This window comes from Anopheles coustani, chromosome 2 (genome assembly GCF_943734705.1).
Source record: "Anopheles coustani chromosome 2, idAnoCousDA_361_x.2, whole genome shotgun sequence".
NCBI lineage: Eukaryota > Metazoa > Arthropoda > Insecta > Diptera > Culicidae > Anopheles > Anopheles coustani.
The window spans coordinates 25,639,018-25,692,306 of NC_071289.1; the positions used below are offsets into that span (position 1 = coordinate 25,639,018).

A 53,289-nucleotide genomic window follows, 5' to 3' on the forward strand; every position below is an offset into this window, starting at 1 on the left:
ACCGAAAATACGCATACATACGGTGTAGAAAACGATTATGTGATTATTTTAACTTTACACGAGACAAAACGTTTACAAAATACAGAAACGGTTACAGTTGTAGAACAAACAAAATCTAACGATCATTTGAGCAGCCGAGTTGCGTTTGCGAATTCATTCATCCGAAACCGCCAATTCGTTCGTTCGCCATTTTGTTCGTCCCGTCACACCAGGACCACCTTCCTTCAAAGCACCGCATCTTACCAAGGCCGATCGGTGCCACGCAATCGTCTCCGATAAAACACCCGGGCGTTCCATGAAAAATGCATGCTAATTAGCTTTTGATTGTGTTTCACCGGTGGAGCCGGTTCGAGGAACTTCGCCGTCCGCCGCGGGTTGCTCATGACATGGGCGGCAACAGGTTGTCAAAGGAACGACCGAAGTTTGCCAAACCCCTTTTGCCTGGTCCAGTTTTTTTGGGCCGGCCAGCAGACCTTAGCCCGGCGATAGCCAGAGCCAGCCGGGTCCAACCGAGTGTTGGCTGTTGTGCATTAAAAACTTGACTGATTACTTATTCACGACCACTTGGTGCTGAATAATAGAACGCCACCGTTCAGGGCAACGGTTGGCACTTTGCTCCGGAAGCTGTGGAAGTCAACCAAGACAAGGGTGTCGTGTTTTCCGTTAGGAAGGATTAGGGCGAAACTTTCGGTACAATTGTCAAACAGAAGCAGTTACAACTGTACGCAACAACAAAAACACGATACTATTAGGTAGATTGAATTCGTTAAACATGGCTAGAAATGTACCCGAGGTAAGCATAAAAGTGGTTTATCTCTAATTAAGGATTTATAACTATTAGTTTCAGCATAAACAATCAATAATACCTTCTACCTACATTAACATTTAATAGAAACACAACTAACATAACCCTTGGAATTATGTGGGTTCACAATTTTTTTTATAAAAGCTTACCATAAGCTTTTCATTGATACAACCGCGATGTTTTAAGGTGAATGGATCAAAATGTTTTTGCTGATACTAAAAACTTAGTAGATTACACTCCCAGATACATTTCTTTGACGATTATAGAAACCGTGACATTTCAGAAATCATTACATTTCGTATATGATAAGACATTTTTGGATGATAATAATAATAATAATTTGATAACTGATCATTTTTAAACATTTTTTTATGGAAATATAAAATCTTCATAAAATCGATAAAATATATTTGAATTAACAATAAAAAGTTTTACCACACAGTTACGTGTAACGTTGCAATGGTTTACATTGCTTGGTATATTTTGTTATTTAAAGCTTTATATACAAGAAGATTCTGCAAAATAGTCTGGTGCCGTAACGTTACCATTCCTTTGATTATGGTTTATTTAGAAATAAAGTTTACTAATACTTTAATTACTCCAAAAAAAATTTGTAGTTACTTGTGAATGCTATTAAAATGTTGTGTAATATCGTGGATAAATGAGAAATTATCGAATACAGGAAACAGTAGGTGCACAGCCATGACGTCCAGTACTTTTCATTCGACAATCAGTTTAACTCTGATTTAACGCAAGCCAAAGCTAAACATACCCCGTAAAGGAATCCTCACTTGCCTCAAAAACAATATTGAAAGAGTATGACAAGAGTTAACGAATCGTTAAGAATGCCTTCGGCATCCCTGACTCTTCTGAAATGCGATGCATAAAAATGCATCCCAATAGACAGAGTGCTCCGATGCCACTTGGAGTGCGAACAAGTGGGCTTCGTTATAAGGGATGATGATAACAGGAAACCCTGTTCTCTCTGGCGCTTTCTGTACCACTTCCGGGCCGATTGTTCATGCGCTGCAATCACGTGCGGTGGAAGCCACGTTTTATACGAATGATTCTTGGTTCAACATTGATTCTATGATGGCCCACGTTGAAATAGAGGAAGCTTCGTTAAGGAGCCAAACGCGAAAATTTCCAGTTATATAAACCTGACCGGGTGTCGTGCGTTTGGCTCTCAACGAATATTTCGAGAATGTCTTTGGATTTATCGCCACTATACATTTTAAAAAGTTTAATAATTTAAATAACGAAAATGTGTTACATTTTCGTTTTCAATTTCTGAACAAAGTCTGTGGAGCAGCAGCATGCTATCAAACAGCAAACAAGTCAAAAGTAATGCAATTTAATAAATCAACCCAGAACACGAACGGCTTCACTCTGTAATGAAGTAAAGTTGAACCGTACTGATCGCTAGTTTAACAAACTAAAACCCAACAAGCGCACTGAAGCGAAACTTGCAGTTCACTTTCATGAAGAAACATTTACTTTTCCTGAGCTGCATGTTGCAATATTCCATTGCGCTAAAATATTTACCCAAGGACCAAAACAACACCCGTTTGCCACGGGTAGCACACTGAAAACTTACATCATTTTTGCATAAATGAAAAGTTATCCTCACACTAATGCCTCACCAGTGCAGCCTGCAACGGCAATGGGGCAAAAGGGGTGTTGCTAAGCGTCGGGCAGGAAAACTTCAACCTTGGCGCAGAAAAGTAGAACCCATAAAATACCCGAACCGATGGAACTTCACCCTGTTGGCGGTTATCCCCGTCGGTGTGGAGCAATTCGTTAGTGTTATTTTCTGCCCCCGCAAGCGTTTCTACACGACGGCATCGCAAAGGTAGAAAATATCGGATTTCTTCTCGAGTGGAAACGTCATGTTACTTACGGCGGTTGAATCATGTTGCCAAAGTTTCGCGCAAGAAATACAACCCGTTGACGTGGGTTCCTGTTTGCCGGCCACAAATACTGCCTTGCCAGCAGATAACGAAAATGTTATCATTGAATACTTTGTGGTTGAATTTTAGTTTGCGTCTAAATGCAAGAGTGTTCCAAGGAGCAAAAACAAGATTGGTGTTTACCGGTTAGCTTTGATGGTTTCACCAAGCTCGTATTTTATGTTACAGTCATGTTTTCGACTTTCATTTCGTCCTCATATGTCAGTTGTTCATTCTCTTATTTGCAGCTTCATTTACTCATAACCTATTTAGCTATGAATGTAACTAAGCTTTAGCCCGTATGATAATTAAACTTAATATTGTTCCATCGCGGTCCGCGACAGCCGAGCGGTAGCGCCGGTTAGAAAATCGGCCCATGAGCGTCGGGGCTCACCACCTCGACGGCGTGGGTTCGAATCCCAACCGAGACCGGACCCTCCCCTGTACGAGAGGACTGACTATCCACGTACAACAGGGAAACGGGCAGGCATGACCAAGAGGTCGTTACGCCAAGAAGAAGATTGTTCCATCGATGTTATTTAAACAACAATAATAATATACAGGAGGCGTGATTTCGAACAAATTATTTATCATCATGAAGCAAACTTCACAATAACTATAAATTTAAATTTGATAAGACTAAAAAGGTTTTTGGGTAAGCTTATCGTCAAATTTCACTGGAATAATAATGAGGAATAATTTGCATAAATTAACTGCAAAATTTTAGATTCTTTAATACTATCTCCTTTTACCTATATTAATAGTTATTTCTATAAATCGTCTACAATATCTCAAACAAATGACACGTAAAGTCATCACTCAGTAAAGTACTTTAGAAACATGGGAACAAAATATTAGAAAATGATTTATGTTTATGAAACAGTTGAATAAGCACAAAGTACGCTGCAAACAAAATAAAAAAAACAAAGTTCCAAAGCGTCCCGTAAGCAGCTTTAAACTGTTTACCCTTCCATGGTCGTTTTCACACTCATAACAGAAAATGAAATTATCAAATTCGGTTGGATTTTATGTCATTATAATACCCGTTGACACAAAAAAAACCTAATGAGGAAAACAAAGTAAAAATCTGACATACTCTTACTTTCGCTTTGATTAAACCTCTCAACTTTTATCAAAATCCAACACAAATACCCATACTCAACGGCAATAATTCAATTTCCTTCGTCTCATAAACATGGCAACGTTCTCGTTCAGCTACTGCCGTTGCTAAAACGCACGACCGTTTGCCAATTTTTCGACAAGCAAGAAAAAAACACCACATTCAACTGCTCCATGCTTCTCGTCTTCAAGAGTACGGATCGAAAGCGTATCTTCAGCGAACACCGAACGCCACATGTTTTGGAACACACGTTCCGTGCTCTTCACAAATCACAACCGTCTCTGAATATGAAAGCAGCAGAACCAAATAGCACGGTTTCTGCTAACCGAATCCAAGTCAAATCCAAGCAATCTGACGCTCCCTTTGATGTCTACCACGTGTGTCGTGAGCAGCATAGTCCGTGAGGGTTGGCTTATTTAATGTTGGTAACAAAATGAAGTGTTTTTTTTAGAAAAATCACTCAACAAAACCTTCAAGCATCAATGTGTGTGTTTTTTTTATAATTCATCGAAACGATCGGCATTGGAGGAAATTGATCTTCCTTCCGAACCGGGCGACAAGTGCCCTCGGGATGCTTAATGCCATCTGCATCCATCGGACGATAACGGCTGTTCAATCATCTGTCGCTGCCGGTTATGCAATTTTGATTATTCGCATCCTTCGCGCCATCATTTTTCATCCAACCCCAGGACGACGGTGCGCCAACATGCCCACGCTGTAAATTTCGGACGCCCACGTCGGAAGAACTCCCAACCTACGTCAACGTCGACATTTTTTCATCCTGCCATTCATCCTTTCCACGAATCCTAGGAACGGTTGACCTAAAAGAATCGATTTCTTTCCGCTAACGATGTAGACTTTAGCAAAAAAGGAACGCTTCAACACCCCTCCAGAGGAAGAGAACATTTCCTTCTCTCGGGAAACAGTTTCGAGAAAACGTGCCACCAACATCAATCACTGCGCTTTTCCTGTTAAGCCCTCCGGAACAGGCTTCGCGAGCCGTCATTGTGAGTCACAATGCACACAATGCAGACTACGCCATTCTGGACAGTTTTGAATGTTTTATTACGAACCAGCGTTTCGTGTCTTTTTTTAATAACTTTCCATTTTTATCAGTAAACAAAACTACCCAGCAAAGCAAGACAACCATTCGTCGTTGCTTTGGACCTGAAATTTCACCCACATAAGAGATTAGCATAACCGTCGGTCCGCCTGGTCCACTTACGGTATGAAAAATTCATAGCATTGAAATTTTGCCGATGCACCCATTAGCCTGTGCATCGCTGAACACCGAAATGAATTTGAAGTCATGTAGATGTGCGCTCTATTTGGAGGGTTTCATTTCATGAATAATAAATAGCGGCAACATGTTGCTCGACCGTTGGTGAACGCGCAGTGGACCGAAACAGTGATGGAGTTTGTGTAACATCTCGTTATTATTTTTAAATTCTCACTGTTGAACTTTACGTGAGTTTCGCTCGGTTCGGTTGAGATACTTTTAAAATAAATTCCACGAAGCCTAGGGCAACATGTTTGTGAAGAAATTGGACTCACTCGTGTGTCGCCCCGAAGCTCTAACAAACGCAGAACCAAATTTTAAGAATAAACAAGAGAGAATCGATGGTAATGAGGAACTTTGTATTTCAGAAATGTTTCACCCCCTACCACCACCCCCACCATAACTCCCCATGCTGGGCTCTCCTAAATATTATCACGTTAGCCTCGGTAGCGACGAGGTCAAACTTTTTAAGAAGCTGACCCATACCCATGCCTACCCCACGATGCTATCAGTAACCATCTAAACACTCGCAAACCGCGTCATCGTAGTACTCATTCCGAATTCGAAACATTTCCTATGCTTTCCGTACCTTGCTCCGGCGAACGGTACGCCACAGGACCAAGGATGTATGGTATATGCGTTTCGCGGAGTTTGCGCACGAAGTTTGTATTTCGCTCGCTTTCGGAACGCATGGTGAGATACCGCGTGCTCACGAGTTGGAGCAGCTTTGGCAGCGTGTTTATTTGTTTTAACAACTCCCAAGCCCTCTCATTTATTTCAGGGGAATGTAATAGCTGTAGGGAACATCAAAGGTGTCCCTTCTTGAGGTGTGTTGGCTTGTAACAGCTCTAATGTTGGTCCGTAATTCATCCTCTTTCGCTCATGTTAAATTTGTCCATCCCCAAAAATGAAGATAATGATTTTGCTAACACGTTAAAGCAGGAGAAAATTATTCTTGTAGCACAAGTTGTTTTAAGCAAAAAATCAAAACTCTCAAACACTTATTAATACCAACCAAAAATTTACTTCATACCACAATAACTAATGTAATGGTAGATAAGAACAATAGGGAGTAATCAAATAAACATTTGGCAAACCAAGCATTAGTGAATGTTATATTCTTGTGTCTTGTGTTGATCGAAACGATTTAAAGGACTACTAGAAACATAAAGTCAGCGGATCAATCAAGCGGACCACCACCATTATGCTGCGTTGCAGTTTTCAGGACGCTAACCGCCAGTCCGCGAACCGATCGTTAGTTGTTATTCAGTCCTAGAACAAGTTAGGTGGGTAACAACCCGCATAGGTTATGGGAAATAAAGTAAAATTTTTTTTTAACCCAATCCCAGCAGCCGTGCGTTAACTATAATATTCTTTTAAGTAGTGCATATTTCCTTACCTTCCCCTACCTTAATATAATCGTCAGCTAAGTGAACACAGCAGTATGGAAAAAAGCTTCAACAATACCCGTATGGCTTAGTAGTTCCTCGTGGGTATTCGATGAGATCCATCCACACTTTCGCTCGCTTAACATTTTCTCGCAATTGAGTTGCCTTGAAAAGCTATTCTCACCGCCGACGCTCTCGTCCTTCTCGAGCGTGAAAAAAAAGTGCAGCGCTTCGGCATTCGTCCTCGGACAATTTAGTTCAGCTAGCCCGAGCCACCGACGGGCAGTTCAATTCGGACCGTGGCATCGAACGTTTAGCTCGCTAGTTTTCGCAGTCCCCCACGACAGCTTCCGAGCTCGGACGGCTCTGGCTTGCTCTTGTCAGCACCGCACTATAGTGTGTTTGCAGGTGGTGAAGTGGAACGCAAAATAGTAATCATCTTGAGACAGAAGCGCTGCGGTTCAGGCTGAGGCGATTGTTGGCTGAAAATTGTTCGCAAGGACGACGGAAACCAACCCTTGGCAGAAGGCTGACGACGGAAAGGTTCAGTTCATCTCGCCTCTAATTTTACACATCCTTGAGCGAACTGCTTCCTGAATCGCAGCTCCTGCCTAGGGTGGCTTTCCCTTTTTTCCCGTGGAGCTTTTCCTTTCTCTTCGACCCAGCAGAGTGTGAAAGTGACGGAACTCGTGTGTGCTAATGTGTGTGTTTTCCGTGCTCGTGTGTTACTAACGCGTGTTTTATCTTTTGTGCGTCGTTTTTCTCGTCAGATATCACCGAGTGCTCGAGGCACCAGAAGTTCTAGAAGTTGAGCCCTAACGAAAGGCGGCCAAGTCAGTGTCAAAGTGTTTCTCTCGGTGACCTTAAAGGGATTACTAGGAATCTGAATCGGAAGCGAGCTTGGGGCTTTTTCCCAGCGACCGAACAGCGATTTCCGGCAGTCAAACTATTTTTGACGAGTCTAGGAAGCAGCGAATTTACATCACTCGGAAGGTAAGGGCAGTGTTTTAGTCGATACGTACCCGTTTGCGTGTAATAACTTGCTAATATATACTTCTTGAGTATTTTTGCATTTAATAAAATACATTATATTAGTTTCGTAACATAGATTTGATATTGAAAAGAACTTTAAAACGGTCCTGAAAATGTATAAGTGCAACGAAAGATTTCTAAGCAAAACTTAAGTGTTTTTCGTTGTAATTGTTTCGTTGGAAATGTAATTTGACGCAACACACAAGAGAATGCTATTAATTTTTAATCAGTTTGTTTTGAAAAAAGCCTCAAGGACAAGAGTTTAGAACTTAGGCTAATCATAAAATACAGGTCACCTGTAAATGATAATCATAACGATATCTAAATGTTTTCTAGGCGTAAATAATTAATGTTTTCGTACGGTACGGATGTACACCATTAAAGAAAAAACATTAGGAGTGTAATTTTTTAACCCTGATAACGATTCAGCACTGAACGAGTTGACCCGAGCCTTTTCAGCCTACATTAATAGCTCTGGTAAACGTGAGTCCAGTCCAGCGCTTCGTGCTAGGTTGACAAAATATCATTCATCATGACACACCTTTATCACTTGTTGATGTTGGGCACGTTTTGCTTTCGCATGCGTCAAAAAATACATCATGTTCTTTGCCTCCCCCCGGTAGGTTTGATTGATGGTTGTTTGCTGTTACGCTGCACATATTACGCAGCACATCAGACGCTTGGGGTGTGTTTTGCAGCGGCATCTGAGCTACAGTTCAGCCCATCCTAAAAGTTGCCAAGTTTTGACTACACGGGCGCACGAGGATAAATTCAAATTCCCAATGAAGCACTGCACTGTGAAGTATTTTATGTAAATTTTAAAACCTCATTTTGCAGTCCGCTTGGTTGTCTTTACTGTGGAAACAATAAACGAGAATCCTAACAGCCCTCCATACACCAAGGAATCTTCGATCAATAGCCATACCGTCTGGGACCTCCTAAACCAAACGGTCGATTTGCATATTCATTAAATCGATGGTCCACTGAAAGTGCAGCTATCTTGTGCTAGTGCTATCACAAGTGATGGCAATCGGACGTTGGCAAGTATTTAATGGTCGACGTAACAGGTCGAACACTGGGCCGTCACTGAACGAGGTGTTAACTGATATGGGTTCTCGGCCTAAAGCTTCTAGGAAAAAAGGAATTATGTGTGTTGAAGCTATAATTCAAATCCCCCCCCCCCCCCCCCCCCCCCCTTCCAGATAATTATACTCATTTCCCTGTTAACTTTAAAAGAGATAATACTATACAAATATGGGGGTCCGCGACAGCCGAGCGGTAGCGCCGGTTAGAACATCGGGCCATGAGCGCCGGGGCTCACCACCTCGACGGCGTGGGTTCGAATCCCAACCGAGACCGGACCCTCCCCTGTACGAGAGGACTGACTATCCACGTACAACAGGGAAACAAGTCTCGTAAGCCCTTAACGGGCAGGCATGACCAAGAGGTCGTTACGCCAAGAAGAAGAAGAAGACTATACAAATAAAAAAACAGAGTAAAGTAAATTTTAAAAATGTGTAATCATTAAGTAGATATTCCAAGCAGATTATCATTGAAAAAGAAAACAGTTCACTCATAATCAAAAAAGTCACAAACACACAACTTATAATTAAATCCTCTTATAGAGGAAGTTTTAAATAGAATCTAACGAGATGTAATGATTATCTTTGATGAAACTGCGTTGGAAAAAAGGCATTCAAAGAATAGTGCGAAGGTAATAGATGGTACATGACCAGAAATATGCCTTTTATTACACAAAAATCATAATTTACTTGATTATAACTGCAAGATATTACTTCCTGGAAATATGCACTTATGGTCAAATACCGAGGATTTATCACAGGGAAGCAATTGTACACCCAGGCAATAAACATCAAGTAGTAAGTCTGTTAAAGACGATAAACGCTTAATGCGCGCCAACACTTACCAGTGAACCATTAGAAAATGCATTTTAGCGTATGACATTTATTGCATTTTTATCGTTCGTTAACATTCCAGTTCCACGCGTACGAATTTCCACTTCCATAACAACCTGGGCCAGGCAAAGGAAAACTAGTTCTACCACGTCCTGCATGTCAGCAGGAATAAGCAAAAACGAAATGTTCCATCAGCGTAAAACTACACGGCGAAAGAGGCAACCTTCGCGATAGCATATTCATCACCGTCGAATGAAGGTAGTTTTCCATCACACGGGAAAACTTTTCCTGCAGCTCGGCAATGCCGAACGATTGCAACTGCTATGCACTTTTTTTGCGGATGTCATTTTACGTCCTGCGGGAACAACCCTCCGGTCACGTTTTCTTGTTCCTCAGCCTAGTGATTGTGCCAGAACATTTTCTGTTTGCCAGGAGTTCAAAACAAAAAAGGCAAACTCGTCCAAAACCAAACCCCCGATGCCAATTGTGTACGTACATAGGAAACGTCGGAACGGAAAAAAACACACATGAGTAATACGAGTTGACTGAAAATTCAAGTTCACCGAGTTTGCACCGGCCCCTGTGTGCACTTGAACCGATGAATAATTTGCATATATTCCATATAAATGTCCTGTGGTTTCCCCGGGGTTGAACCGGACCCGGGCCAAACGGGAAGGAAGCGGTCATTGTAAGCCGGGATATATATCTACTTTCCTTGCAGGTGACAAAGGCAAAAAGGAAAAAGCTATAGTGTGTCGAAGTAAAAGGAAAAAACACAATGTCCTGTGCGTCCCAGAGTGACTTAGCATGATTGATTACTGTAGGGGGGTGAAAAGAATTGAAAAATTGCATTCGAGCTTGCCGTTTAAAAGAAATTGATCCATGGAAGTTGCTTGTTTGTGACGTATTTGAACAACCATCTGTGCGTGCGTGAATTTCAAAGCTTTGACATAAAAACTCAAAATATGTGTTTGTGATTGTAAACCAATAAGTTAACAACACGAAATATATAGCGTTATTATAAAAGGAATAGGGTGTAAATGAAAACGAAAACATCAAAAAATCTTTTTTAAAAATACTATGTCAATTAAATTGAAAAACAAATAAGAAAGTTTTTCAACAAACTAACCACATTGAGTAGTTTATGCATAGGCTAACCATGTGTAGAAACGTCTGAGTGACGCTTTTTTATGATGCCTGTACATTCTTATTGTATAAACCTCTTGCCACGCCGTGCCGTTTCATACGATTTCAGCATAAAATACCCGTAACTCAATATCGATCATCAGCCGTTATTCAAATCGACTCTGATTTATTTCTCTTCCTTTCTCGCCTCCTTTTGCTCTTGCCTTTTCCAGCCGCACCCCCTCATCATCCCCGTCAGCATGAAATCTCCCGCCCTCTGGATGGCCATCGGTGCGATTCTCCTGCTCGGTGGAAGCGTAAACGCATGGGGTGGACTGTTCAATCGGTTTTCGCCAGAAATGCTCGCCAACATGGGCTACGGCAGCCACGGTGGAGCCTACCGACCGCAATCGTTCCTTCAGGTAGGTGCCGGTGCTGTTCGAACCACCCCCTGCATAATGTTATCGGTATCCGCAAAAATAAGATTACGCACTCGGGCGAAAGCTACGTTTGTCGGTTACTTTTTTTTCTCTCCGTACTTAGTATAACTATTTTATCAACCAGTTTCCAATGTGAGCATTTGCAAAAATGATATTATATTAGGGTGCGTCATTTTTTTCCGCATGTATCGTTTGTATTTCTTGATGAAACTAATTCAAACATTTTTCCTTAAGAATAAATTTTCATTCCAAAAATTGAAAAAAAAAATCGAAACCACCACACAAACCGAAAAACATGAAAGTTTTCCGTCAAGTTAAAATAAACAGTTCGCCTGTGTTTATATATTAATATTAATTGAACCTTTTGGCGGACAAAACCAACGATGTAGAAAGCACGGCCCGGGAAAACAAGTAAAACAAAGCCGGGCTTGTTCATCTTTCATTTCCGTTTGTTGATGTTTGCAAATCGATATTTTATCATTCGCATCGATATAAACACAACATCATCGGACGATTGCCCTTTCCACCACAACAGAAGCCCAGCAATACCCCGGACCAGGACAAACATTTGTACACGGGTCAGAACAAATAGACCCTCCGAAGGCATCGAATCCGGTGGACAACAGCATCGACCGCACTCTTCCTCTGTTTTTTTTTTCTATTATATAAATGACTATTGCTGCCTGCCGGTTATTGTACCCATTATTTCTTTTACCGGGTACTATTTATTATCGTTAATGCTGGGTGCGGAGCTGGGATGGTTAAGCCTGGCGATCGCATGCCAGTGTCTTATGGCGTGCTTAAGCCAGAGTTTCCTTTCCCATTTTTCTTCCGTTGGGGGTGTTTTTTGCTCCTGCCTTTCCAAGGACACACTGCGTGGTTTCGGCTTCGGAAGGTGTTGATGCCAGTCATCAGATAATTCGTTTGCGCTCTATGACAACCGTAAATGTAAGCCGCGCGTAATTGGCTCAATAAAAAAGGGAAACCCGCTTTTCCAACCCACGTCCCGAAGGATGAAAGTTTGGAAACATTGTTTGGATCCAGAATTTTGTTTTTTTTATTTGTTTCTGTGATCAACTTGTGCGTGCTTAGAAATCAACCCAAGCATTTATTTAGCGAATAAAACGTATGTCAACATCATGCCAAAGTGTTGGCATGTTGTCGTGCAAACAAATGGTTAAACCGTGTGCAAAACATGCTCGCATAGCATGAAACTGGTACATGTGTTAATTTGAAAATGCTTCAGTTATCTGCAAAACTCACATAAAAAACATAAATTAGTTGATTGCAGTATCGAAAGTAGTTTACCGGCGATATGAAGCTGGTATGTTTGGTTTTGGCACCTGCCGTGCTGGAAAACAATTAACCTTTGGCTTTTCTCGGGCGTTCGTAGTAAATTTTGTTCTCCGCTGAAAAAAAACTGAATTATGTATTCAATCGTTGCGATAGTCGAAATGAACAACGAAAGTAAAGAATATGATAACTTTGTGGCAATATCAACCTCCTTTTTTCCGGCTCCATTTTTTTAAGAAGAAAAATATATTTTAAAAGATTTTATCGAAAGAATGAAAGTTTGTTTCAGCCTGGATTGTAGTAAAATAACTTTTCCTTCAATACTGACGAGAACCGAAAAATTTGAGGTCCTACTGCACATGGAGGTAATTTATACTATTTTACTTTAAAAAAAACTTGGGGGTTTTCACGGAACATGGTTTATAACAATGAATTGAAGAAAACCGACCGAAACAAAATGAAACAATAAATTAACCGAAAGATTTTTTTTGTGTCGAGATATATTTCGATGGCAGAAATATAAGAATTTCAAAAATTTCTAGGATGAAAATATACCCATTTTTTTGCTGATCGATTAAAGTACGTTGCATTTCGAAAAAAATCATTTCAACAATGTTTCGTACTTAAAAGCAAATTAAAATCAAAAGAAATTTTAGTATCACAGAAAATTGGAATTATTTACATTAAAAATCCTTAAACATAATAACAAATGTTTTTGAACAAACTTTAAATATTGATTGATAATTTCATATTCGACTTCGAACGCATAATAAAATCCCATTTCACACGGCGCGGAGCCAAAAGTTATTAATGGATATTGATCAAATAAATAACATCACTTCACCTTTCGGTGGGGTCCGTTGATCCGCCCGTTTTGCACGCAACTTAGAACTGTTTTCCAGTTGGGGGGTTTTTTTTTTCATTTGACTTTCCCACGTTCAGCGTCCGTTAATTCAAGCTCAAGGACTCACCGTCGGGCTGAATGTTCGATTCGGCATCAAAACGGAATACCGCACGCAACCGAAAAACTAATTATACTATCGCGCGAAAATGTTCGGTTTGGGGCTTCCGAAGCCCCGGGAAAAAGCTTCAGCCCCTACCGAGCTCCGGGAGCTCCGAGAGCGAGTGCTTGCGACGGGTAATAACATTTACATGGTAATTTAATCTGCCACCACGTCACACATCGCCGCAGCACGGAGACAGCCTCGTCCCGGATGAGGCCATCGTTCCGTGGTTTCGGGTCCGGAATTAGGATTCTGCAGCTCAACACGATCCGGCGCACGATATGTTAAAAGTTTTCCCCCGCCGTTCCGCATATCGGTCGGCGTTCGGGCGCAGGGAAGCACACCGAGTTTCATGGTTTGCAGTTTCGAAGCATGAGGTTTCATGCGAAATTTGGTTCGTCGTTGCTTCCATTATCGTTTTTGTTTTTTGTTTGGCCAGAGAGTCACATGCGCGATCCCGGCAGGCGAGACAAACAACAAAAACCACGGCAATGTTAAGGACATAACATGTGCCTTGTTTGCACGGCACGGTCGGTGAAAGTGCCTGGTCCATGTCGCCGGTCCTCGGGGGTGTCCTCTCGCCTTACACAGCATAAATATTGATCATCCAGAACGATCCTCCAGCGGACGTGGTTGTCTAATTTCATTCCACAACAAAAAAGGGTCCACGCGCAAACTTTCCCGTCCGATAATCCGAGCAGCGACAGAAAGGTTGAAAGGAAAACCTCGCTCTGGGGTCTGCCTTGAACGTGAAACGTCGTGGAACGTGCGAAACAAAGATCAAGAGAACGTGACATACGTCGGAAAATTAAAACTAAAGTTTTCCAATAAAAACGTACCGGTCCGCACCATGTTGGAGGGTTTTTGGTGAGACAAACGTGCAAAGCAACAGACGTCTCGAAGGATGTAAGCAAAGAAAACCTTTTCCATATTAGAAAGGGTTCTGTTACGGATGATTGCTTAAGTTACTTCGAGAAAACATTATTATTTTCTAAAGTTTCCTACCATAAAGCGTGTTTACCACCACACATTCTAGTATTAAAAGTTCTACCAAAAGTACGTTTATTAATTGCTTCCCACACGCAAGATATACAAATGAGATTACGCGAACAGATTTCCTACGCTCAACCACTTCTCCATCAACCGTACCCGGCGAACGAACCATATTAACCTTTCACGTAACCTGCTCCATGTCGTTCGCTATTTCGTTACAGAATGAAATCCTCGACGAAGAACAGCAAAGCCCGCGCTACGAGCCGGATCCTTGCTCCCGGGTCTGCTCGGCGAACGAGTTCTGCTGCCCCGGATACATTTGCGTCATCGTCGATAGTGGTAAGAATGGTCGGGCCTCGTCCTGGCGGAACACCAAGAATTTGTGCCCTTTCTCTTCACGCATGTTTAGATGGGTTCCCTCCCTCTCTGTGTGTTTCTCTACCTACCATCTGCTGTGCTGTTCTGTCTCCTTCTATTTTCATCCGGCCAGTTCCTCTTTGTTGTTGATTGAGAAATGCGAAAAAATGTCCTTTATGAAAAAAGGACGCTCTTATCGCGATCCCTCCGAATTTGGAAAAACACCAGCTATCGTAACAAAAAATCTCAATCCTTCATTCACGGAAGGATGTCGGAAGCATAAGAAACATCTAATCACCGAACACGATTTGCGATGGTATGATTGGGTAATTATGATGAAATGACTGACTAAATACTTGATTTTTTGGGGCTTCTCATTTCTTGTAATCACGAAAACTTGTTCTGTCTTAGATGATTAATATTTTTCGCACCACTTCAAGAGCATATTTCCATCTTCAGTTATGATAATTATCTCCAACCGGCAGACGGAAGTAATTTAACTTCTTTTTAATCTCTTCCCATCGGTCGGCACGGAACTCCCACGGCTTTTGTGTCGCTTAAAATCTGCTTATAACTTCGCGGAAAATACGGCCAGCGAAACGATTAAAATGAGTTTTCCATAAGCAACCCGTCCAAAGCGGGCTGTCGCACGGACCGCGAACCGAAAACCGCCGGTGGTCGGTGCTAAATTATCAAAAAGGAAATTAAAATCCGATACCCTAGCCAGAAAACCATCGTTGCCCACGTACCGTTCGAGGTACAGCGTGTCTCCTTGCGGAGGTGTCGGGCGTGGAAAAGGGAAAGTTTTATATTAATTCCAGTTTGCGTCGGTGGTTGCGAGAACTTTGTGATCCCGGCGCTACTCAGTCCCTCTCGTTCCCTGGCCACCCCGGGGGGTCCGCATCGCCGATCGCGGTAATGTGGGTTCATCAGCGATTGGATTATTGGATCAATTTGCTGTGAACGGTTTTATGAGGCCCGGAGCGGGTTCATGTTATTTATTTACGCTTACGGTTGCGCTGGCTTTAGGTCAAGCAGCCACTTTTCCGATCCCGGCGTTCAGCCCTCTGGAAAAAAGGGGGGGTCATTCACGCCAAACGCAGCAGAACACAAATCTCAATCTCCTCCTATATTGTCGACCCTAATCCTCTGTCATTTTGGGGGATTTTATATCGGTTTCGGAGCGGGTTTTTAGCTTGTCTGGTGGATTTGGGATTGGCATTCTAGCAAACCTCGGTCGGTCGTAGTTTTTGTTTTATTTTTTTTAGAAGAGTACAACCGGCTAATGTCCGTAGCCCGTCATGCGGGATTAGATTTCCTTTTTTTCAAGGTAAGGATAGCCTGGCCCACCTTGATTTACCAACCCACTTACCTAGTACGTTAATGTCGTGATAAAGGGAAGAAATATCGCTCTCCGAAAGCATCACAGCTAATGGAAAAGGCGATCCGGACAAGTTGCCATGCAAGGGATGGGTTCAGTTGGATATGTTCGTCGATTCCCAGTACAGCCAAATTTGCGGGAAAATCGTAAAGGTAATAAAATATTCATAATTCCATCGCGAAATCGAATCGAAGCAATAATCTCCGGACGATGGCAGTCCAATGAACCGACTGATAATGCTCTGATTTATAACGCAGTTACTAAGAAAGCCGGTTGAAAAGTCAACGACTTAGCTGGAAGATAACAAATACTACAATGAGTATGTCAACATGGATCCGAAGTGTTCTTATATACATTATGATATGTTAGTTAAATAAAATTATCACAACTGCAAAAGATTGCTTACTAAACAAGAACCAACAGGTTTACATAAAATAATTCAATCACATTTCACTGAAATAAATTGCTTACCATAAGTTTTGAACAAATCCTAAGTCGTTGAAAATAATGATTTCTTCAGTTTCGGTATTTAGCGTTTGTTTCTGACACATTTCTGTATTTTAAAAGCTACCTTTTCAAAGTTTTTAAATTTGTAACAAAATTGTGCTTTGGCGTTATATATTCTACAAAAATGTCAAGCTTAAGGAATAGATAAATAATAGAAATTATTTTTTATGGTTTTAGTCAGTCTTACTGGTTGTATCCAAAAAACTCAATGAACCTAAAACAGGTTTTGTATTCCTTTTTGTCCACAATATTGAAACATTGATTGTGTTGTTATAAACATCATCCATCATATTAAAACCACAAATTTATTGAAGTCAGAAAGCACGTTGTAAAGTACTTTGCAAATAATTGAAAAAACAGGTTCCTTAAACCATTTGATAAACCACAAAACTTTTGAAGTATTTATAAAAAATATTTTTTTAAACAGCTTATATCAAAGATGTAAAGCATTATATCCCCAGAACTAGAACTCAATGAAATGCTTACCACGATAAAATTGAAGTGACAAATCACACAATGGACACTGGTTATCTAACCATTCTGTGATGCTATCCCCTGAGTCTACTGCGGCATAAACTCTTCCACGTAATAACAAGTGGCAAAACGTAGAACGACGTAGATTTGTTTCAACCCAGCGATTCCGCACAAAGGCATGCTGCTGAAAACCAAAAAGGACCCACGGCGAAGGTAGAAGTAGCTGGCGAGCGTATGTGTAACTTCATAAATATCATGCGGCAAAACGTCCTACCAACTGAAGGTAGTAAAGTTCATTCTCAAACACACATACATACAGTTACCGGTGGGTTTCACAAAACGCCTGCTGCAAAGGCCAAAGTAACCTCCACTCCAGTGCGGATGCCCTCGAGGGGAAACGGGGAGGTGAGCCATGCCTGACGTACGCCTAGCTGGACGGCAGTATTTGTGGGTGGTTTGTGCGCAGTTCAAGTACAAACATGGCCCACTGTCCGCCCGCTTACACGTTTAGGCTTCGCGCCGTGTCTGTCGCACGAGAACCGGGGCTTCTTCGCAATGGCACCAAAATGGCACCGCTGGTGACTGCCTTGGTTGAATGTTTTATGGTCCTCACACAGAGAGAAGGAGTGAAAGAGAGGTGAACGACGGTGACGGCTTGGCAAGGGCTCAGTAGAACAAGACCCTTGGGGCTTTTAATTTTTTCCCTGATGTTGAACATGGTTTCTTTGTGCTTTTATTTGCACGCCCTACATCGACCGCAGTTTCAACCGACATGAGTTGTCACAATTGGCATCTTCCTGTTTTTTGCCCCTGTGTTCACTTCATGAAGATGGCACGGCACCAACCCCCTGTTACGTCCGGGAAACCCGCCCAAATGCACACTCGGATATGGATGACTTCAATTCAACCAGCGACGACACTTGACTTCTATTGACTATGGAAACTCATTTGCATAGCGCCTTGCATTGTTCCGGGTTTCCTATCGATCTGCGCTACACTCACACACATACACACACATGGGATGGAGAGATTGTGGTGCAAAAAACAATTGAAAACACCCTCAAGTGTAGTGACGTTTTCTTCAGCATTTTTATTGCGCTTCAAATTCTACCAGGATGACGCAATATCGGGACAAAAAAAACCAAACAAATTCGGTTCTACCAATGTTCTTTTTCACCTCCATTTCCTCTACAGAATGCAATCAACTTTTTGTATTGCACGGAGAGATTGGCCCGAGGCCCCAGAGATAAGGATCTATAATTTATTTTCCAGCCCGATCGAGTTTTATTGGCTTCGTTTCCCGGAATTGTCGTTATGTCGAAAAACAAGTCCCTTTTTGTGATATTTTTTGTTCTGCACGTTTCGATTCGTTTTCGAATAAACAAGAAAACACATATTTCTTGAACCTTTCGTTTGCGATTGGGGAGGGGGCCATGGAGGTCATAATGTGCAAGAAAGAACGATACACACGTATTTCCAACGTTTTTGGTACACTCTCCTGCAACTACACTCGTGACGGACATCACTTCATGTATTAATCAGACGAAGTGGTTTTTGGTCGTTTCGGCATCGGGACAAAACAAAAAACCTGCCTGACAAGAGGAAATTTGTTTGCCCATCGCCCATTAGACACGGAACTTTATCCGCACCCGAGTATCGAATAGGATTTCCGGAGGCGTGACAATTTGTCTGTCTCCCATCGTCGCGCGTTCGGCCAAAAATATCTCCATGGTCAACCATGCGAAACGATCACGCGCCACCAGGCGTCTCCATCGAGGCCAGACCGGTACCACGTTTTCGTTCGTTGCCCGACGGTTTTTAGTGCGCATTTACACAAACGCAAACTTTTGGTGAACTGAATTTACTTTGTTGGTATGACATGGTAATAGAAAGAAAATTGTCCTTAATGTCAAACCTTCTTTTCGATTTGTTCATTTATTTTACAACAAGTAGCGATTATTAAATCATTAAATTTAAATGTGTGAAAAGCAAAAATCAAAAATATGGTCACTTAAAAAAGATGATGATTTTTACACACTAATACGGTCATATTTCATAGTACTTTACACAGTTACATAGTTTTTATTTTCAACAATGCTTTCTGATTCAATGAACTATCATCAAATCCAGACGGAATACATTCTATCGTTTTTCCCAAAATTCTACTGTTGTTCCGTCTACAAAGTAAAAATAGGATGATAAGTGGGTCCACAGATTAACTTAGTGTAAGAAATAAGCAGAATATCTTTTTAAAGTAAAATTAATGGAAACTACGCTGCTAAATGATAATGGACACTGTTTACAACTTTATCATAAAATACTTGGAATCAGCAGTAATTTAGAAGCTTTTGGATTAATTTATTAGCAGTAAATTCGCAACGATTACCTTATTTCATAGCAATCACTATTTTCATGCAAACATATCCAATGGAAGCTGATATAAAATTGCACATGTTTTCAGTATCTGTGTCTTTTCCAAAAGTGAAACAAAGACTGAAGTTAGATCTGCGCAAAGCATGAACAATTTTATCCTTTTTGTTTTCAAAAATTTGAAACAAATCGAAATCACAAACATTTATCTTTTTCTGCGCCTTCCATCCGTGGCTTTAGGAACGGTTCTCTATTTTCTAGCTAATCTTTATCCTGTAGTTGTTTCCCACTTCTTAACCTTCTCTATTTCTCGATGTTGTACCCTGCCCGTCTGTAAGTTGTAAACGACTGCTCGTGGTTTAAATGTGTGCGCCCCAAAAAAAAAAAAAAGGGCAGCGCCACGCGAGTCGGTCGGCGAACTAATTAGAGCCATTATTTTCTCTTTCCCTATCTTTTCATCGATCGGTCTGCTGTGTTTGTCTCTTCTCGTCTCTTCTTCTTTCCGTCTTTTTCGAACTGTTAACTTGTTGACCACAAAACCAAAACCCCCGAACCGAACCCAACACCACCCAAAGTTTCACCTCTTTCAGTAATGGGCCAGTGTATGCCGCTGTACGGGCGAAAGTACGGCGAGCTGTGCAGGCACGATTCCGACTGCGAGTCCGGGCTGGTCTGCGACATTTCCGCCCTCAGCGGGGCCAGCGTCTGCCGACCGCCGACCATCGTCGCCAAGCAGTACGGCGAAGATTGCATCACATCCAGTGACTGTGATATTACACGGTAAGATTAAATCACCGACGTTCATAACATCCCTTTTGTCAGCTCATTCTTTGCATTTCGACCACAAAAAAAGCCGGAATATTACAGCCGGAGCGTTAAGTTGGAATTCCGTTGAAGAACGTTAATGCAAAAAGTCGGAGCGAAAATAATTTCACAAAGCCATCACAACCAATTCGTTTAGATAACTCTCAGACAACAGGGGTTGAGTTCTGGCGAGTATCATCTTTCCCCTAACGATAATCCTTTTAAGCGCCCGAGTTTAGCCAGAAGATCGCTTTCAGCGACAGACATTGACCGGAATGATTCCTTCCCCGGCTCGTTAAGATGACGAAGGCTCCCATAATCCACCCGATTACAATTCGATTCTTTTCTTCTCTTTCCGAACTTTTTGTTCACCGTCGTCGTCGTCGTTGTCGTCCATGCCCCAACTCCACAGGGGACTGTGCTGTCAGGTGCAGAGAAGACATCGGCAAGTACCGCGTAAGGTAAGCGTTATAGAAGATATTTTCCATTGGAAACCCTTTCATCAAATCGACAACGAATACGCCTTCAAGCAATTGGCGTCCTTCGTCAGGAACCACAGTCCCCTTCAATTAACCCCACATCACACGAACTTTTCGCCTTGCCACGTGTACGTTTTTTCTAACATTTATTCCCTATCCTTTCTTTTCATCGCCAAGGTTTGCTCGTACTTCAAAGATCCGCTGCTCTGCGTCGGAACGGTTGCTGCCGATCAGGTAAGGTGTTTCGGAAAACTCGTTAAATTATTCAATACTAATCGGAATCAATTTGCATGCCACGGACTTACGTCAAAAGTGGGCGCTTTGGAAAGCATTATCGATTGGCGAGTTCATATTTGACTAATTGAGCATTCCCTTCCTGCCTCTTTCTAGGTAAAGCACCAAATTGAGCATACAGCCGGTGAAAAGCGCATCATCTACAATAAGCATTAAGAGATATTTAAACTCAACCAGCACAAAATCAAATCAAACTGAAAATCCAATCAACCAAGCTGATGAATATACCGAATAGATTTCCTCCGAATTACTTTCAGTTTTGAAATAGTTTAACGTTCTTAACCGTCAAACATGCATTTAGTATGTATAAAGTTATCCTTTTCTTTTGATGATCTTGCGTATATTCCCCCCTTGTAGTTTAGTTAAGCAATGTTTAGTAAAGTATTTTAAAATTCTCACAAATACTCCGCAAGCAGAGCCTAATACTGCAAGTAAAATCGAATCGAATCAACTGAAAGAAAAAACAAACAAGTATTCTAGTGAGCTGAACGGAACATAAGAATTAACATTTCACACACCAGCACAAAATCAATTAGAAACTTGTTACATAGACAAACATATCAAAAGGAAGGAACGAAAAGAAAAAGCGAGCTGAGAAGCGAAAGAAAAGAACGGTGCTAATTGATGCCATCGTTCACGTGAATGAAAGACAAACCGTTTAACTGGAACTAATACATATCACTGAATGTCCTTAAAATAATCTTAAAGAACCATAAGTCAAAGAACACATGAAAAAAAAACAATTTCTAGCTTATGTTACTAATTTGGAAACATATTTTACGAAAAGGAAAGAAAATCGACTAGGATTTTTTTAAACAAAGACAAGAAGTTAGATGAAAGTGCCGAATGTTCCTTTGATCGCATCAACAGATTGTGTTTATTCCAAGCCTTTTTTATTCAATCAAACTTTTAAAACGCCCAAATAACACGTAAGTGGCATGGGAAACACATTTTCAAAATATGAAATCCACTTTATCCTCACATTTCGTGTCTCTACACTTTGTTCCCTACTGTGATTGATGCCAAGTGTACAGCCCACAGAACGAACAAACGAAAAGGCTATTTAAGGCCACTCTTAACGAAAAACCAAATCCTTTTACTCTACATCTCGAAGAAATTTCTAGCGTTGTTATGAAGTGTATTGCTGTTGTCACTACCGAAACGTGTCCTACTTATTCCATTCGGCTTGTACGTTCAATAATGATGAGGATGAAGATGATAATTTGTGGAGTTAGTGGAAGGAGGATGTGGGTGATAAGAAAAAAGAGAAGCATGGTTCACACTTTTCGTCCATTACAATGAACACCTACTACAAGCATAATATTGATTGAAAACAAAACAATAAATACCCTTGCTGATATAATCGGTTCTTATGCAATGAAAACATATCGTTATACATTAAAGTACATATACATATATACATACTACTACGACGATTACACGACGACGAGAGGCGCAGTGGAAGAGAAATTTTAAACAAATCCAATCCAAATTGCTAACAATCCACTAGTCTTAGGAGCATCCTGCAAAAAAAAGAAAGAACTCGTAACATATAAGCTAAATAAAATTAAAAAAAACTGACAAAACAAAACACAAAACTATACATAAATTCATACTGGCTGAGGCATTTTGAACTTTTAATCCTCTAACATACATTAAATGTAAAGTTTCCAGGAGTAAAGTGGAGTTGCTGTGAAAGTTTAAATCAGAGTGACAAAACTACCAAAGCTCGCATTTATGCGAAGTGAGAACATTTTAATATCATTTAAATTACACACACACATACACGCAAAACATAAAGCTACATGAAAAAAAAAACATAAAAACCACACATACACAAAGAGACGAGTAAAAGAAGAAGTTATAGTTGAATGCGATAATCTAAACAAAACAAAAGAAGAAAGGACATGCAAGCTGTTCATAATATGTATATCCTTATACGAACCTTCATGATGTGGTTTACACGACAAAAAATCCCTACTACTGTATGCTGTCCGAGGAGAGATATTTTTATGAGAATTCCCCATCGCTAACCATAGGACTAGCCAGCTTCAACATGTTTCTTGTCCAAACTCCTGACTCCCCCGAGGAGGGGCCTAGCGTATTCGTGTCCGTTTGCTATCTTTCAGCACAGGCATTCTACTTTTCACTGGAGAGAAGCACAAAGAAGAATAAACTATTTTCGCAGCCAGATTCCTTCTACGCCAGCGAATATACGAGAACAAATATTTCCATTCGATGATGAAGGCATTCGTACTGAATACACCATCCGACCAGTACTAGAAGGCGGTTTTCCTTCGCGAACAAACGGACCAACGCGAACACGTTACGCTCCTAGGGAAAGAGCGCAAGCAGTTTTTCTTACATCGGCTCGGGATCGTTAGCGACGGTGTGTTCTTCCTTGCCGAGCGTGTCCATTATCGAAGTGAAATAACAAAACAAACGAACCAGTATTCGCGTGTGAGTCAAACGAATGCTAAACCCTTCGAAGCGGTCTACATCGATTTCCCATCTCGATACTATCCAGCAGCTTCGCCTCAGTGGCTGCCCGAATTCCCAAATGGACCCGGACGGCACGGAGAGCACACACGCACAAACGACACGGTTGAGGCTGAGCAAACAGTTTATCAAAACCCGAATATATAAATATATCCTTAGAATATGATCATGAGTGAGCCCTTCGAAAGAAACATGAATAAGATCAGTGACATATCAGTGTACAAATAAGAAAACCCCAAACCTACTAACATACACGAACAAACAAACAAACAGGAACACAAATTCCGAAACTTACAAGAAAGATGTAATGGTGTGGAATTAATGACGCGAAACCACGATCGCCTGCGGCAAAAAACTTATTATGCAGACAAGGAGTGTGAAAAAACGTTCTATTCAAAACTAAAAGAAGCAAACGAGAGTAAAACAAAACGACATACCAGCATATCAATAGCTAAGATAAGTCGCAGACAAATTGTTTCCCCAACAGGACACGCCGAATCCAACCGGCGGAGGTTGTTAACAACCGGACGAAAAGTGACCGTCAAGGAATCTTTGGCTGGCGTAGTATGCACGATTCACGAGAGTCAGAGAATTTATTTAACTGAATTTCTGTCAACTTAATACAACCGCTACCAACCTGACAACGTACGGTGGTCATATAGATCATGATGGTTGTTCTTCAGGATGTTTTAAAATATCATATACATATCAAAATGCTGCATTACCCCAGTACTGCTTACAAAAAAAAAAGATTATGTTAACAGCGGCGTGATTTGTGCGTACGACGAAGGTTGAACGACAGACATTTCTTCAAAGAGATATAGAAAAATATGAATGAACAAATAGAAACTATATGTGTACATCTCTTGAAAACAAACATTTTCGTTGTCATTGCATTCATCCGAGGTGGACATTAATCCGAAATTTTTAAATTAACAACTTCCTAAAACCTGTTTAACTGGTCACCAATATTTTGTTTGATGTATTTTCTACGCCCTTTACATACAAATTAACGGTTTCTGTTACATTTTTCTAGTGGATCTTGAATATTTATTCGTTAATGCTCATTTCGTTTAACTATCTTCTACTGATCGCTATAACGATACAAGTAATAAGCAAATTATTGCTTGGGCATGGCATACTTCTCCTCGAAGGATTTTACAAATTGCAACAATTCGGCCGACATCTCATTTAGGTCGTCGATGGCAGACGAAATAGATCTACGCTGAAACTTTCTGGCCGTAATCTTTACCGAGTCAACGGGTAATAGCTTCCCCGGTAGTTGCCCAGTTGTTTCTGGCGTTTCTGGAACAACCCATCTGTTAACGGGTAGCGGTGTTATCGCCCCTTCGGGAACAAGAAAGTCCGATGCAGAACCGGCGTGCGTTGTCATCCCGTTCATATTACTCTGCTGTGCGCTTAACTCTTCAAATTCTTTTGTAATGTTCGGTGCGAATCCGTTTCCAATTGTTTGCTCATGGCCGATTGGCAACCGCGTGCGCGGAGTGCTCGATGATGTAACCGAAAACAACGACGGGGAAGGTTTGCTTGCAAAATCGAGATCTTTCGTAATGTCGCCGTCCTCATCGTCCTCCAGCAACAATTCGTTCTCCCGTATTTCGCCACTATCGTCGATTGCAAAGAAATTTTCCTTAACACACACTCCCAGGTTAGTCGAATCGGAGACCTCCATTGTGGACACCTTGTCTATAGCAACTGCCGTTGAAACCGAAGGCGAACCGTAGCCGGATGGAAGTGATGTCATCAAGCATGGGCTGAGTGTTGGTTTATCACCACCACTATTATTTTCGTCAGCACTTGACGACAGTTGTAAGCTGCTTCCTTTGCCCACGTTTCGGGCTCGACTTACCACCGATATTCTATTCTTGAACATCTCTTGTTCTCTATAGAAAATGTCCGAAAGTGAACTTTGTTCTAAGCACTGCCGCCAGGTACTGACGAAAACATCGTTAGTTGCTATTGGCAACGGCTTCTATCATGCAGTCGATGTTCTTTGAAAACTTGACAATAAAATACGAAGGGTTTTTAGATCCCATCGCATCGTTGTATGCGTATATGTAAATTGTATACGTTGTATATGTAGATTAAAATCAATTCGTGTTAAAGTAGCTCCATAATAATTTTTAATTTACTCAAATAAGAAACGAAAAGCAAGATAATTTTAATACCTATATGAATCCGATGAACATATCTAATATAAAGTAAAATTGTATTACAACCTACTAGAAATGTGTAGTATCTTCATATTTTGTACACTTTTTAGAAAAAAACTTATTTTATTAGTTTAAATTCCTTACATGAACACTAGCTAACCATGGTACAATCCTGCAAGTGCTTCCTGAATCGCTCGCAAGCAAGATAAATCTGTTTTGAATCCTCCCGCCTTCTCTGCCGTAGTTTCAGTCCTGAAATCCCGCAAAAACAATGCATTATTTTTCCGTTAGTTACTGGCAAAATCCCACAAAACCTACCTTATGTGTCGAATGTAGCCATTGGTGATAACTTCGCCCAGCGTTGGTGGGGTCGGTCCATCGGTCGAGAATTCCTGAGGTTCATATGCGTAAAGTGGTCCTTCTTCTAGCTTCGGCACCGCCAGAAACCCGTGTTGGCCCGCAAATCCAGTCGCTATGCCCGACGAGAAATGTGTATGCTTCGGTGCCGGAGGTGGTGCGACCGGTTTTGGAAGTTGAATCTGTGCCTGCTCTGCTTTTTGGGTAAACTTGTCGACGATGGCACTGGCGTCCTCGTAGCTAGCCATTAGCGAATCGATCAGCTCTTCTTTGTTTTTCGTTTTTTGCTTCCTATTTTCCGCCTCAATCAACGCCAGCTCCTTCCGGCGCTGATCGAACTGTTCCTTCTCGTATTCTACCAGCTGCTCTAGTTCCAGCTCATCTTTGCTCAATTTTGATTTGTTCTTCATAGTTATTTCTCGATTATCACGCTTATACTGTTCAATTCGCTTGTTCGTGTTGATAATATCGATGTTGTTGCAAAGATTGAACACGAGCTCTTCAATCATCTCCAAATAGTCATTGTACTCGTCGAGGGAAGCAAAATCATCCTCTTTCTTGTTGTAGTCCTTAAGTATCCGCTTGCGAATTTGTACCTCCTTGTCGACGTTGGAATCCTCGAACAGCTGCACGCGGAAATTGCTCCTTCGCAGCGCCACATTACATTCGGGGCAGGATCCGGATCCTTTCAAGAACAGCAATTCCACACAGCTTTCGCACAGCGTATGACCGCAGACATTTACCATCAACTTAAGGGACGGATTCCGATACTTGGTAGTTTTGCATCGCGGACACACTTGATCATCCATGGTTATTTTTTTGCGTACCTTTTTACAAATTTATTTAGAACGAACGATAAACAAACCGGTGCTTTTTTCCGCATGAAATAAACAAACAGATGTTAGATGCTCGACAACTTCGTAATGCGTTTATACTGCAATTTAAATACTCGATTCTAAACAAGATGAATACAACACACCGGTATTGAATGAAATATTCCAACACCAAACGAAATATTTCATGCATGACAGATGACAAAAAGAATAATAATTTAAATGTTTAAAAACAACACGCACTAAAACACTTTTCATGTCTACTACTAGGGCGTATTACGTGCGAATAGATACTTTTTTAACTAGTGTTGTTGAAATTTAGGAACTACATCTCGCAATATAATAAATCAGATGTTGCACCTGTTGCACACGCCTTTATACGCATGAACGAGTGTTACCATGGTGCCAATGGTGGAGCAAAGTGATCCACAAACAATTAAAGCATAGGTCATAACAAAGTACCTGATTGCTTTTACTACTCCGAAACAATCGAGTGATTTCGGATGGTGCAATTGGTCTGCCCTTCAGCGAATTACAAACTATGGACATCTCAACGAAACCGGTATTTTCGTTCTCGTTGAACTACAAAGTGTTTGAGAAGTTGGTAACATGCGGAAAGTACGACGGAATTCACTCCTGCCTGACCATGGTCACCACTGCGGATAAGGTAGGTGCAGGTTCTTTTGCACGGCGTCTGAGGAATCCCGTCGCATTGGTTAACCTCGCAGAGGAGGTTAAAAACAAGTTATCCATCAAACATCCAAATCTATCGCCCGATCACCCGATCGAACCGTGCTGCAATTGATGAAGCACGAACTGAATCCAAGCCACATTTTGAATGTTGGTTTTTCCTGCTTGTGTGTCATTTCAGATTCTAATACACACGCCGCACAAGAGATATGGGCTTCAAAACTCGAAACTTTCGATTTCGGAAATTAAAAACGATATCGCCCTGCTGAACATGAACTTTCCTATACGGGCGATCGTGGCCGGACGATTGAAGAAGGACGACGAACGAGACATTCTGGTGATTGGAAGTCCTTCGCATGTGTTAGGTTCGTTCAATGGTGACGACGGTGCCATTGCTTTATATTGATTTGATGTTTTTTTTTTATCGTTTACGGTCAATTGGTTCCTTCGCTTCACTACCTCACTATAGCATACCATGTCGATGAAAACTGCAACATGTTTCAGAGAGATTTCCATGAAGGTGTCCGCTCCGCCGTGATAGGATCTTATGGAAACATCTCAGGCAATACGTTGGTAGTCGGGGGTAACGGTAAGACTAGTATAAGCTTTAGAGTATATTTTATTCCAATTTCTAGCCTTTAGTAAATGTTACAGTGCATTGTACTGAACGAAATAACGTTTCAATAGCAGACGAAAAATAATAACCTGCAAACCGAACCTCATATAATAAAACTTGCCCTTCATTCTTTCAGCTGTAGTACGTGGCTACAACCAAGATGGTACCGAAGTGCTGTGGCTGATAACGTCCGGCAGTGTGATCGCATTATTGCTAATCGATATTGATAAGGATGGCCAGAACGAGGTAAGTCAGATATGTGCCCATCTTGGCATTTTTGTTTGATTGCGGAAAACTAACCCACCAATTTTATCTGACACCCGTCTGTCAAAACGCTGTCCACCCATATTGCAGCTAATTATCGGTACCGATGATGGATGTATACGGATCTACAAGAAGGAAACACTGCTTCATGAGTTCACCGAGGGTAATGAGATCCAGCATCTGGTTACCCTTCGAACCGGACAGTTTATGTACAGTGTGAAAAACGGCACGATCGGTGTGTTCGAGGAAAATCTTCGGTTGTGGCGTATCAAGTCGAAAACTCGCGCTACCGCCATGGCCACGTACGACATTTTGGGCTGCGAAACACGCCAGATGATAATCGGTTGGAAGAGCGGCAAGATTGATGTGCGCGATCCGCGAAACGGTGACGTGTGGTTTAAGATGAAAATGAACGATTTTGTTTGTGGGATCGCATGCAATGACTACCGAGGGATAGGAACGCTCGATCTTGTCGTCGTTACGGCCGACGGAGAAAGTAAGGACACTCCTTAACTCCTTTGCTCAAATGCGCCCGATGAGATCACTCGAACCGAATTAATTTATTGTCTCCCTTTCCTCCTTTACGATTGCAGTCCGAGGCTACACGACACCCAGCGTAAATATGCTCACGCTTCACAACATTGCCGACGAGGAGATGAGCAGCTTGCTCACGCAAAAGCAAAAACTGCTGCTCGAGTTAAAGCACTACGAGAACAACATCAAGTACAACAAGGAGATACTGTCCAGCACCAACGAGAGCAATCTGGTGCAGAGCATACCAGACAACGTGGGCATCATTCCGTCCAACACGCGGCTTCAGATCGGCATCTCTACCAGCTACGACAACAACGACATGAACATCGACATCACCGTATCGACAAACAACTCCACCACCATCCGGGCGGTGCTAATCTTTGCCGACCAGCTGTTCAAGGAGGAAACGCTGATAGCGCATCTGACGAAAGACGTCTCACGGATACTGATCCCCCTGAAGACGGTCAAGGATAACGCACAGGACATTCACATCAAGGCATTCGTTGGGTACCCGAGCAGCGTGCAGTTTCATGTCTTTGAACTAACACGCCAGCTACCCAAGTTTGCGATGTACACCATTCCGCATAGTCTAACCGGGTCGCCGAAGAGTATTTGTAAGTAGCATTTTTCTTCTGCTATATCAACCATGTTTCGCGTCCTGAATTTATACAGATTCCATTTAAGGGATCTTCTACAACGCTGCAAAACTATTTGCACGCTATTTCAAGTTTATTAAATCCTATCCTTCGAATCCATGGATTTTCTAGTCCTGTCCAAACCCTTTCGAAAAATATTATAATTTTTTGCTACATACACGACATTTAACTTTGCTTTAGCCTCTCTCAAACCTAATTTATTACTTTGTTTCACAGAAAAATACCAGAAAATTGTTTTCTAGTCAACACGTTGGATTGTACGCGTGTTTTGCCAAACCTAAGATTAAATACATACACTCAAATAATTTGAATCTTAACCACTTTTTGCATTGGATGATATTAAAATTTATTGAAATGCACTGTTTTATTTATTAATGCCATTATCTCGCCTAATCTTTAACTTATGAATTAAAATCCACAAGTTTAATAATAATTTTCTGAGAAGAAATTTTAAAAACTCCTAAAAACAGGTAACAAACCTTCCTTTGTACTAGTGGTATCCTAACACGCTCACCAACAGACATTGTTTTGTAATTATTTAACAAATCTTTAGCAAACCCTTGTCAATGCAAATATCATACCTTTTTTTCTTCATATTCGGGTCTCCCACCAACGAAAGCGATAAATGTAAAAACGAGTTTTCCCACTCCCCGAGATGTGTTTACCGTGCTTTCGGTTTATTTTTTTCCTGTTATGTTGACTCGCGTTTGTTGGGCACTTTAGTCGCTTTTATTTTTGCACTCCATCTTCATCACCTCGTCATAACCCGTTTTGGTGGTGCCCATCGGTTCATATCGTATGGCGCTGCGGCGGTGGCCCCATGGCTGCATACATGGCTAAATGAGACACCCATTCGCACTCCGATCGCCCACCGACTGCAAACCCGCTCGTTGATGATACACCGAAAAGGAATGAACGAGAAACGTTGTTTTTCTTTCCTTTCCATACGACGACCACCCTCCCTTACCAGCCTACATAAACACCCTTCCAGCCAAGGATGGCCCGGGGGATTGTTACGTCGAGTTTCGAATCACGGAGCGTCTGAAGCGCATATGCATCTGGGTCAATCAGGTTAGGCACGGTTCTTGGGACGGTCAATGCTGACCATCGCAGTCGATTTCTACTAAGACCGTTCTTTATATGCCATTAATGTTGCATTTAATTCCTCCGGCCCATGGTCGTTTATTTACTGCGCGCAGAATTTCCTGCTGCCTTCCGACATCGAGTACATGACATCAGACACTGACGCCACAGAGCTGAAGCTGAACCTGATCAGCTTGCGTACGGCCAAAAGCGTGTGCCTACACTTCAGCTACGACGGGAGGACGCGCTTCTACACCGAGGACATCGGTCTGGCCGGTGACCTCGTGCAGTCGTTGGTGCAGTTTCTCAATATAGAAAACATGGACGTAAGTGCATGATGAATGAACTTATTGTGAGCCATGATCGGCTCTTGCGGCGAAGATTGAACTAAGATTTATTTGGTTGCTAATTTCTTCAGTCTACCGCGTGCTTTCCGGTCATTCACGACGAAGTGAAGGAACTGTTTCACAAGCTGCAGGGCCTGCAGGACACGGAAAAGCAAATCAACTCGGAGATCGTGGACAACGTTAACCAGATCAAAAGCCATCTCATACGGGCGGAGGACGCCCGATACTACAACGGGTGAGTAAAGTGCTTATATTACGCGCTGACCGCATTGCATGCGCATAACCGATGCCGTGTGGCCCAACACGCTGAAAGGTGCAAATTGACTCAACGATTGTCACCAGAAAAATTAAGTCTGTAGCCGACAGCTCAGGGATGATCGCCAAGAAGGAGTACGTTCATCGTCACGCAAAAGCCGGTAAACAAAGTACCCCGCTGCTGCTGCTGTCATAGCAACTCTCGGCGATGATGTCATGATTCATGAAAAGTGGAAAGAAAATATTCGCCCAGTTCCGGAGCCGATCCTCGTTTCCTTAGTGACTGTACATTCACACACACACACAAACCGACCCATATCATTTCTCCCCTCATCGGCCTTCACTAACCTCCTCTCGGCACTCGTTTTTATCCATCTGTCGGCAACTAAAAATGCAGCGAAGACGTCATCAAGTACCACAACGAGATGATGGCCACGAACGAGGACCTGGTGAAGAACTACAAAATCCGACTGGCTAACACGAACGAAATACAGCTGGCACTGAAGCGTATCCACGGTATCCTCTACAATGCGTCGAGGTTAAGAGGTAAGCTGGCGCGGGGTGGGGTGGATATCCACTTAGAAATGTCTTTTCTTCAAATATGGATAAAAATCGTGCCACAACCACTTCTGGCATGCTCCGTAGTGTTCGTTTTTCACACCTTATTGTCAACCCGACGATCGGCTCGGCCATCGTCGCAATTTCTCGTTCCGACGAAGCGGTACGTCAATGAACGATGAAACCGAAAACGGTTGCTTATTCAACGGCCACGGATCAGTACCGGACCGGCATGGTCGTCTACACTTCTTTCTGGCTGAGAGTTCATCAGTACCACCGAAAGAAGTCGTTTGCTAAATGACTTTATGGACATGAATAATTCAATCCACCCGGTGGCCATACGATGAACAAACGGTCGTTTGTTATGGTTTAGGACGGAGAGAGCAAAAGTTACCGTTAGTTAGTTTTTTACTGTTGGCCAACCGGGCAGGGGCCTCAGAGAGTCTGACATCACTGAAATTGGTCGAGGTTGACGGATGGAATGACGGATTTGGGCTCGTTTTGCAAGTGGGTTGATTTTACAACTAACTGAACCAACTTTTCCTGAAAAGATAGAAATTCGTGTTCCACCGGCCGTAGGTTGTTGACATGGTAATGAATGCAATTATCACTGGACGGAGATATTCCACATGAAATAGCATATCTTATCAAATGGTTGCCAAAACAGAGACGGTTCGATTCATCTTTCAATCGCCATTACTTAGAGCATATTATGATGTAAACAGATTAGGAATAATAGGACCGATTTTCTTCCAATTAGATTTCCGATTCAACGAACATGGCTAAATATTCAACGAAACATAAATCATCGTCAACATATTAGCATTCATTTAAGTGTAATCATGAATTGTTCACATAGCTAATTTATGTTTTTTACACCCCAAAATGGTAGTAAAATTTAATCTATAATTTTGTTTTGAAATTTTCAAGTCTAAAAATAACCCGGTTCTCTTTCTTCACTATGACAATGGATAGGCCTACAACTGCTACAGGAAATTTAAATAGCTTGAAACCCACACCGCGACTGTTAAAAACCGCACCGGATGCAGCCATAGCTGCGGAAGAGAATTTCATAAGCATTACAATGCATAAGTGTCCAGACAAATAAAACTCCCCCGACATCCACCTGACAATAACCCAACATCCAACCAGCCCTTTGTTTCAGTCCCTACTTTACAGCGCTTGTTTTTTTTACTAAATTAATTCACCTAGCGTAGGTGGAATGTTTTCGTTCCTTACTATTAACTCGTTGCGTGGTGTTGTTTTTTTCTTCTATCCTCTCGTATTGGTCCGATTCTTCCAGCCGGAACATTCGCGTCGACCATGATCAGCAGGTTCAAGGAAGCACTTAAGACGAATAACATTGAGGCCGTACTTAAAATCATCGAGATGGGAGAGATGTAAAGTAGTGCAGCCTCCTCTCCACGTCCTACCGTCGAACAACAAACGGTAATTGAATGAAATTGATCATCGAGTCACGACCGATCAAGCCGAGCATATGGCGCTCGCGATTTTTGGCTGCTCCCGATAGACGACCGATTTGATGTAGCAGACAGTTAAAATGTATGTGCACTTCGCTTTTCTCCTTCTATTAGAAAACATTTGTCTTTCGCCTAAACATGTAACACACGATCACTGCACCGGCTCGTTAGGCTCTGGAACTCCATCCGCCCACACACCGCAAGAAGGCACCCGGCGGTCCATGGCCGGACGACTTCCTGTGACCCGGGGAAGTCTTTACTCACGACACCTCCCCACGCCAGCTGGCTTTACCAACCTACGCCCGCAAATGGAAGCGGTTTCACACACACTTCCAATAAATCAATGGCGTCGCCTTACCGGGTTTTGTAAACTATGGACGTGGTCTGGGCAAAAAGGCGCACACCAGGACAGTCGATCGTCTGTTAATCATTAGTCGAACTGCACCAGTTCCAGTACAACCTACGTGATCGCCGATCACGCAGTGATGACTTCATGCCGGGGTGCAGTGGAAGTTGCACGTAGTAATGGGAGCACTTGACGCGATTGTAAAAACGGTACTGGCTATCACCCACGGTTTGTACAGCAACTCGATCGATTTGATGAATGTTGCAAACGGACATGCACTTTTGTTCGTGCTTGCAATAAGTTGGAATTTAATTGTCTTTTCTCCAACTGAAAGTTTGTTTTTACTTTCTTTAGGGGAAAAGAAACCTTTCTTCGCACTCTCCAGCATTCAAAAACCGTTGACTGGAGTCGTCAGCAGAAATCTGTCGGCCACGTCGCTGCTTTAAGCCCTGCTCTTTTCAATACCAAAACCGACTGGGGACGGCTTTCCGTTTGGCGCAAATAATGCTAAAAAAAAGGCATGGAAAAAACTGGTTTCGCTGCAATAAAAGTTACCGGATTTTGGTCGGTGTGGGACTATAAAAATAACAAAACCGAAAGGAACGAGCAAAAAGCTGATGGTTTAAAGCACAGGGTGGCCTCTTCGGTCCCGCCGGTCGTACAAGTTAACCGATCGGGTGGGGTGCGGGCAAGATCGCGCGGTTCTGGGGCCCCATGGCCCGAACGAGCAAACCTGTGTGATGAACAAACTTCCAGTAGCTCCATGGGACAGAGTCTCATCGTTTCGTTACTCGATGACGACGACGGCGATGGCCCGGAGGCCGTCCCGAGACGACGTTCGCAGGTGGATGTTTGCGATCGGTTTCATGGTCATCTCCATTGCAGTTTTGCGGATGAGCCACTAGAAACGGTGCCGTGTGATGATGTGAAGCGCCTGCACCTATACAGTTAAGGAACCGAAAGGAAATGCCGAAGAGACGAAGGATGTCCCTCATATCAATGCAGGTGATAGGGGAGAAAAGTTAAATAAAATGACCTTTTAACGTTTCAAAATACTAGTTTTATGTAACACAAGCAAGCGAAATTCAAAACGAAAGAAATTTATTTTTGAATAGCTTTGTGTTGATGTAGAACAGATGTTTTATTATTTTCAATTGCAAGTAGTTAAACGTTAGTTTTACTTGACGTTATAGTTATTTGCGCACCTATGTTATTATCTTTTTATTTCATACGCTGCACAAGAAAATATTATTGGCATCTTTTAGACCCAGTTTGTATAAAAGTGATTGTACATCTGTCCGCAACTTTGATTTCAACTTATGTTATTCTTTATCTTTCCTATATAAGGGTATTAAATTGTGTGTTGTTATGAAAGGTAAAAAGTGTTCATAACACTTATTGACTATAAGAATGCACCATCAAATATACCCATTTTCTTCAATTACCTTTAACGATCCGTTGGTTTTGTGGTCGTGCGGAGGCTTAAATTAAACCATCGCTTCCCCAAACCTCCACCGGCAATGAAATGTTGGCCAATTTCAGAGAACCCGGGAAACTCCATGCATTCTCACCAATCACCATACCACTTCGTTCGGCACATTTCACTAAGTGAACACAATTCCCAGCCCGGTCCACCGTATACAGATTTCAAGGCTGGACGTTCGTGCTCGTGCGATGCATTTGCACTGATAAGCAAGCGGTCAGGTTAGATACGTACAGCAACAAATAAATGCAACTACAACAAAAAAGCTCCCAGCCACACCTCTGTCCATCATCAGCTTGGACGTACCAGCCCCGCACTATGCAAACATGGTAATGATAAACTCGCGTGTAACCTTTTTAAAATGAACTTGCAGCATTCTACCGCAAATGAGGTGTGGGACACGTGAGGTTGTATGAAGTGTGAATTTTATATTCTAACTCTCCAATAATTCGAAAAGTGCTATTGCGATACAAGGCGGACGGTCGGTGATAAGTTGTGTCACCTTACCTCACCGGAGCAGTCCAAACTTGGGCCAAAGTACAACAGCGCATAGTGTCCGAGGGCGCTCGACACTAATTGAAGGTCAATTTTCAAACCTTAGACTTTAGTGGGGCGTGTTTATGTGCGTTTTATCAACGGTTTCCCGCTTCGTGTGCGTTTTTGGTAGTAGCCCCCTGGTAGGAAGGGTTGGCCAGAGAAGTGCTACGCAGTGGACGCGATAGCCAGTGTTCGATGAATTTATGTGACACCGTTAGCTATAGCATTAGACGTTGTGTTGCGTATAACGCAAATTTTCTTTTCAAGTAAAATCAAATTCCTCTCGCGCCTGAAAGAAGATATTTGTTTTATTTTAGCATTCGTCCAACGATGGCCAAGAAGTCACCATTGACTGGCTACAACAAGAACGAATGCTACAGCAAGCAGTAGTTTTGTCGTTGTTAAATTTCTATAAATACGGTCGATAACCTCGATACGTTATCTTAAGTATGTACCGGTCAGCCTTCTTTTCTCAAGGCGATAGCAGCAACCCTGTTGGGGTTCTTATCGTATCGGCAACTTTGAGGAATTTCGCTACACAAACCTAACGAATGTGAAGTATCATAGGAAAGGTAGCAGCACCACCAGTTAAGTAGAGAACCCGCAATAAAACAGTGTGTTTCCAGCCGAGAACTGACTATCGTGTTGGGACGTGACAGTAGCGTACTTGAGCAAGTCACCATTGATGTATTAATTAGTTGCTCCGGTATTAAAACGGAAGCCTGTTTGAAGTACCGGCCGTACACTGATTGAAATGATTGGTCGATAAGGCGCCTAGTTTATGCAACACACCCCATTTAGTTTCAATGAGCGAAGCACGTGCTGATACTTATTTAGTTGCCTACTGGCACGTGGATAAGTAATAAATCCTGTATAGAGCTTGTGGGAAAAGATAAAAGATCTGAAATAACTACTAAACCTCACATTTCCTAGATCGATTCTCGAGTCGGCTAGAATATCGAACTGATTGAAAAGATCAGCTCATTTCAAAAGGTCAGTCAACGTGTCTACTATTATATTATTCGTTAGTGGTTTGGTATTTCCCACTTGTCGCGAAATAGAAAGGAAATCACCGTAGTTCGGAGAAAGATTTAATTTGTTGGTGACAATCTTGTGTCGTCCTCAAAATGATCTCATAAAGGCATGACGTCCAGATGTAATAAAATAGTTTGTAACCCCAAAAGCGGCACGCCGTAGAAGTATCACCTTCCCAAAAACGGCCATTTCGGCAGGATGTGGTGTGTTCACTTTTCACTCCTCCTCCCTCCCTGCGGAACCCGATAGTGTGCAGCCCGCATTTTAGGAAACGCGCTCATCGGCACGCTTCCTTTCCGGAGTGAAGAAAATTACCCATTACTGCTGCCAAACCACACATCCCTCTTTGCCGAGGGATTGAAACTGGAGCTAAATAACACCATCGTGGGGTGAAGATTGCTTTGCTTGCTGAACTCCACACATATCTCGTTCCGAATTCGAAAGCAACATTTCGTGGCGTGGGCCACACGGAGCCGTAACTCTCCGCGCACGTGGGAGTTTTGGGGACGTTGTGCCAAGACCGAATTGCAGTCGGATGCGGAGGTGGTGGCTCCCATAAGGCCGTAAGGTTTGTGGTCGTCGTCGTCGTCGTCGTCGTCCCCCACGCCGCACGAGTTGTCGGTCTCTGCACCGACCGTATGTGAACCACAAAGCCGCTGCTGATCTGTCTTGTTTGCCTGCGTGAATCACACCGATGAGCTGGTTTTCATTCTAAATTTGGTCTTGCCATCGAATCTATTCCTGATGCGATAGGAACTGAGGCTGTGGCAAGCGTTCGGAAATAAAACAAAAGGTGTTCGATGATGCATCCGTTCGATACACGAAGAACTGAAATGAAAGCAGTATGTCGACCGACGCCGGGGCTTGAGTGGTTTACGCAATTGGGATAAATTTAGACACGCATTGTGTTTAAACATTTCACCTCGGAAGGGAATCGGGAATGCCGTACGGATTCCTGCTGCCCTTTAATCGCTTCCGAGCGGATCCCATGGGATTGCCGCACAGCAAGTACTGGTAACGTGAAGCTTATGAAACCACAAACAACGGGTCGGCTATTACTTTCCGGTAGCTTTCACGCACCCATACCGGCTTGGCAGCTGGGAGTTTTGGGTTCTGAAGGTGGCGTGTACCACGTAGGCGGATACCAATACGCCCTTATAAGAGCCGGCGGAGTTGTTGGTCGTGTCGCGATCGAGAGCCACACACCGCAAGACTCGAAAAAGTACACCTTCCCGGACATCGTGGTCGTATACCCGTCTCACGGCTTTTCATAATATTTAATTCATGCAGCGAGCGAACGCCGCGCTCAGTCACATCGTGTCCGTCGACCAGCAAACAAGTGAAGTGATCTCTCCCCGCGCGCGGCCCCGCGTACCAAACTCTCGCGGTCCGGTGAAACGAAGAAAGGTCGGAGTGGTAAAAAAAGTAAAGGGAAAAAAAACAACACCCATACACCCCGGCGCGGGTTTCGCGGTTCTACCCACAACTACGCGCACGCGCAAGCTCCTACTCTCGCGCACTGCCCCGCTCCGGTCGTAGGCGAATCCCCCACACACTCCCAGCCCTCCCCAAGGGGGGAGGTTTGTGTCGTCGGCGAGGTGAATCCGGTGGAGGGTTTTCGACCCGCGAAACGGACGGACCCGGTTCAGTACGTTCGTGTTGCCCGCTCCGGTCGGTTCGACTCTTGGCCCGCTGTGGATTCTGTGTGTCCGGTTTTCGAGTGGATTATTACCTCATCATCGTGCGCGCAAGCAAACGGCGACGGCAGCATCTCAACATCTCCCGCTCGCTCGTGTGGCGCACCGTTTGCGTGAAGTGTGTCAACGCATCCACCACCACCACCGGCAGATGGTTTGAAAATCGGTCGTAATTTGATAAGTGGCCACCGGCAGTGTGATGCGCCACTGATAGCGCCCCAGTGGAGTGGTGAATAAACGAGTGTGCTCGAAAAAAAGGGCAAAAAAGCAAGCGAGGGGGAAAAAATACAAATATTTGCAAGACCAAGTGCAAGTGGCAAGTGAGGTGAAACCTACCCACAGGTTAAATATTCCCGGGTGTAATCAGGTGAATACAGAGAGAGGCGGGCAGAATGGGCTTGAACAAGCGCGATAAGCAGGCGAAGCTGAACAGTCAGAGTCTGATCGACGCGGAACGATCGCATCTGACGACGTCGTCGACGACGACGGTTACATCGGTTGACCATGGTTCGATCGCGCTCCCACTGGAATCGCTGGCCGTAAGTTCGACGACGACCACGGGCGGAACCAGCCGGGACTCGAACTCGAAGCAACAGTCGAGCTCGGAGACGGTTCGTAAGTCGTCCACCGCCAGCCGGGCCAGTGCCAGTGAGGAACGCTCGTCGTCGTCGTCGACGTCGGTCCAGGAGCAGAAGTTCAGTACGGTGAGCAGTGTGCGCAGTGCGGCCAGCAAGTCGAAACAGATCGATAACATCATCGAGGAGATCCGACACATCGCGAGCGATACGATCGACGCGACGGAGATGATCGGCACGACGGTGGGGGGATCGGGCAAAGTGTCACAGCGAACGGTACTGGTGTCCAGTGGGGGTGGTAGCACGAAGGAATCCTTCGCCCGGGAAACCGCTGCTGCCTCGAGCGATCAAAATAGTCAGCAGCAGGAAGTGATAACGACCATCGGGCCGAGCAAGATCGAGATCAGCAAGATGGCTCTCGACGCGAACGTGCACAACAACAGCAACGTGATCAGCAGCAATAAAGTCGTGCAGAGCAGTGCCATAACGAAAATGGAACAACAGTCACAGTCGTCCCACAGCAGTGCCACGAGCAGCAGTGAGAAGGTTGTGTCCGAATCCAGTGCAATCTCCAGCTCGCAGATGCACGATCACTCGTCGCAGTCGTCGAGCAACGTTGTGCAATCGTCGAGCAAAAGCGAGCAATCGTCGAGCCAATCGTCGAAGGCGACCAAAATGTCCTCTTCCTCGACGTCCTCGTCGTCGACGTCGGCGAAGAACGCCCACAGCACACTGCAGGCGTCATCGTCGGAAGCATTCCATTCCACCGGAGGTGGCACACAGTTCACACAGATAGCGTCGGGGCTCGATCGGCAGGATGGTTCACTACGTGCCACCTCCGTGCTGCCGGATCATTCCACCTTCGATCAGAAAACATTCCAGCTGGTAGGGGACGGCGGTAAAACACGCCAGCACGTCGACAGCCAGCGGTACTCGATGGCCCAGAGTCAGGCACCGACGACGAAGGTTATGTACGATGCGGCCGGCAACCAGATTACGAGCACCTCCTCGTCGTACCAGGCGGCCCAAGGCTACAGTACCACCTCGTCATCGTTCCAGAGCACCGGCGACGGTGCGGACAAGCTGGCAGCCCAGTCATCGGACGTGTTGAGGGTGAAAAACTCCCAAGCGGGTACCACCGCCACCTCGACCAACACGTCGTCCACGCGACGTGCCGACCAGCATGTGTCCACCAGCTCGTCCACCAACGTCAGCTCGTCAACGAGCGCCCTCAACACCACCAAGGAGACCGCCATCATCGATTCGACGACGCTGGAAAACTACAACCGAGCGCTGGAAGCGGCCACCAGCACCACCGGACAACATTCCAACCATATGCTCGCGAAAACGGAATCGGCGCACACCGTCGCTAGCCTGTCGTCGGTGCACGATTCGCTGGCCGGCACCATCCAGAGCACGCAGCTGGTCACCGAGTCGGCGCAAAGCCAGGCCGACAGCAGCCATCACGCGGCGTCGACGAAAACGTACGAAACCGCTTCGCACTACGCGCAGATGGACGAGGAAAGCCGCTCCCGGCGCAAGACGTCCGAGTATCGGGAGCAGCGCGAGTCCAACTCAGCTATCGTGAAGCGAAAGACGTACGACGAGCACGGTCGCCGGTTGAACCTGATCGACGAGAAGATCGTCCCGAAGGACGTCGTGACGGGCGACCTGCAGGACGACGTACGGAACGTGACGAAAACGTCCTTCGAGGCGAAGCTGTTCAACCCGAAGCTGAAGCGCTGGGAGCTGGTCGACCAGAAGACCATTCTGGAGCAGGACGTCACCACCGACATTCCGGCGGAGATCGTCAAGGAGCTGGAGGTGGAGCGGCCCGAGCTGGCCAACATTACGACCACCATTCAGCTCACCAAGGTAGGTGTATAAAGGCGGAGCTGGTTATTAGGAAATAACTTTTGTGATGAAAAAACATTTGTTCGTTTGAGGACGTAAAATTTTAACACCGATTTTCTGTACATACCGAATTGGTGAAGTTTGGCATTTTGTTTTTCAGTTATTAGAAGTGGCTCAAGTCACTTTTTCATTAACCATTTTTCAATTACCATAAAATTATTTACGACACCTCCTCTCCCGCCGCAGGTGTACGATGCAAAGACAAAGCAGTGGAAAACGATCGACCAGAAGAAGCACATCGATGTGCTGGAGAAGATCACCTTCCTCGAGGAAAGTTCCGGGCGCTCGGAGCTCGACGAATCGGAGCGTATTAAGAACCTCAAGTCGATGGACATGGTGGTAGGTTAAACAAGCTGCAAGGCGCTTGCTTCATGCCGACCGTAACTGATGGTGACTGTTTCGTTTCAGGATCGTGTGACGATTAAGGAAGTGAACGATCGGAGCGCGTCCACCAAACGCAAGGACGAACGGACCGCCCAGGAGCAGTGCATCTGCGAAATCTGTACTTGCGGGTAAGAAGCAAACTTTTGCCGTGTGCTTTTATGCTTTCTTGGCATCATTTTTACTGTATCTAGGACCAAACGCCTACGGCAATGTTGAAAGAAAAGTCCTTCGAAATTTTTTTTTTGCTAGTTTTTGTTGGGAACTGACTTGCATTACGATCGCTGCAGGCGAGCTAACTGCGAAGGAGTGGACGGACAATCGTCGAAGGAAATCATGTTTTTTTGGTCTTTCGTTCCTCCCCACTTTCCCACCCCTGGCTTGTCTGGGTTGTCTCCCGGCCCCAGCGATTATCAACGTACCCAGTACGTATACAAGTGGGTAACCTCGACGTGTCCGAGTATAGACCGTAAATGGTCAATTGACTCGACCGGGCCGCCATGCACCGTTCGCAGTTCGTTTGGTCACCATCGTTTCAATTTATGCTCGTTTACGAACAGCCTACGCGAACGTCGCGACCCGCGATGACATCATCGGCCATCGGGCTGCTGGGCCGAGATCGTGTTTGTGGTGGTGTGATCTGGGATTGCCGGCGCCGTGGTTTGTCACCGGTAAATGGGGTATGAAGGGGGTGGGGGGGTATAGGGGGGGGGGGGGCATGGTGAGGCTTATTTATTTAGTTTGTTTTGGTCTCCCCCTTCCTTGATGCTACCATTTGTTTTGAACTTCTCGCTATTTACGAGACTCATGCTCATTTTGTTATATACTTGTTTCTCACGGTGAGCTGAAGATCTCACTTAGGTGATTTCACATGTTCAGCAATGCCAGGGCTCTTTGATTGAAAGTATTTGAAGCTTGTCCTTGCTTTGCTCCGAACATTGGATATTGTGGTACCCTTTACGATTACTTTTGTTGGTTTTACTAACCTATCTATGTTTTTTTTTTCATGTTTGTTTGCAAGTTCATTATTTTGTTGAACTGCAAGTATTTTTTACGGTTGATTTTAAAAAATACGTACACCAGATAACACAATTTAAATTTCGAACACAATCATCTAGTCTTTTTAATGTTTTCTATGACGGTCGTATCCATTTGCCTGAAGTTTAGGAAGAATTTTCATGCTTATATTACAAATAATATGTTTTTTAAATTTATTTCAAATCTTTTCCTTTTATTTCAGTCGTCATAACTGCTACAATTGTGGAGGTGGCACTGCGACGTCTCAAACTAAATCTTCTAAATACACCACTATGAGCAATTCGGAGAATTTTTACCAACAAGGTATTTAATTAGCTCTTGACCTTCCAAGAAAAAATACATCGATGTATCGTATCGCTAATACTTTTTCGTTTTTAGAAAATTTCGCATCTGAGCTCAACGAACAATCATCCACCGTTCGAAGGGGTACGTGGACCAAAGAAGATGCGGAACAACACCAAATCCGTAGGGAGTCGTACACTATCGAGCATAGCAGTACTGACCAAGAAGCGACGGCGCGCAGACTAACATGGACGAAGGAAGATTTTGAGAAAGCAGACATCACAAAACTTAAAACTGACTATGAGAGGCCCAAACCGATCCGTCATGAGGATAATCTGAAACCGGAAGGTGACTTCCATGTGCCTGATCGTGCAGGATATACACCGGTTGAGCGACCAAAGCCGATACGACCTGATGACAATTTACGGCCGGAAGGCGCATTCACAACTCCAGAGAAAAGCGAATATCGTCCCGCGGAACGACCGAAACAGATCAGGCCACAGGATAACCTCAAACCAGAAGGAGAATTCGAACGCCCTGAAAAACCGACTGTTGGAAAAGCTGAACGTTCAAAGCCAGTTCGTCACGATGACAATTTGCGTCCGGAAGGAGACTTCGAACGTCCGGAAAAGTCCCCTTTCAGACCGGCCGAACGTCCGAAGCAGATTAAACCTGAGGACAATCTTCGTCCCGAAGGAGACTTCCAGAGTCCAGATCGTCCAACATATCAGCCTGGAGAACGTCCGAAGCCAGTTCGTCACGATGACAATCTGCGTCCTGAAGGAGAATTCGAGCGTCCAGAAAAGTCTCCCTTCAGACCAGCCGAGCGTCCGAAGCAGGTCCGTCCAGAGGATAACTTACGTCCCGAAGGAGAGTTTTCTACTCCAGAAAAAACTCCATTCAGATCTGCCGAGCGTCCTAAGCAGATAAGACCCGAGGATAACCTTCGTCCGGAAGGAGACTTCGAGCGTCCCGAAAAATCTCCCTTCAGACCAGCTGAACGTCCTAAGCAAGTGCGTCCAGAAGATAACCTTCGTCCTGAAGGAGACTTCCAGGCCCCGGATCGTCCTCAATATCAGCCTGGACAACGTCCTAAGCCAGTTCGTCACGATGACAACCTGCGTCCTGAAGGAGAGTTCGATCGCCCAGAAAAGTCCCCCTTCAAACCAGCCGAGCGTCCGAAGCAAGTTCGTCCGGAAGACAATCTTCGTCCTGAAGGCGAGTTCTCTACTCCGGAGAAGCCTCAGTATAGATCGGCTGAGCGTCCGAAGCAGGTACGCCCAGAGGATAATCTTCGTCCGGAAGGAGACTTCGAACGTCCCGAAAAATCTCCATTCAGACCAGCCGAGCGTCCGAAGCAAGTACGTCCGGAAGATAACCTTCGTCCTGAAGGAGACTTCCAGACCCCGGATCGTCCTCAATATCAGCCTGGAGAACGTCCTAAGCCAGTTCGTCACGATGACAATCTGCGTCCTGAAGGCGAGTTCGATCGCCCAGAAAAGACTCCTTTCAGACCAGCCGAGCGTCCGAAGCAGGTTCGACCGGAGGACAATCTTCGTCCGGAAGGCGAGTTCTCTACTCCAGAGAAGCCTCAGTATAGGTCTGCTGAGCGTCCGAAGCAGGTTCGCCCAGAGGATAACCTTCGTCCGGAAGGAGATTTTGAACGTCCTGAGAAGTCTCCATTCAGACCAGCCGAGCGTCCCAAACAGGTTCGTCCTGAGGATAACTTACGCCCCGAAGGAGATTTCGAGAAACAAGATAAGCCGCAATACCGACCTGCAGATCGTCCGAAGCAAGTACGACCTCAAGATAATTTGAAGCCAGAAGGAGAATTCGAAAGACCTCAACCTACGATTGTTGGAAAGGCTGAGCGAGCTCAAATCATTCGCCATGAGGACAATCTTTACATGGAAGGTAACTTTGAACGAACGGAGAAAACGGTTTACATATCTGGAGAACGTTCGAAGCCTATACGCCACGACGACAACCTGCGTCCTGAAGGAGACTTTGATCGTCCAGAAAAGACTCCGTTTAGGCCAGCCGAGCGTCCGAAGCAGGTTCGACCGGAGGACAATCTTCGTCCGGAAGGCGATTTCTCTACTCCGGAGAAGCCTCAATATAGATCGGCTGAGCGTCCGAAGCAGGTTCGTCCTGAGGATAATCTTCGTCCTGAAGGAGACTTCGAGCGTCCTGAGAAATCTCCATTCAGACCAGCCGAGCGTCCGAAGCAGGTGCGTCCGGAAGATAACCTTCGTCCTGAAGGAGACTTCCAGACCCCGGATCGTCCTCAATATCAGCCTGGAGAACGTCCTAAACCAGTTCGTCACGATGACAATCTGCGTCCTGAAGGAGACTTCGATCGTCCAGAAAAGACTCCTTTCAGACCAGCCGAGCGTCCGAAGCAAGTTAGACCGGAGGACAATCTTCGTTCTGAAGGCGAGTTCTCTACCCCGGAGAAGCCTCAGTATAGATCGGCTGAGCGTCCGAAGCAGGTTCGTCCTGAGAATAACCTTCGTCCGGAAGGAGACTTCGAGCGTCCTGAGAAATCTCCATTCAGACCAGCCGAGCGTCCGAAGCAGGTGCGTCCGGAAGATAACCTTCGTCCTGAAGGAGACTTCCAGGCCCCGGATCGTCCTCAATATCAGCCTGGAGAACGTCCTAAGCCAGTTCGTCACGATGACAATCTGCGTCCTGAAGGCGAGTTCGATCGCCCAGAAAAGACTCCTTTCAGACCAGCCGAGCGTCCGAAGCAGGTTCGACCGGAGGACAATCTTCGTCCGGAAGGCGAGTTCTCTACCCCGGAGAAACCTCAGTATAGGTCTGCTGAGCGTCCGAAGCAGGTTCGTCCTGAAGATAACCTTCGTCCGGAAGGAGACTTCGAACGTCCAGAGAAGTCTCCTTTCAGACCAGCTGAGCGTCCGAAGCAGGTTCGTCCTGAGGATAACTTGCGCCCTGAAGGAGATTTCGAGAAACAAGATAAGCCGCAATATCGACCTGCAGATCGTCCGAAGCAAGTACGACCTCAAGATAATTTGAAGCCAGAAGGAGAATTCGAAAGACCTCAACCTACGGTTGTTGGAAAGGCTGAGCGAGCTCAAATCATTCGCCATGAGGACAATCTGTACATGGAAGGTAACTTTGAACGAACGGAGAAATCGGTTTACATATCTGGAGAACGTTCGAAGCCTATACGCCACGACGACAACCTGCGTCCAGAAGGAGAATTCGATCGTCCAGAAAAGACTCCGTTTAGACCAGCCGAGCGTCCGAAGCAGGTTCGACCGGAGGACAATCTTCGACCTGAAGGGGAGTTCTCTACTCCTGAGAAGCCTCAGTATAGATCGGCTGAGCGTCCGAAGCAGGTACGACCTGAGGATAATCTTCGTCCAGAAGGAGACTTCGAGCGTCCTGAGAAATCTCCATTCAGACCAGCCGAGCGTCCGAAGCAGGTGCGTCCGGAAGATAACCTTCGCCCTGAAGGAGACTTCCAGGCCCCGGATCGTCCTCAATATCAGCCTGGAGAACGTCCTAAGCCAGTTCGTCATGATGATAATCTTCGTCCTGAAGGAGACTTCGATCGTCCAGAAAAGACTCCGTTTAGACCCGCCGAGCGTCCGAAACAGGTTCGACCGGAGGACAATCTTCGTCCTGAAGGGGAGTTCTCTACTCCTGAGAAGCCTCAGTATAGATCTGCTGAGCGTCCGAAGCAGGTACGCCCAGAGGATAATCTTCGTCCGGAAGGAGACTTCGAACGTCCCGAAAAATCTCCATTCAGACCAGCCGAGCGTCCGAAGCAAGTACGTCCGGAAGATAACCTTCGTCCTGAAGGAGACTTCCAGACCCCGGATCGTCCTCAATATCAGCCTGGAGAACGTCCTAAGCCAGTTCGTCACGATGACAATCTGCGTCCTGAAGGAGAGTTCGATCGCCCAGAAAAGACTCCTTTCAGACCAGCCGAGCGTCCGAAGCAGGTTCGACCGGAGGACAATCTTCGTCCGGAAGGCGAGTTCTCTACTCCAGAGAAGCCTCAGTATAGATCGGCTGAGCGTCCGAAGCAAGTTCGCCCAGAGGATAACCTTCGTCCGGAAGGAGATTTTGAACGTCCTGAGAAGTCTCCTTTCAGACCAGCCGAGCGTCCCAAACAGGTTCGTCCTGAGGATAACTTACGCCCAGAAGGAGATTTCGAGAAACAAGATAAGCCGCAATACCGACCTGCAGATCGTCCGAAGCAAGTACGACCTCAAGACAATCTGAAACCAGAAGGAGAATTCGAAAGACCTCAACCTACGGTTGTTGGAAAGGCTGAGCGAGCTCAAATCATTCGCCATGAGGACAATCTTTACATGGAAGGTAACTTTGAACGAACGGAGAAAACGGTTTACATATCTGGAGAACGTTCGAAGCCTATACGCCACGACGACAACCTGCGTCCTGAAGGAGACTTCGATCGTCCAGAAAAGACTCCGTTTAGGCCAGCCGAGCGTCCGAAGCAGGTTCGACCGGAGGACAATCTTCGTCCGGAAGGCGAGTTCTCTACTCCTGAGAAGCCTCAATATAGATCGGCTGAGCGTCCGAAGCAGGTACGCCCAGAGGATAATCTTCGTCCGGAAGGAGACTTCGAGCGTCCTGAGAAATCTCCATTCAGACCAGCCGAGCGTCCGAAGCAGGTGCGTCCAGAAGATAACCTTCGTCCTGAAGGAGACTTCCAGGCCCCGGTTCGTCCTCAATATCAGCCTGGAGAACGTCCTAAGCCAGTTCGTCACGATGACAATCTGCGTCCTGAAGGCGATTTCGATCGCCCAGAAAAGACTCTTTTCAGACCAGCCGAGCGTCCGAAGCAGGTTCGTCCCGAAGACAATCTTCGTCCTGAAGGCGAATTTTCTACTCCAGAGAAGCCTCAGTATAGGTATGCTGAACGTCCGAAGCAGGTTCGTCCTGAGGATAACCTTCGTCCCGAAGGAGACTTCGAGCGACCAGAGAAGTCTCCATTCAGACCAGCTGATCGTCCGAAGCAAGTACGTCCAGAGGATAATCTTCGTCCTGAAGGAGACTTCGAGAAACAAGATAAGACGCAATACCGACCTGCTGAGCGTCCGAAGCAAGTACGACCTCAAGATAATTTGAAGCCAGAAGGAGAATTCGAAAGACCTCAACCTACGGTTGTTGGAAAAGCTGAGCGAGCTCAAATCATTCGCCATGAGGACAATCTTTACATGGAAGGTAACTTTGAACGAACGGAGAAAACGGTTTACATATCTGGAGAACGTTCGAAGCCTATACGCCACGACGACAACCTACGTCCTGAAGGAGACTTCGATCGTCCAGAGAAGACTCCGTTTAGACCCGCCGAGCGTCCGAAGCAGGTTCGACCGGAGGACAATCTTCGACCTGAAGGGGAGTTCTCTACTCCTGAGAAGCCTCAGTATAGATCGGCTGAGCGTCCGAAGCAGGTACGACCTGAGGATAATCTTCGTCCGGAAGGAGACTTCGAGCGTCCTGAAAAATCTCCATTCAGACCAGCCGAGCGTCCGAAGCAGGTGCGTCCGGAAGATAACCTACGTCCTGAAGGAGACTTCCATGCCCCGGATCGTCCTCAATATCAGCCAGGAGAACGTCCTAAGCCAGTTCGTCACGATGACAATCTGCGTCTTGAAGGCGAGTTCGATCGCCCAGAAAAGTCTCCCTTCAGACCAGCCGAGCGTCCGAAGCAGGTTCGACCAGAGGATAACCTGCGTCCTGAAGGCGAATTCTCAACGCCTGAGAAGCCTCAGTATAGACCGGCTGAGCGTCCGAAGCAAGTACGTCCTGAGGATAATCTTCGCCCGGAAGGAGACTTCGAGCGTCCAGAGAAATCTCCATTCAGACCAGCCGAGCGTCCAAAGCAAGTACGTCCGGAAGATAACCTTCGCCCTGAAGGAGACTTCCAGAGCCCCGATCGTCCTAAATATCAGCCTGGAGAACGACCTAAGCCAGTTCGTCACGATGACAATCTGCGTCCTGAAGGAGAGTTCGATCGCCCTGAAAAGACTCCGTTTAGACCAGCTGAGCGACCCAAGCAGGTTCGTCCCGAAGACAATCTTCGTCCGGAAGGGGAGTTCTCTACGCCCGAGAAGCCTCAGTACAGATCTTCGGAACGTCCTAAGCAAGTACGTCCTGAGGATAATCTTCGTCCGGAAGGAGATTTTGAACGTCCTGAGAAATCTCCATTCAGACCAGCCGAGCGTCCGAAGCAAGTGCGTCCGGAAGATAACCTTCGCCCTGAAGGAGACTTCCAGAGCCCCGATCGTCCTAAATATCAGCCAGGAGAACGTCCTAAGCCAGTTCGTCACGATGACAATCTGCGTCCTGAAGGAGAGTTCGATCGCCCTGAAAAGACTCCGTTTAGACCAGCTGAGCGACCCAAGCAGGTGCGTCCGGAAGATAACCTTCGTCCGGAAGGAGAGTTCTCTACTCCTGAGAAGCCTCAGTATAGGTCTGCTGAGCGTCCGAAGCAGGTTCGTCCTGAGGATAATCTTCGTCCGGAAGGAGACTTCGAGCGTCCAGAGAAATCTCCATTCAGACCAGCCGAGCGTCCGAAGCAAGTACGTCCGGAAGATAACCTTCGTTCTGAAGGAGACTTCCAGAGCCCCGATCGTCCTAAATATCAGCCTGGAGAACGTCCTAAGCCAATTCGCCACGATGATAATCTGCGTCCTGAAGGAGAATTCGATCGTCCAGAAAAGTCTCCATTTAGACCAGCAGAGCGACCCAAGCAGGTGCGTCCGGAAGATAACCTTCGTCCGGAAGGAGAGTTCTCTACTCCTGAGAAGCCTCAATATAAATCTGCTGAGCGACCGAAACAGGTTCGCCCTGAGGATAATCTTCGTCCGGAAGGAGACTTTGAGCGACCTGAAAAATCTCCATTCAGACCAGCCGAACGTCCGAAGCAGGTACGTCCGGAAGATAACTTGCGTCCTGAAGGAGACTTCCAGAGTCCAGATCGTCCTAAATATCAGCCTGGAGAACGTCCTAAGCCAGTTCGTCACGATGACAATCTGCGTCCTGAAGGAGAGTTCGAGCGTCCAGAGAAGTCTCCCTTCAGACCAGCTGAGCGACCCAAGCAGGTGCGTCCGGAAGATAACCTTCGTCCGGAAGGAGACTTTGAGAAGCAAGATAAACCGCAATTCCGACCTGCAGAGCGTCCGAAGCAAGTACGACCTCAAGACAATCTGAAACCAGAAGGAGACTTCGATCGTCCCAAACCAACGACGGTTGGTAAAGCGGAGCGGGCGCAGATTGTCAAGCATGAAGATAACTTGCGCGTGGAGGGAACATTTGAAAGGGTGGAGAAAACCGTATTCGTATCTGGCGAGCGTCCGAAACCGATCAAACCGGATGATAACCTCCGCCCGGAGGGTGATTTTACGACACCAGAGAAGCAACAGTATCGTCCGGCAGATAGGCCTAAACAAATCAAACCACAGGACAACCTTCGCCCAGAGGGCGACTTCGAGAGGCCACAGAAATCCACCGTCGGACCAGGTGAACGACCGAAGCCGATCAAACACGATGACAACCTGCGCCCGGAGGGAGCGTTCGAACGGCCTGAAAAGGCAACATTCAAACCAGCGGAGCGTCCGAAGCAAATCCGCCCCGAGGATAACTTGCGCACCGAGGGAGACTTTGAGAAGCCCGAGAAGCCTCAGTTCCGCCCGGCGGAGCGCCCCAAGCAGGTGAAACCGCAAGACAATCTGCACATCGAAGGCACCTATAACTCGTTCAAGGAGTACAACGAGCTAAAGCAACAAAAGGAAGCCGTACTGAAGGAGGTACACGAGCCGGGCATCGCCGATGGTGCAGTGCTCGTCACGACCCAGACCGTCACCACAATCCTCAAGGGAGACAAAAAGACCCCAACAGGGAAACAGATGACCACCACCGAGGTGCACGATCATCATACAGCCCGTTCGGAGTCGGAGTCCGTTAAACACACCAGCCACAGTGAATCCCACCAGCAAAGCCATCGTAGCAGTGAGCAGGTCGCTTCCAGTTCTACCGCCGTCAACCGAGCGCACCGCACTGAAGCCAGTACCAACGATACCAGCGATCGCCGCACCACACAGCAACGATCCACCACGAGCCACACGCAATTGATTCAAGACGTTTCGGACCGAAATATTAACGAATCGAACATCCACGATAGCCACCAGCGCACGATGGTTAATGGAAAAACGGTGGCCAACGGAGTGTCTTCCCAGCAGGTCACCAGTCACAGTGTCAAGTCATCATCGTCCAGCTCCAAAATACACCAGTCAAGCAGCTCTTCGATTCAGCAGCAGCAGCAGCAATCCACCATGAGCAGCATCTCTTCTCAGAGCGCCTCACATCAGCTGCACCATGGAGAAGATCACCACATCCGAGCAAATGGCACGAACATCATGCAACCGCATGGTGGACCTGGTTCTGACTCAATACAGCAACATTCCCGCGAGCAAGTAACGGGCTCGCACGTGTCCTCGTCGAGCGCCCGAGTGGTCGTCGATGGAAAGGTGGTTACCGACAAGTCGGCCTCTTCGAAGCACGCAACAGAGAAACTGGCCGTCGATGGGGTAGTGGTTACGGACAAGAGCTTCACCGAGCGACAGCAGGCCGGTTTCGATGGCATGGAGAGCATTCAAGGCTCGCAGACCACAAGGGGACACAGTGTCCAGGGAACGAACAATATCATACACGGCACGACAAACGCCTCTTCCACCACCGGCAGTCAGTCGACGAAGAAATCTCAAAGCCAGTCCCGATCGACAAACAACATTACTCATACCGAGAGCGTAAATGGACACTCGGTGCAACGGAACGGAACCAGTGGCTCCTCGGCCCATGTGGCTTCCTCTTCCGGTCAACAGGTGACGGAAACGCAGGTGAAGAAGTTGATCGGTGGAAAATGGGTCACAAGAACCATCAAAACGGAAGGCAAGTCGTCCACTAGTCAGCAGCACGGACTAGAGCAGGGAAGTGTTGCGCAGAACCGCTCTCTGGTAGGCGAGACCGGTGGAGCTATGGTTACGAATCAGCAGCAACATCACAGCACGGTCTCTGCCTCGGAGATGCACGCTACTTCGTCCAGCTCCTCATCGGTTAGCAAGTCTCAATCGAGCAGCACGATTGTCAGCGAGAAGATGGTCCAACGAGGAGTTCGCACAACCGATGCGACCACCCCGTCCGCCGGATCACCTTCCGCGCGGCCTGGGGCTCGTGGAAGCTCCAGCATCGTGCTGGGTGAGTCCACCGTCGACGGTGCGTCCTCGAAGCGGCAACAACAGTCTTCGACCACTACTCGGCTGATTGGTGGAAAAATCGTACACGTTGCCAACGATGGCAACAACAATATGTCGGCGGCGGCCGGAAAATCATCCACGATCGGGACGGCTAGCACTACCGCACATTCCACGGTGGATCGCTCGTCAAGCAAGCTGTCCACCGCCACCTCGAACGTGGTGCAATCAAGCAGCCATCTGGCATCGACGGCTTCCTCGATCGGACAGCAACAGTCTTCTTCGCACAATCGGAAGAACACGTTCGCTTCCTCGGAGAACGTCAACAACTCGATCCTTTGCCGCCCGGCGCAAACGTCCACCACCTCCGGCTCGACCGTGCACGGTGCCAACGGTGCCATCGGTGGCATGAGCGTGTCGGCGACCGCCCAGCGCAAGAGCATCTCCAACCTGAACGACAACGCCATCTACTCCACGACGAACCGCACCAGCTACAGCTCGCTCCATCGGCGCGAGAAGGAATCGGCCGAGGCACGGATGCAGAACTACGTGAAGACGCTCGAGACGGGCACCATCACGAATCGCACGGTGCGCGGACAGCCCTGCCCACCGCCGTCGTTGGCCGGCACGGGACTCGCCAGTGGCGGTGGGGGTCGCGTATCCTCGCTCAACACCTCCACCACAAGCTCGTCGGCGTCGGCAAATCAGAAGCAAATCCGGGACTACCACTCGGCCATGAACGTGACGCGCAGCTCGACCAAGGCCAACGCGTCCAGCATCTCGTTCGGTGACGACAAGTTCCACGGTTCCAGCTCGTACAAGGTGCAGTACATCCAGCAGCACGAGGGACGCTGCCCGGCGGCTGCCCACGACAATCTTAAGCTGTCCAAGGTCACCAAACAGCACACGTACTACGTGCGGGATCAGAAGTAAACCCGGAGGCCGGATGAAAGTTATCACTCTGCACCTTCGAAAAGCGGTTGTACGCTGTTGGCCTCGTGTTTTGTTTATCCCTTTTCCTTACATACTTACTCGTTTTACGTTATGGATGTGATCCTGTTATTTTTCTATTACATTTATTTACCTCCTGTATAACCAAGAGGGAAACTTTTAAACGAATCGTACGACAACGAATTATATACAACCTCGTGAAAAAAGACTAACCGTCAGCTATATTTTACGCATTGTTTACTACATTTTTTCTTTTACTTTCAACGATCATGCATTATAAAGAACGGTATAGCTTACGCTTTTTTAATAAAACATTTAAAAACATAACAAATTGAACGAGTTCTGTGTTCCACGAAGGTGAAGAAAGAAAACATATTGATTTTTTTTTAAACTGAACAAACTGCTAGTATTCAGCTAAAAGAATTCGACAATTGAGCGTAAT

The 53,289-nt window shown here is 45.4% G+C and overlaps 5 protein-coding genes across 6 annotated transcripts; 3 read left to right on the forward strand and 2 right to left on the reverse strand.

Annotated features, from left to right (window-relative positions):
- Positions 1 to 10,874: 10,874 nt before the first annotated feature.
- LOC131264775 (prohormone-3) lies at positions 10,875 to 22,882 on the forward strand. Its single transcript, XM_058267044.1, has 6 exons — positions 10,875 to 11,036; positions 14,566 to 14,683; positions 20,024 to 20,213; positions 20,650 to 20,698; positions 20,894 to 20,950; positions 21,107 to 22,882. The coding sequence occupies exons 1-6, from the start codon at positions 10,875 to 10,877 to the stop codon at positions 21,164 to 21,166; spliced, it is 636 nt and encodes a 211-aa protein (XP_058123027.1). The 3' UTR covers positions 21,167 to 22,882.
- A 1,726-nt stretch (positions 22,883 to 24,608) lies between these two features.
- LOC131264150 (uncharacterized) lies at positions 24,609 to 25,403 on the reverse strand. Its single transcript, XM_058266439.1, has one exon. The coding sequence runs from the start codon at positions 25,401 to 25,403 to the stop codon at positions 24,630 to 24,632; it is 774 nt and encodes a 257-aa protein (XP_058122422.1). The 3' UTR covers positions 24,609 to 24,629.
- Positions 25,404 to 25,759: 356 nt separating this feature from the next.
- LOC131264774 (CDK-activating kinase assembly factor MAT1) lies at positions 25,760 to 26,911 on the reverse strand. Its single transcript, XM_058267043.1, has 2 exons — positions 26,002 to 26,911; positions 25,760 to 25,935 (listed from the first exon to the last, which is right to left on the reverse strand). The coding sequence occupies exons 1-2, from the start codon at positions 26,847 to 26,849 to the stop codon at positions 25,839 to 25,841; spliced, it is 945 nt and encodes a 314-aa protein (XP_058123026.1). The 5' UTR covers positions 26,850 to 26,911; the 3' UTR covers positions 25,760 to 25,838.
- A 469-nt stretch (positions 26,912 to 27,380) lies between these two features.
- On the forward strand, positions 27,381 to 34,734 carry LOC131264769 (Bardet-Biedl syndrome 2 protein-like). 2 transcript variants are annotated; one of them, XM_058267038.1, is made up of 12 exons: positions 27,381 to 27,540; positions 27,745 to 27,928; positions 28,033 to 28,152; positions 28,316 to 28,425; positions 28,534 to 28,939; positions 29,037 to 29,591; positions 30,604 to 30,704; positions 30,833 to 31,042; positions 31,135 to 31,298; positions 31,716 to 31,864; positions 33,180 to 33,325; positions 33,472 to 34,734. In XM_058267038.1, the coding sequence occupies exons 1-11, from the start codon at positions 27,415 to 27,417 to the stop codon at positions 33,278 to 33,280; spliced, it is 2,226 nt and encodes a 741-aa protein (XP_058123021.1). In that variant the 5' UTR covers positions 27,381 to 27,414; the 3' UTR covers positions 33,281 to 33,325; positions 33,472 to 34,734. The 2 variants fall into 2 exon arrangements, with proteins under 2 accessions (XP_058123021.1, XP_058123020.1); XM_058267037.1 differs by having other exon boundaries at positions 33,180 to 34,734.
- A 3,996-nt stretch (positions 34,735 to 38,730) lies between these two features.
- Positions 38,731 to 52,843, forward strand: LOC131264151 (microtubule-associated protein futsch). The gene is made up of 15 exons (XM_058266440.1): positions 38,731 to 40,905; positions 41,131 to 41,283; positions 41,353 to 41,456; positions 42,566 to 42,666; positions 42,742 to 43,375; positions 43,463 to 43,832; positions 43,920 to 44,245; positions 44,333 to 45,050; positions 45,399 to 45,463; positions 45,551 to 45,920; positions 46,095 to 46,355; positions 46,791 to 48,182; positions 48,357 to 48,582; positions 48,652 to 49,117; positions 49,379 to 52,843. The coding sequence occupies exons 1-15, from the start codon at positions 38,848 to 38,850 to the stop codon at positions 52,827 to 52,829; spliced, it is 10,695 nt and encodes a 3,564-aa protein (XP_058122423.1). The 5' UTR covers positions 38,731 to 38,847; the 3' UTR covers positions 52,830 to 52,843.
- Positions 52,844 to 53,289: the final 446 nt, after the last annotated feature.

What these genes read in the sequence shown, in the direction of transcription:
- LOC131264150 (XM_058266439.1), bottom strand. Translation starts at nt 25,403, where the DNA reads ATGTTCAAGAATAGAATATCGGTGGTAAGTCGAGCCCGAAACGTGGGC.
- LOC131264775 (XM_058267044.1), top strand. Translation starts at nt 10,875, where the DNA reads ATGAAATCTCCCGCCCTCTGGATGGCCATCGGTGCGATTCTCCTGCTC. An exon ending in TTGCGTCATCGTCGATAGTG is followed by an intron (nt 14,684 to 20,023) that starts GTAAGAATGGTC and finishes CACCTCTTTCAG; the next exon opens with TAATGGGCCAGTGTATGCCG. An exon ending in GAACGGTTGCTGCCGATCAG is followed by an intron (nt 20,951 to 21,106) that starts GTAAGGTGTTTC and finishes GCCTCTTTCTAG; the next exon opens with GTAAAGCACCAAATTGAGCA.
- LOC131264769 (XM_058267037.1), top strand. Translation starts at nt 27,415, where the DNA reads ATGGACATCTCAACGAAACCGGTATTTTCGTTCTCGTTGAACTACAAA. An exon ending in GTTGGTAGTCGGGGGTAACG is followed by an intron (nt 28,153 to 28,315) that starts GTAAGACTAGTA and finishes TCATTCTTTCAG; the next exon opens with CTGTAGTACGTGGCTACAAC. An exon ending in CGGGTCGCCGAAGAGTATTT is followed by an intron (nt 29,592 to 30,603) that starts GTAAGTAGCATT and finishes CTCCCTTACCAG; the next exon opens with CCTACATAAACACCCTTCCA.
- LOC131264151 (XM_058266440.1), top strand. Translation starts at nt 38,848, where the DNA reads ATGGGCTTGAACAAGCGCGATAAGCAGGCGAAGCTGAACAGTCAGAGT. An exon ending in CAGCCGAGCGTCCGAAGCAA is followed by an intron (nt 45,051 to 45,398) that starts GTTAGACCGGAG and finishes CGTCCGAAGCAG; the next exon opens with GTTCGACCGGAGGACAATCT. An exon ending in CCGGAGAAACCTCAGTATAG is followed by an intron (nt 45,464 to 45,550) that starts GTCTGCTGAGCG and finishes GTCTCCTTTCAG; the next exon opens with ACCAGCTGAGCGTCCGAAGC.
- LOC131264774 (XM_058267043.1), bottom strand. Translation starts at nt 26,849, where the DNA reads ATGGATGATCAAGTGTGTCCGCGATGCAAAACTACCAAGTATCGGAAT. An exon ending in GGCTACATTCGACACATAAG is followed by an intron (nt 25,936 to 26,001) that starts GTAGGTTTTGTG and finishes GCGGGATTTCAG; the next exon opens with GACTGAAACTACGGCAGAGA.